This window comes from Gorilla gorilla, chromosome 10 (genome assembly GCF_029281585.2).
Source record: "Gorilla gorilla gorilla isolate KB3781 chromosome 10, NHGRI_mGorGor1-v2.1_pri, whole genome shotgun sequence".
NCBI lineage: Eukaryota > Metazoa > Chordata > Mammalia > Primates > Hominidae > Gorilla > Gorilla gorilla.
In genome coordinates, this window is record NC_073234.2 from 149,413,501 (window position 1) to 149,485,120 (window position 71,620).

General features: G+C 41.7%; 2 protein-coding genes and 1 long non-coding RNA gene across 8 annotated transcripts; all 3 read left to right on the forward strand.

The window, feature by feature from the left end:
- The first annotated feature begins 517 nt into the window (after positions 1-517).
- LOC129526002 (putative protein FAM157B) lies at positions 518-17,307 on the forward strand. The gene is made up of 7 exons (XM_063694543.1): positions 518-672; positions 841-944; positions 2,034-2,107; positions 3,866-4,015; positions 5,594-5,914; positions 15,372-15,567; positions 16,911-17,307. The coding sequence occupies exons 1-7, from the start codon at positions 518-520 to the stop codon at positions 16,976-16,978; spliced, it is 1,068 nt and encodes a 355-aa protein (XP_063550613.1). The 3' UTR covers positions 16,979-17,307.
- Positions 17,308-18,602: 1,295 nt separating this feature from the next.
- On the forward strand, positions 18,603-37,184 carry LOC115935328 (uncharacterized). 6 transcript variants are annotated; one of them, XR_010129462.1, is made up of 8 exons: positions 18,624-18,747; positions 20,794-20,852; positions 21,939-22,431; positions 26,925-27,047; positions 28,898-29,014; positions 29,352-29,826; positions 30,393-30,457; positions 36,965-37,184. It is a non-coding gene; the product is annotated as an uncharacterized lncRNA (long non-coding RNA). The 6 variants fall into 6 exon arrangements; XR_010129463.1 differs by lacking the exon at positions 36,965-37,184 and having other exon boundaries at positions 18,603-18,643; positions 30,393-31,927; XR_008670047.1 differs by lacking the exon at positions 36,965-37,184 and having other exon boundaries at positions 30,393-31,927.
- An 8,918-nt stretch (positions 37,185-46,102) lies between these two features.
- LOC129526003 (solute carrier family 35 member F5-like) lies at positions 46,103-69,494 on the forward strand. The gene is made up of 10 exons (XM_055358921.1): positions 46,103-46,141; positions 47,540-47,621; positions 48,725-48,812; positions 51,745-51,809; positions 53,886-53,990; positions 57,884-58,040; positions 60,210-60,324; positions 64,136-64,290; positions 65,416-65,513; positions 68,073-69,494. The coding sequence occupies exons 1-9, from the start codon at positions 46,103-46,105 to the stop codon at positions 65,489-65,491; spliced, it is 882 nt and encodes a 293-aa protein (XP_055214896.1). The 3' UTR covers positions 65,492-65,513; positions 68,073-69,494.
- The last annotated feature ends 2,126 nt before the right edge of the window (positions 69,495-71,620 follow it).

Consider the following 71,620-nt stretch of genomic DNA (forward strand, 5'->3'; position numbering starts at 1 on the left):
CCACAGTTTCCTTCCTTCTGTTGCTCACACAGTGCTCTCAGCCCCAGATGCCCTTCCTGACACTTCCTCCCAAGGAAACCCAAGTCATCCATCAGGGTCCACCCAAATGTCCACACCCTCTGGTAGCCTGCCCAGCCCCAGAGGCTCCCCTGAGCTCCCTTCCCCCATTAGAGCCTACAGAGGCAGTGCTGCCCAGCAGACATCTCGGCTGGGAGTCAAACAGAGCAAGGTTATTTTGGTCCCTCTCTCCACTCTATGTGACCCTGAAATGTGCCCTGGCCTTAGGAAACATTCAGCTACATCAGAGAACGTGAGTATGCATGTGGTTTGTATAACACAGGCAAGACATGGTTTTTAGATATGTTCAGAATAGATAGTTACAGAGAACAGGTATGTTACATGTGGGAAGGAAGAGACACAAGGGCCAAGAGATACTTAATATGCATGAGGCTCCTGGGCACTAAATGTTCAATTCACAATGTGCCTTTATACAAGAGACACCTAAACATGCAGAACCATGGGGCCTTTGTTCTCCACCATTCCTGGTGCCCATTCTGGTCCCATGCGTCCTCTGCCCAAGAAACACGTAGAACCCATGGCAGTGCAACAGCTGCTTCTTGGCAACTCCACCATGATCAGGCACACTTGTCCCATGTCTGTCCCGTTGAGCCGGTGTGTGTCATAAGCCCTTCAGCTGTGAGCACTCTTGCCCAGACCTCGGCTCTGGTCCTTGTGGCCACACCTGAGTGGGTGAGGTTGACTAGCAGAGAAAGAAGAGAACCGATGAATGTTGACAGCACAGGAATCAGGTCATACGGCCCTCCCATCTCCTTCCCTCAGCTTCTTGCTGTGTTTTGCGAATGGATTTTATAAACCTGTGATTCGAGCATCCTCAGTTGCTTCTCGAGCCTTTCCGCTCCATGAACTCTGGGACAGCTTGCCTGGTACTGCAACTGGAGGACATCATTGCATCCAGAGAGCTTCCCACATGACAGTCTGTGAGCAAGGGACTTCGCCTCCCTGGATGGTGGTTTTCTTTTATGTAAAAGATGTGATCGTAGTCTCTATTTCTCAAGGGTGCTGTGAGAAACATGCAGAATAAGGCCACGTGAAAGTGTGTGGCAGGTAGCGGATGCTCAGTAACGTGAAGCCTGCCCTTCCCGTAGCCTTTCTCTTCCTCCACTGGGTCTAGACTTCACATTGTCCCATGGTTCGAGATCCTTGGTTCATCCCGAGTCTTATCATCATCCCAGAAGCTTGGAGGGAGCTCCTGGGGAAATCCAGCTTCACGGTCCCACACTGATCACTTCCCCTGGGCATGGCCTGGTAAATGCAGCTCAGATCCGCTCCCCAGGCAAGTCAAGGAAGTTGCTGCCCAGAAACCAAGTGAGGACATTTACAAGAACCGGCAGCAGCAGCAGCAGCAGCAACAGCAGCAGCAGCAGCAGCAGAAGAAGAAGAAGAAAAAGAAGAAGAAGAAGAAGAAGAAGAAGAAGAAGAAGAAGAAGAAGAAGAAGAAGAAGAAGAAGAAGAAACTGGATTTGCTTTTTCACCAGAGGATCCAGATTTCCCTGTGGCCTCGCAAACAAAAAGGAAGGAAGAAGGAGCAGCACAGTCATCCCTTTGTGAAAAAGGCATTCAAGTAACTGAGTGACTCAGCAAGCCTGGGTCTTGGGGCAATTACGAATACCTGGTTGAAGGGCAGTCCTCAGGCAGAGCCCCTGAGACCTGTTGAACTCTAGAGTGTGGGAGCAGAGGAGATTCAGGGCCTGCCCAGGGGCAGTGTCCACAGGGGCAGAGTGCCCCCAGGACTCGCCCTGGCTCAGTTAAGGACTCCCCTCAGGATCTGCAGAGGTGCAAGGCAGGGTGCATCTCTGCCTGGACTGAGCTGGAAATGCAGCCGTGTGGCTGAAGTGGCCACTTCCTGCTTTCTGTAAAGCAGCCACAGGGACCTGTGAACAGGTAAGACCCTTACTCTTGATTACTGAAGAACTAGAACCCAGGCTCCCTTGACCTTCTCTCCAAAAACCCAGATGACACGAGGACCCTCTCCCAGCTGAAGGGGCAGATTCATGCTTTAGAGTGTGGGGAGTCAGCTTGGGGGCACGTGAGTGTTTAGCTTAGGTGTGGGCCTCACAAAAGAGTCAAAACAAGTCAGCCAGGACTCCAGCAGCCTTCATTGTGTGAGAGATGCCAGCACTGTGGCCACAGCCTGACAGCTGCGCAAGCCACATAATGTGTGGGGCCGAGTGGAAAACGTGGGGTTTTTTTTGTTGTTGTTCAAAATCATGAGCTTCCAGGGGCGGCAGCAGAACCTTAAACTGCTCTGAGGCCCTTCTGAGCACAGGACTTGGTATGACTGCACAGGGATACCTGGCAGGCCAAGTGCAGGGACAGAGCAATCTGCCCAGAGGCCAGCAGGTCCCCAGTCAGTGTCTGGCACCAGCTCCCTTCATGACCTGGGCTGGCTCCGTTTCACGGGACTCCCAAGGCTGGAGGCTTCCCCGGAACACCATGCTCAGGGATTTCCCAACAGGAGCAGCCTCTGGCTTCAGATCTGTCCTTGTTTGACTCATAAATTATCACTCAGACTGAGAAAATTAACACTCAGTGATTCCTGAAAGGGTGCCCAGTGCAATAGATAATTTTCAAAGTGAGTTCATCGGGGATTTAATAGCCAGGCAATGTCCATTAAAACAGCGACAAACATGGGGAGAAAAGGAAAAGTTCCAACTGGAAACTCATGCTGGCTTGACAGTTGTTCTCAGGGAGCAGAACAGAAGTGGGCATTTTCATTCTGGTTACACCATCAGCGATACCTCCACGGAGCCTCTCAGCTGGTTCCTCCTGGGTCTGGGCCACAGGCCTCCCAGTATTGCCGGTCTCGGAAGACATCTGTGGGCAGGTTCTGTAGAGGGAATCTGAGGCTGTGTGGGATGAGCTGCAGGACCCCCTGTGGGGAAAGGCAGGAGGCAGCACCAGCTCCTTCACCAGGACCTGAGGGTACTGTGGCTCATCAGGGGCCATCGAGGACATGGAGACCCTGCACAGTGTTTGAGGAGTCCTGCTACATCAGTTTATTCTGGTTTAGGTGGTTGAGGGGAGACTCAGTGAAGTCTTGGGGGTTCAGGGCTACACTGCCAGCCTCTGGGACAGCAGCCCCAGTGTCCCCCAACCCAGGCCTTGCTCCTCCCTGCTGATGAATGCCCAGTCTGCTCCCAGATGCACATGTGTCCTGAAGACACCCGGTTCTCATGCTCTTCTCTGCAGCACCTGAATTGGGCATTCCTGGGTAAAGCAGTTTAAGTTACTTTCACTTTTATCCACCTTGTTTCCGTTATTTCAACCATGCATGTCCCTTGTGTATGTAGGATAAAGGTGTCTAAGAATAAAGGTCCATGATTTAAAGTTTTTTCCTCTTCTTTCCCTGTCCTGACCACCTGATCATAAGCTTGTAGAAATAAATTGTGTCTCATGTTGTGTATCTTTTGATGCATCTAGAGAGATGGTTATATTCATATAAATAAACGGGCACATCCAGCATATTATTTCTAGTTGTCGTCTGCTAATAAGTTTACATCTGGTAAATGCCAGTGTTTCTTCAAATGGCTGCATTGCACATGAGTCAATCTGTGTGACAAAGAAAGTGGCAGGTTTTGTACAGCCTTTGTAAAGACATTCTTCAATGCTGCCTTTTAAAATAGAAATGTTAAATCCTGTAACTAATCAACCTATGCCTTGTTAGAGGGCTGACATTTTCAATAATTCCTTTACAAAGGGTAGTGAGATGCATCAGATCCCCCAGTGGCCCCAAGTAGGGACAGTGACAGTCAGCAGTTCTTTACAGACACCTGCTCCGTGGCAGGTTCTCTGCCGGCCCTGGCTGCGGGCGCCCTCATCTAACAAGATGCTTCTGTCCATGGGTGGAGGACAAAGGCCTATGGGCTTGGGGAGCGAGTTCTTTCGTCTCCTACATGACCTTCATCTGCTCGCGTTTCCCACGAAGTGCATCTGGGTTGGAAGGAGATGGTGGTTTCCCACGGAAGTCTGGTCCCTAAGTGACGCCTCTGCTGCCTACATCAAAATCTCCCTGGCTTGCTCCACAATGGTCCCGTCACGTGGTGCAGACTCAGGCGCAGTCTTGTGTGTGCAGAGGCAGGCTTGGTCTAGTGTGCTCTTGATCATGCACCTAGTCACATCTGTTCTACAGTGTTGCATTCTAATTTCCATGCACATCTTTGCATAGGCGTGTTCCCATTGTTCCCATGCCAATAAGTGGTGTGCAAGGTTCCAGAGTGCGCCAGTATTTCTTTAGTCGGTGTCATGCTGTTGGATATTCAGGTTTTTTAACCTAGTGTAAATAACATTCACATTTCTAAAAACCAGAAGAGTGTTTGTGATTAACATATCATCTTAGTGGATATTAAATTGCTGCATCTGATTTCATTTCTCTTTCCCAAATAAAGAGTCAGTTGTGTGGGCTAGTCTCATTCTGAAACTGCACACTCCCATCCCAGAGGTAGAAAGCGAGATCTCCTGCCTGCATTTCATGGAGCATGTGATTATGGAGGTGTCCAGTCCCAGCAAACAGACCCCACATTCTTTTCCTTCAGTGACTCAGACGCAATATGTGGAGAGTCCCAGACAGTATCGCTCCCTCACGTTCATTAACCTCCAGAGATTAAACATCACCTGATACACAGAACTGTGGGTTCCCCGTTTGGCTAAGCATCAGGTGCAGCCAGGTTCTTACCTAGGTGCACGTGACAAGGTGCTGCCAGATGCCACCAGCGCAGACAGTCAGTGAGCCCACCTCATCAGAGGGCACATGAGATCCCCAAATGAGAAAGAACTCTAAGGAGCCGAAATCTGCCAAGATGGGTACATTAAAGCTTGCAACTTTGCACGTGAGCGCACCCTCAGACTCAGCCAGTTTATTCTCCTTTGCAGTCCATTCTGAAAAGTCCAGCCAGATGATGGCTAAAGAGTAGAGAATGGAAGGTGGAAGGCGGTTGCTGCTTGCAGAAGAGGCACGCTGGCAGCATTGGCAGGGAGGAAGAGACTGGAAACTGAGTAGCAGATCCGAGAAACCAAAATGCTCAGCAAATGAGGGCAGGTGGCATGGAGCTACTTCCCTGGGTCCAAGAGCCTAATTACCTTATTGTTCCATAAGTTCATGGCCTGCGGTCATCAGGGAAAATAAAACACTGACTGGGGGTCAGTCTTTTCTGTTTAGAGGAGGCTCCCTGAAACCTCCCCCTCCCGGGTTCAAGCGATTCTCCTGCCTCAGCCTCCCGAATAGCTGGAACTATAGGCGCCCGCCACCACTCCCCGCTAATTTTTTTTTTTTTTTTTTTTTTTTTGTAGAGACGGGGTTTCACCGTGTTAGCCAGGATGGTCTCGATCTCCTGACCTCGCGATCCGCCCGCCTCGGCCTCCCAAAGTGCTGGGATTACAGGCGTGAGCCACCGCGCCCGGCCTCAGCTGGTTTTTCAAAAGTCATGGCGTGTAATTGTCAGAACAGTGAACTTCGGAGATCCACCGGAGGGGCGAGGCCACAGCTCAACCGCGGGCACCTGAGCATCCTGCACAGCCTGCGACGGCCATCAGGGGGCGCGATGCCGCCTCACAGAACCTCGAGAGGCGCCCGGGTTCCGGCACAGAAGCCCGGCGGCTCCAGGGGGCGGAGCCGAGCCGCCTCCTCAGGACCTACGTAGGAGGCGCCGTCATCCCTACAGGGACACCTGAGAGGACCCAGCCTCCTCCTCCTCAGGACCCACTCGGGAGACGCCGCTGGCTCTATAGGAACACCTGGGGACCGTGGCCAGGGACGACCCAGCCTCCTTCTCCTCAGCTCCTCAGGAACGACTGGGGAAGCTGTGGCTTCATGGTCCCCGAGGCTGCCCGAGGAAAGGTGAGGAAAAGCTTTCCGTCCCGGCTCAGTGCTGAGGCGGCCGCGCTGCCTCGCGCTCCACTTTCTCAAGTTGTATTTATTTTATTTTACAAAGTGGCCCATCATTAAGTGGCTTTGTTATTCATTATTACAGCATACCTGAGTTGTCTCATTTTTAAATTTTTGACCAATTTGGGTTTGTTTGGGGTGGATCCGGGACAGAGAAGGGAGAAACCCTGAGGGCAACATGGAGAGCCCCAGGGAGACGCGCACCCCACGACTTGCTTTTATTTGCGTTCCAGTGGCTCGTTTTTCTTAGAGTGTTAAAGTACTTGAAAAATATTGAAGACCAGATGTAGATGTGAGTTTTCACAACCGTATTTTAAGTGTAAATACTGGACTTTGTCTGTTAACAGGATTTTAGGTAAAATAAATTTAAGCGGAGTTTATTTCGGCAAAGGAATGGTTCATGAATCACGCAGGAAGCACCAGAACGGAAGTCGGCTTGGGGCTTCGAGCTCTTAGGGTGGCCCGTAAGTGAGGCTCCTCAGTGGCTCCAGCTAGGCGACCACCTGTGGTGGGGATGCTTCCCTCAGCGTCCCTAGTCATACAGCCAACTGGCTGCTGGGCTTTTTGGCATTGACTGTGGTTGGTTTGTGAATTTTTTTAAGTCAGTTCAAATGCCTCCAAGTTCGGTTTCTGTTTGCTTAGGGAAGGCCTCAGGCTAACCCCCGCCGTATTTGCTTTAACATGTCAAAACCATAATTTATTTTTCATTTTACTTTCCTGGCATTAATAGAAGTAAATTCACATTTGTGCGTTATTCAGAAAGTCAGTTTAATTGGCAACCTATTTGTGATGGTGCATAAAATAATGTCTTTTAATCATTGGCATCTTAGATTAGATGAAATATGTTAACTCTCTTAAGCTTTGTTATTAACCCATAACAAGAGTTAAGTTTCTTTTTTTCTCCTAGGCTTTGACCATTTAAAATACACTCAGGCATCTCGTAACGATGTTATACTTTCTGAGAAATCTGTCCTTAGGTGATTTCATCTTTGTGTGAACACTGTAGAGTGTCCTTATAAAACTTAGATGGTGTAGCCCACTCCACACCTAAGTTACATAGTATAGCCTATTGCTCCCAGGCTACGAACCTGTACAGCATGTCTCTGTACTGAATGCTGTAGTCAACCATAACACCATGGGGATTGTAGATTGTGATCCCAGAATATCTGGGACAGGTCTCAGTCAATTTAGAAAGCTTATTTTGCCAAGATTAAGGACACGCCCATGACACAGCCTCAAGAGGTCCTGACGACGTGTGTCCAAGGTGGCCAGGGTAGAGCTTGCTTTTGTACATTTTAGGGATACATGAGATGTGTAAGATGTACAGTCATTTGGCCCAGTAAGGCGGGACAACTGGAAGCAGGAAGTGGGGGTGCTTCCAGGTCAGAAGTAGGTTAGAGACAAAAGGTTGCATTCTTTTGAATCCTTCATCAGCCTTCCACTGAATACACAATTTAGTCTGGCTCAATGAATCTGCATTTTTACATAAATAATAGGGCAGAGGAAGCAATCAGATATGCATCTGTCTCAGGTGAGGGATGACTTTGAGTGCTGTCTGTCCTTTGTCCAAAAGGAAATTCTTTGTGGGCAGATTGTGAGTGAGGTATGTAGCTTTTTGTCTTTGTAGCTATCTTAGTTAGGAATAGAATGAGGGCAGATTTGCCTGACATAGCTCCCAGCTTGACTTTTCCCTTGGCTTAGTGATTTGGGGGTCCTGAGATTTATTTTCCTCTCATGGTATCAGAACAGAGAAAAGGTAATGCGTTGAGCCATGAGCTTATGACAAGATGGCTAGGAAGGAATTTTTCAGCTCCATTTTTATCTCATGGGACCACCATCATATGTATGCAATGCACGAGTGTAAAATCACATTTAGTTAAGTCAGCTTACACTAAGCTATGGACCCAGATGGTCCTGGGGCCTTTTTCCACTGGGAGATCTTTAAGGACCTTTCTTAGCTTTTCTATGCTAATTGGTATATTCATAGTTGCCTTATTTCAGTGTCCATTTTGTTAATGTGTATTTTTACTAGTAAATCACCCATTTTTCTAGGTTTCCAGTTTGATGCAATTATTTGACTTTTAATTTCTCCTCTGTTTTTAGTTTTGTACATAATTTTCCTATCTACTTTTGCACTCTTTTTTCCATCAACAATATTTTTAAAATATACTTTTTAGCTTTTTTTGAAGAATTGTTATGTTTGACAATTTTTTATGACCTAATCATGACCGTAAATGATTTTTAATTAATTTCAGCTTAATGTCTTTTGTAGGGCACAACTGTTAAAATACAAAATTACAACAAATGTGGGTTTGCAGATCTTAATTGGCTTTTTTTTGTGGTTCTAGAATCAGGCAGCAGTCCAGACCAAAAATGGTTCAGAATGATCTGCCACACAACATGTGCGGGTTATATTTATAGCCAGAGAAAAAAAGTGACATACAGAAAACAGAAGTGAGGTATAGAGGTGGCTGGATTGGTTACAGACCTGGTTACAGCCTGGATTTGCCTTCTTGGAACTTGTTTTGAACAGCTGGCTGCCGGCCATTGACTGACACTCGGCTGATGTGATTGGCTGAACCGCCGCTATTTGTTACCATGATACATTCCCAAGTCAGATTTTCAGTTTGTTTCTATACTAAATTAGGTTGCGATTCTTCTTCTTCTTCTTCCCTTTTCTTTTTTGAGGCGGAGTCTCGCTCAGTCGCCCAGGCTGGAGTGCAGTGGCGCGATCTCAGCTCACAGCAAGCTCCGCCTCCCGGGTTCATGCCATTCTCCTGTCCCGGCCTCCCGAGTAGCTGGGACTGCAGGCTGCCGCCACCAAGTCCGGCTAATATTTTTGTATTTTTTTTTAGTAGAGACTGGGCTTCACCTTGTAAGCCATGATGGTCTCGATTTCCTGACCTCATGATCCACCCGTCTCGGCCTCCCAAAGTGCCGGGATTACAGGCGTGAGGCACGGCGCCCTGCCGCGACTCTTTACAAGGACTCCTTGGGAGGCTTCTAAAGCCCAAATGTTGTTTGATGTAAGAATTCCTCCCTTTTGGTCAGCCTCTCAATTTTGAGATATTGATCAAAACTTTGGGCATTGGTGTCACTCTTTGTTATCGTTGTAAATTGAGTTATTAGGACTTATTTGCTTTCAGTGTGGCATTTTCAAGTTTTATTTGGTCTCAGTGCCCTCTGGGCAATAGCAGAACACTGTGTTGTGTAAGGCGGAAATAGAGCAATAGAAAATAACAACTGATTTGTTAATATCAGATTACTTCAAGTTACTTGTTTTGGTAAGAATTAAAGCAGAGGGGACTTCTTTATGCTGACTCAGGTAGACTGGAATCTCTTCAGGGAAAAAGGGAGCTCTTTTGGGATCTATCTACTTCCTTAAAGTTTCAGCTTTGTTGTGTGTCATTCAGCGTGAGTGTCTCCATTCTGGTTTTGCCTGCTCAGTGTGGCCTAATGCGGGAGTTGTGACCAAAACAATGACCTCCCGTAATTTGTTCAACAGTTCTCCCCTTTTGGTTAGGTTCCTACCTAGGTGAGGGTGTGACTAAAAACTTAGGGCATTAGCAGTATTCTCAGTAACTATCATTTTAGGTTTCCGGTCTCAACACATCATTTAAGAAGTCAGTAAAGCTTTCCTCTATTGTGACAGCATATTTAATACTGAGAAAGAAAAGAAAATTTTTATCTTGCGAATGTGAGCTTCCTCTAAATTATCAGGTCCAGGGAGGCATGGGAATGAGGCAGCAGTCACGTCCCATTTCCCTCTTAGCTAAGTAATCATATCTTGAAGCTGCTTGCTATGTAGACTAGACTGACTGTCATCAGCTATAGATTAACCTAAGAGTGTCTTTGAATATTTTTTCCAGTGGCAAATATTTGCTTCTGTTGTATCGTAGCTGAAAGGAATGCTGGGAAACAAAATAAAGACAAGCATTCATTAGAATAAGTGATCCAGTCACAAGGAATCAATTTGAACTTTTTTTTTTTTCACAAAGTCATACTTTGAAAACGTCCAGCCATAAATTGAAATAGTCTCCAAAATGTGAATTTTTTTCCCTGGTTCTAAGATGACCAGCTTTCTTAGAGAGTGAACTACACCATAAGAAAAATGATATGACCATGTTTACACGTATATGTTATCTTAACATAAAACATGTAAAAGGGGCATTTCTTTGAAAGTATATATTAGTCTGTATAATTTACTTTGCAGTATCATGAATGCTCTTATTTTTAAAAGTAGGAGTAGTTACTGTCAATTACTAATTTTTAGTACAAATAATTTAGCAGATATCTGAAAAAATTACAATTTTTAAATAGAGGTTTTATTTTAAATTAGTTTTAGATTCATACAGAAATTGGGAAGAAAATGCAGATTTCCCATGTAGATGCAACCTAGTTTCCTCTCTTTTTAACATATCAACATGTATCAGATAGGTTTAACAGCTTTTTTTTTTTTTTTTTTTTTCCCAGACAGAGTCTCAACCAGGCTGGAGTGCAGTGGCGTGATCTCGGCTCACTGCAACCTCCGCCTCCCAGGTTCAAGCGATTCTCCTGCCTCAGCCTCCTGAGTAGCTGGTATTACAGGTGCCTGCCATCATGCCCGGCTAATTTTTGTATTTTTAGTAGAGATGAGGTTTCACCAGGTTGGCCAGGCTGGTCTTGAACTCCTGATCTCAGGTGATCCGCCCGCCTCAGCCTCCCAAAGTGCTGGGAATACAGGCATGAGCCACCACTCCTGACCAACATCTTACATCATTTCTTGTCATACTTAATGACTGGGTATTACTATATTATTAAATAAGCTCACATCTTATTTGGTTTCCCTTAGTTCTGCCTTTTTCTCTCCCAGGATCCTATCTAGGATCCCATAGGACATTTAGTCATCATGTCAGGCTCTTCTTGGCTGTGACAGTCTCTCAGACTTTACTTCTGAGGACCTGGAACAGTGTTAGGAGGATTGGTCAGGTATTGTGTAGAATGTCCTCCATTGTGGTTTACTTGGGGTTTTTCTCATAATCAGCCTGGGTTTAGGGGTTTGCGGGAAGCAGAGCAGATGTGTAGTGTGTCCACAAAAAGAGTCAAAGACTAAAATATTTGAAGAGATGTATTCTGAGCCAAATATGAGTGACCATGGCCCTTGACACAGCCCTCAGGAGACCCTGAGAACATGTGCTCAAGGTCGTTGGGGTACAGGTTGGTTCTATACATTTTAGGGAGATAGGAGACATCAATCAAGTGTATTTAAGATATATATTGGTTCGGTCCAGAAAGGTGGGACAACCCAATGGATTAGGGTGGGGTGGGGCTTCCAGGTTATAGCTACATTTAAAAGTTTTCTGATTGGCAGTTTGTTGAAAGACTTACTATCAATAGAAAGGAGTGTCTGGGTTATGATAAGGGGTTATGGAGACCAAGGTTTTGTCATGGAGATGAAGCTTCCAGGTAGCAGGCTTCAGAGAGAATAGATTGTAAATGTTTCTTATCAGATTTAAGGTTGTGTTGATGTTAAATGCTGATTGGCTTTTCCTGAATTCCAAAAGGGAGGAGGGCATAATGAGGCATGTCTGACCACCTCTTTCCCATCATAGCCTGAACCAGTCTTCCAGGTTAACTTTGGTGTCCCCTGGTGGAGAGGTGGTTGTGGGAAAGATCTTTGAATTTTATTTTTGGCTTGCAAGTGCTAGTGTAGTCACTTCATGCTGTCACTTCATGCTCTCAAGATGTGTTATCACCATTAATGTTAACTTTTATCACTTGGTTGAGGCAGTGTTTTCAGGTTTTTCACTGTGAGGTTACTTTTTTCCCATGTCTATATTGTATATATGCTTTTGGAGGAAGTCATCATGCAGAGCTCATACTTAAAGGAGTGGGGAGTTAGCCCCACCTCCTTGATGGCTGTCTATATCAGGTATTTGGAATTCTTCTGTATAAGAGATTTCTATTCAGCCCATTTGCATATCTGTTTAATCATTTATTTATACCAGTATGGGTCCACAGATAGTTACTTTAATCTTTTGGTTATCTAATTGTACAGTATTTTGTTGCTCTTTGTTCATAGCTGTGGCCATTGGTAGCTCTTTCCACTGGCTCCTTTTACATAATTTCATGTTTTTTTTTTATAATTTATTTCTGTTACTTCAAAAGTACCCTGGCTCATATATTTTCTGTCCCAGTCCTAGTTTCAGCTATTTCTTCTAATAGCCCTGATTTCTTTTGTTAGAGAATGGTATGAAAAACTTACATCTGGCCACTAAATATGGTCATTGCGTCATGACACTTACAGCTGACAGTGCAAAGAAATATATGTGTGTCTTCTAACTTGTATGTACCCACTTAATTATAAAGGTTTCTATGTGGAATCATCTATGTATATGTTAAGCTAAATGTGAATTTATACTTATGTTGTATATATATATTCTGACTCATTATGACAGAGATCATTCTAGGCTTCCCTATTTTTTATCTGTAACTTCTCACTGTAATAGTGAGGAACCTGGCTCCTACTATCTGCCATTTATTTCATCCCTTGTACCATTGGGAACAAGGAATTCATTCTTGATCAAGATTCCAGGTTGGGACTTAATAAGAAATATATGTTTGGTCTGTGTCTGCAGTTCCTGGTACAGAGCTTCTAAAACTATTATAATTTCCTGAACAGTAGGGGTGCTAGGAGCATCTTGTGTTCTAATATTTGGTCTTTGGCCCTGGTTCCTGACGCAGAGTTCCTAAATCTCTTGGAATCTCCTGGATAATAGGAATGGCTTCTGTTCTAATAAGGACACTCTGTGGGTTCCTGGATGGTTTCAGGATGGGGATGGTCACCAGAAAGACCAAGCCATGATAAGAAGGTTGTAACTTTTAGCTTAGCATGCAATCCTTTGAGGGTGTGAAGGGACTGGAAATGGAGTTAATAATCCGTCATGTCTACATGATGAAGCTTCCATAAAAATTCCTAAAATATGGAATTTGGAAAGTTCCAGATCAAGGCTGACAGATTTGATGTCTAGTGAGGGCTCATCTGTCATAGATAGTGCCTTCTAGCATGTCGTGACATGGCAGAATGGGGAAACGGGCTCCTAGATGCTTTTATAAGGGCACTGGTTTCATTCATGAGGACAGCACTCTCATGATCTGATCACCTCTCGGTTACCTCTGAATACCATCCCTTTGGGGATTACATTTCAAAATAGGAATTTGGGGTGGGGGTGTACACACATTGAGACCATAATAACTAGTAAACATAAGTAAGTATTTCCTAGTTCCATAAGCCATCATAGCAAATTGTCAAACCTGAAGAGGGGGTGTAGGAATGCCTAGTTTCTGGCCAAGTCATATAGAAGTTTGGGTAAACTGGGGATTCACTACTTGTGATTGGCATCTGAGGTTGTGGACAGTCTGGTGTTACTAAGCCCTTAACCTGTAGGGTGTATACTAACTCCAGGTAATCAGTGTCACAGTTGAATTACAGGATACCCAATTGTTTTCCAGAGAGTTGGAATATCGGTTGGTATGGAAAACACCCCCCACCCCCCACAATTTGCTGTTAAAAGTGGAGTGTTGATAGTATAGAGGAAAATCATGGTTATTTTTCTTTTTACAGATATAGTAGTTTCAAAATTAACTATTATCCCTATGGGAAATAACTTTATAAAATAGAGTCCACTGTTCGTGTATATAGTACGTTTTGTTTTTAGTCTATGGATTCTACTCATTTCCAGCTCAGCACCTTTGGCCCACCACTTGCAACATACATTGGTAATACAGTTAGATTCTTGGTTGCACTCTGTATTTTGTCCTTAGATACTTCCACATCCTAAATAATTTAATTTGTGTAGATTGTGATTTGTTCTTTGTGCATTAAAATTCTGTGGGTTTTATCAAATGCATAGTGTCAGATATCCACTACTGAAGTAGCATACAGAATACTTCAAATCCCCACCCCAGACAGTCACTGATCTGACTATCATCTCTTTGGTTGTGCTTTTTCCAGAATGTTATATGAATGGAGTCATATAATGTATAGCATCTTCATACTGCCACCCTTTACTTAGCAACATAGATGCAAGATTCATTCATTTGTTTTCATGGATTGACAGTTCATTCCTTTCTGTTGGTGAATGGTATTCCATTGCATGGTTGTACTTCAAATTGATTATGCATTCAGCTATTGAAGAACGTTCTGATTACTTCAAGTTTTGGCCATTATGAGTAGAGTGGCTCATATATAATTACATGCTAGTTTTTGTTTGAACATAATTTTTCAAAGCAGCTGTCTAAACATACACAATTTAGGGGTGCATTTGTTGGATTGTAAGGTAAGACTTGTTTATCTTTGGGAAAAACTGTCAAACTATTTCCCAAAGTGGCTGTACCCATTCATGCATTCTGCCAGTAATGAATGGCCGTACCTATTGTTCTTCAACCTCCAATTGTTACTGTTGAGCTTTTTTAAGAGTCCCACAGTTGTACTAGGTGTGCAGTGATATCTCAGCATTATTTTAATTTGCAGTCTCCTAATGAGATATATTGAGCATCCTTTTGTGTGATTATGTGCTATCTGTGTATTTTCTTTTTTTTTCTTTTTTCTTTTTTTTTAATTGAGATAGAGTCTCGTTCTGTCACTCAGGCTGGAGTGCAGTGGCATGATCTTCGGTCACTGCAACCTCCACCTCTGATGTTCAAGCAATTCTCTTGCGTCAGCCTCCCAAGTAGCTGGGATTACAGGCACCCACCACCATGCCTGGCTAATTTTTTTGTATTTTTAGTAGAGAGGGGGTATCACTATGTTGGCCAGGCTGATCTCAAATTCCTGACCTCAGGTGACTCACCCGCCTCAGCCTCCCAAAGTGCTGGGGTTATAGGCATGAGCCACCACACCTGGCCTGCTATCTATATATTTTATTTGGCTGGATATCTGTTCAGATATTTACCCAGTTTTATTTGGGTTTTTAGTTTTCTTAGTGTTCGTTTGAAGAGTTCTTTGTGTATTTTCAATACAGTTTTTAAAACCACGTTTGTATTTTGTAAATATCTTCTCACAGTGTGTCTTGTCTTTTTGTTCTCTGAATAGGGTTTTTCATAGTAGAAAATTTAGTTTTATAAAGTCTGTTCTCAGTATTTTCACGAATTGGCACTTGATGCTGTGTATTAAAACTCAACACCAGATCCAATGTCTCTTAGGTTTTTTTTTAGATTGTTTATAGTTTTGCCTTTGAAGTTGCAGTCTCTGGACTATTTTGAGTAGGTTTTTCTGTTTTAATTTGTGTATAGAGTCATTTCATTCTATATGGCTTCCAAATAATTCTTCCATCACCATTTATGGGAAGGGTACGGATATAGTGGACTTTACTTCGGTTTGAATTTCCAAAATTATGACACTGAATAAACTGAGTATTGAATTTTATAGGTATTTCAGGACAGCCAGGAGGGGGCGCACATCCGCCGAGAAACTGTGAGCAAGAGCGTCTGTGCTGAACCACGGAGCCACCAGAGGGCGCGCGATCCCGCCCCAACCAACTTCCCGCGGAGGTGCCAGAAGCAGCGAGGAGCTTCAACTTCCTCAGGGCAGCACGAGGGTCGTGTTAACTTGGTGTTCTTCATTGGTGAGTAAAAAGCTCCTGTCCACGGCCCTGAGTGCCAAGGAGTGAGTCTTTAGAGCACTCAGCAGAGGAAGAAATCCATCTAGAAAAATAAAACCCCCAAATCTCACTGTTTGGAGTACACCCTAACATCATTGTCAATGTCCAAGACACAGTGGCTGCTAATATATATTCTTACAGTGGCCTCTAATATAATAATCACACTGTGCCCTACATTACTATGATATCCACACCGTGCCCTAACACCCATATAATATTCACACCATGCCCTATCACTGATCTAGTCCACACCATCGCTTCCAATACTAATGTAATAATATCCACACCATGCCCTAACACTGATCTAATCCACACCATCGCTTCCAATACTAATGTAATAATATCCACACCGTGCCCTATCATTGATCTAGCCCACACCATCACTTCCAATACTAATGTAATAATATCCAAACCATGCCCTATCACTGATCTAGTTCACACCATCGCTTCTAATACTAATGTAGTAATATCCACACCATGCCATATCACTGATCTAGTACACATCATCGCTTCCAATACTAATGTAGTAATATCCACACCATGCCCTATCACTGATCTAGTCCACACCATCGCTTCCAATACTAATGTAGTAATATCCACACCATGCCCTATCACTGATCTAGTCCACACCATCGCTTCCAATACTAATGTAATAATATCCAAACTATGCCCTATCGCTGATCTAGTTCACACCATCGCTTCCAATACTAATGTAGTAATATCCACACCATGCCGTATCACTGATCTAGTACACATCATCGCTTCCAATACTAATGTAGTAATATCCACACCATGCCCTATCACTGATCTAATCCACACAATCTAATCCACACAGTTTTATTTGGGTTTTCAGTTTTCTTAGTGTTCGTTTGAAGAGTTCTTTGTGTATTTTCAATACAGTTTTTAAAATCACGTTTGCATTTTGTTAATATCTTCTCACAGTGTGTCTTGTCTTTTTGTTCTCTGAATAGGGTTTTTAATAGTAGAAAATTTAGTTTTATAAAGTCTGTTCTCAGTATTTTCACGAATTGGCACTTGATGCTGTGTGTTAAAACTCAACACCAGATCCAATGTCTCTTAGGTTTTCTTTTAGATTATTTATAGTTTTGCCTTTGAAGTTGTAGTCTCTGGACTATTTTGAGTAGGTTTTTCTGTTTTAATTTGTGTATAGAGTCATTTCATTCTATATGGCTTCCAAATAATTCTTCCATCACCATTTATGGGAAGGGTATGGATATAGTGGCCTTTATTTCGGTTTGAATTTGCAAAATTATGACACTGAATAAACTGAGTATTGAATTTTATAGGTATTTCAGGACAGCCAGGAGGGGGCGCACATCCGCCGAGAAACTGTGAGCAAGAGCGTCTGTGCTGAACCACGGAGCCACCAGAGGGCGCGCGATCCCGCCCCAACCAACTTCCCGCTGAGGTGCCAGAAGCAGCGAGGAGCTTCAACTTCCTCAGGGCAGCACGAGGGTCGTGTTAACTTGGTGTTCTTCATTGGTGAGTAAAAAGCTCCTGTCCACGGCCCTGAGTGCCAAGGAGTGAGTCTTTAGAGCACTCAGCAGAGGAAGAAATCCATCTAGAAAAATAAAACCCCCAAATCTCACTGTTTGGAGTACACCCTAACATCATTGTCAATGTCCAAGACACAGTGGCTGCTAATATATATTCTTACAGTGGCCTCTAATATAATAATCACACTGTGCCCTACATTACTATGATATCCACACCGTGCCCTAACAGCCATATAATATCCACACCATGCCCTATCACTGATCTAGTCCACACCATCGCTTCCAATGCTAATGTAATAATATCCACACCATGCCCTAACACTGATCTAATCCACACCATCGCTTCCAATACTAATGCAGTAATATCCACACCATGCCCTATCACTGATCTAGTCCACACCATCGCTTCAAATACTAACGTAGTAATATCCACACCATGCCCTAACACTGATCTAGTCCACACCATCGCTTCCAATACTAATGTAATAATATCCACACCATGCCCTATCACTGATCTAATCCACACCATCGCTTCCAATACTAATGTAATAATATCCACACCATGCCCTATCACTGATCTAATCCACACCATCGCTTCCAATTCTAATGTAATAATATCCACACCATGCCCTATCACTGATCTAATCCACACTGTTACTTCCAGTACTAATGTAATAATATCCACACCATGCCCTATCGCTGATCTAGTCCACACCATCGCTTCCAATGCTAATGTAATAATATTCACACCATGCCCTATCACTGATCTAGTCCACACCATCGCTTCCAATACTAATGTAGTAATATCCACACCATGCCCTATCACTGATCTAATCCACACCATCGCTTCCAATGCTAATATAATAATATCCACACCATGACGTATCACTGATCTAGTCCACACCATCGCTTCCAATACTAATGTAGTAATATCCACACCATGCCCTATCACTGATCTAGTCCACACCATCGCTTCCAATACAGCTTCCATGCCCTTCTGTTTTGTAGTTTTGGTAGGGATGGGGTGGGGTTAGGGCTAGGGAGGGGGGTTTTGGCTGTGTTGCCCTGAGGTCAAAGTGATCCGCCTGCCTCTGCTGCCAAAGTGCTGGGATTAGAGGCGTGCACCACTGCACCTGGCTGCTGTAAAGTCTTATTTCACACAGCTGAGACATGTTTTAGGAATTTTGCTAAAAGACCCCTGGAGACCTCCTTATTGTGACCTCCCTGTTATTGTGTTTAATTTGATTGAACTTTTCTGCCCTCCTGCTTTTCAGCTTCTCTAATAGTCTCACATTAAAGCAATTCTAAGAACCACCAAAAAGGGGAAATTTTTTCTTGAAAGCAATAAAATGATATGGACTGTTTGAATGTAAAATATATGAAATCAGTCATTATACGTTAGTGCTGCTCTGACGTAGGGACGTAGTATTGAGAAGCAACTTTTGCTTGATTTTCAGAGAAATGGAATCATCATATCGCTGATCTACGTAAACAAGTTGAAGAATTGTCTGAAAGAAAATATGGTATGTCTAAACTGGAAAAGTCCTGTAATCTTATGTTCATGGGCGTTTACACAATGGAGTTACTGTTCATCATGGGGGTACCGTGGACAATCCCAGGGCTGCCGGTGAGTCATGCCATCCTTACACGTTTCTCCTTGTAAGGTGCTTTGTAGTGTCTACACACTTTGTTTCTAGATTGCTGCAAAGCTGAGGAAAAGTTGTATTTCTTTAGTTATTAGTTAGCATTTCTTTTAAACTTTCAGTATGGAGATTGGAAATTTATTTACATATTTATTGCAAAGCCCTGGATCTTAGGGATTTCATTGAATTATTTATTTATTTTTTTTGAGATGGAGCCTCACTCTGTCGCCCAGGCTGGAGTGCAGTGGCACGATCTCGGCTCACTGCAACCTCCGCCTCTTGGGTTCAAGCAGTTCTCTGCCTCAGCCTCCTGAGCAGCTAGGATTACAGGCACCAGCCACCACGCCTGGCTGATTTTTGTATTTTTAGTAGAGACGGGGTTTCATGATCTTGGCTAGGCTGGTCTTGAACTGCTGACCTCCTGATCCACTCACCTCAGCCTCCCAAAGTACTGGGATTACAGGTGTGAGCCGCCATGCCTGGCCAAATATTATTTTTTTAAATGAATTGTTTCTCTTAGTCTGCTTTGTTAAATTTGGAATTCATCTTGGCGCGGTGGCTCACATCTGTAATCCCAGCACTTTGGGAGGCCAAGGCAGGCAGATATCTACGTCGGGAGTTCGAGACCAGCCTGACCAACATGGAGAAACCCCGTCTCTACTAAAAATACAAAATTAGACGGGTGTGGTGGCGCATGTCTGTAATCCCAGCTATTCGGGAGGCCAAGGCAGGAGAATCGCTTGAACCCAGGAGGCAGAGGTTGCGGTGAGCCGAGGTTGCACCATTGCACTCTAGCCTGGGCAAAAAGAGCAAAACTCCATCTCAAAATAAATAAATAAATAAAATGTTCAGTACTCACCAAGGTGCCCCTATTGTCTCTACTTTTATCTTGATGCATCACTGAATTGATGTTAGATTTCAAATTCATCATCGCCCTGATACTATTCTATCCTGAAGCCACCTTTATATAGTGATGAAAGAAATTAGCGATTTGTTATTATCCTCTCTCTGTTGGTATACATCAAATGCTCACCTAAAAAGAGCAACAACCAGTGGAAAACATGATGTTTTTATTTGGGTGACTATTTACTTGTAACCTACTAGCAAACTATAAAATTGTATGATATGCAGAATTTTAACTGAATTGCTTTAAGTGAACATTTAAACATGATAAACAATATTGATGGTATTTATGTTAATGTACTTAAAATGAACATTTTTCTTCATTATGAGTAATATAACCTACTCCTCAATGAAAACCTAGCACTAAATTTGCTAATGAATTCAATAACATTTCCATAATATTTTTAGTTACATGCTTAAGGTTCTCTTAGTGTTTCTCCCACTTTTTAATAGCTTATGCCTTTTTCACCTTTGGTTTATTTTGGTTCATTTTAAAGCAAAAACCTCACAACATGTGATATCTGGAAACACTGTAACCCAGTGGTAAGACCATAGGCCCTGGGGACACAGGCTGGCCACGTCTCTTCTCCTGTCTGAGCTTTAGTATCCTCTTTTGTGGTCATGAGAACTGAAGATCTGTCCCGAAGATTTGATAAGATAGTAAAGTGCTTCACATAATACCAGACATATACATAGTAAATGCTTCCTCCTTATATTTTTATTGATTGATTGATTGAGACAGAATCTTGCTCTCTTGCCCAGGCTGGAATGCAGTGGTGTGATAATGGTTTCTGCAACCTCCACCTCCTGGGTTCAGGCAATTCTCCTGCCTCAGCCTCCCGAGTAGCTGGGATTACAGTTGCCTGCCACCATGCCCAGCTAATTATTGTACTTTTAGTACAGACGTGGTTTTACCATGTTGGCCAGGCTGGTCTTGAACTCCTGACCTCATGATCTGCCTGCCTCGGCCTCCCAAACTGCTGGGATTACAGGTGTGAGCCACTGTGCCCAGCCTGTCTTTTCTCTTCACACCCGCAGTTCATGATGAAATATTAAATATGTACTAGTGGATATTACTTTGTTGAATATTGTCTAGTGAATATTAAGTATTTATTCTCACCTTTCAGACATGAACTTATGAATTCAACAGGTGAAGATTTACTACTTGATAAATCAGCTTTGTGAGGTACGTCTTCAGTCTTAAGTCAGATTAGAAGATTATGTGAGGTAATTAACACTTAACATTGATTTAATGGTAGCTTCCACATGAAATAGTATGCCTCTAAGTATTAATTATGTCCTAGGACAGGAGAATTCATGTTGTCAAAATTCTCATACTCTCTAGAACAATAAACATTTTCTTTTTATTAGTAAATATTGCATTTATGGGTAGACAAAACTGAACGAACAATATTTGTTCTACTTTTGAGATGCAAGATTCATCTGGCATAATGCATTGAACAGGTTATTATTGAAGTCTACACCAGTCAACTGAATAAGCATTCATCAAATGTCCATGATATGCAGGATGTAAGTTTTCTTTTAGAGTATGGAACCATGCATATTATCTTTTAATTAGATGATTTAGTTAGATATGTTTTTAAAGAACTAGAAATATAATTGATTTTCTTGTTTTGGCTCTGGAGTGGAGTGGGGATGAAACAGAATGGATTCACACAGTTTAGATTTACTAAAATGGAAGGATTGCAGCAGGATCATATCCCTAGTCTCCCCATAGCAAATGTCACCTGCTAGCTGTTTTTTTTTTTTTTTTTTGGAGGTTGAAGTTTTGTTCTGTCGCCCACGCTGGAGTGCAGTGGTATGATCTCAGCTCATGGCAAGCTCACCTCCTGGGTTCAAGCAATTCTCCCTGCCTCAGCCTCCTAAGTAGCTGGGATTACAGGCCTCTGCCACCAAGCCTGCCTAATTTTTGTATTTGTAGTAGAGTTGGGGTTTCACCATGTTGGCCAGGCTGGCCTTGAACTCCTGACTTCAGGAGATTCACCCGCCTCAGCCTCCCAAAGTGCTTGGGATTATGGGTGTGTCACTGCACTTGGATTTAATGGGATATTTTACTACAGACTTTGGTAAACAGAATATTAGCATTTTTGGTGTTCTTTTTATTTTACTCATACTATTTTTCTTTGGACTCAATCACAATAACAGAATTAAAGATCAAAGTGTAAAAGTTAAAGACCAGTACAGATTCAATAATTATTCTTTTCTACATACTGTGTTTAAATGATATCCCTTTTTCTTTTTGTTCTTATAGCTCGAGCTGTAAAAGCCAAAGGTCCGGTGATGATCCCATACCCTTTTTTCCAGTCTCATGTTGAAGATTTTTATGTAGAAGGCCTTCCCAAAGGAATTTTTTTTTTTTTTTTTGAGATGGAGTTTTCACTCTTATCGCCCAGGCTGGGGTGCAGTGGCGCAACCTTGCTGGTCACTGCAACCTCTGCCTCCTGGGTTCAAGAAATTCTCCTGCCTTAGCCTCCCAAGTCGCTGGGATTACAGGTGCCCACCACCACACCAGGCTAATTTTTGTATTTTTAGTGGAGATGGGGTTTCACCATGTTGGCCGGGCCAGTCTCGAACTCCTGACGTCAAGTGATCTTCCCGCCTCGGCCTTCCAGAGTGCTGAGATTACAGACGTGAACCCATGCCTGGCCAGGAATTTTGTTTTTTAGGAAGGCTTTCTACTAATGGAATTCCTGGCCTTGAGAGGATGTTACTTTCGAAGGAAAGGATTTTTTTGTTATTAAAAGGTAAGATTCCTGGATTCTTATTGGACTGTTATCTCTGTTATGAGTAATCCATCTTTAGTCATTCACCACTAGGGTTGTATTTAATTAAGTCTGAGTTATTTTATGGTAGTTTTGTTTTGTTTTGTTTTGTTTTTACCGAATTTCGTTCTCATTGCCGTGGCTTGAGGGCAATGACGTGATCTCAGGTCACCACATTCTCTGCCTTCCAGGTTCAAGCAATTCTCCTGCCTCAGCCTCCTTAGTAGCTGGATTTACAGGCATGCACCACCATGCCTGGCTAATTTTTTGTATTTTTAGTAGAGATGGTGTTTCACCATGTTGACCAGGCTGGTCTAGAACTCCTGACCTTGGGTGATCCACCTGCCTCGGCCTCCCAAAGTGCTGGGATTACAGGCATGAGCCACTGCGCCCAGCCTGGGCCTGCTTCTTTCTCTTTTTCTTTTTTTTTCATTAGCAGCTTAAAATTGGTGCCTTATTCAGACACAAGCAAAAGGACATTAGCCCAGCTTTGGAAATAGGTGAGAGCCCATCTATGATTTTCCTAGTTTCTCCTCCCCTTTTGCTTTTTGCTCTCTTGTTAGTATATTAATTGTTTTCACTCTCTGAATCTTTTTTCCCCATTTCTTTGGCAGACATTTTTACTTGTCTTGGAAGAGTAGGTGAAGAGCTGTTTTTAGGACTCTTTGAAAGGGTACAGTATGGGTGACAGTCTTGGCTAATGGTAACATCCAGGGAGCTGGGGTCAGCGTGAGCTGGAATCAGTTCAAATTAGCAAAACACTGGCACTCAGTGGCAGGAATACAAGTGACTGCAAAGTGTTAAACACATCTGGAAAGGGATACTGACATCATCCTCAGAATCTGTGGGGAGTTCACATAGCCAGTTAAGACTCATTCCTCTTTGACCCTATAAAGATTCTTTAAAGAATAATACCCTTAGTGGTTTTCTAGCCAGCTTGCCTGCTCATTTATCTTTGAGGACGACATGCCTTGTGGAGCTCCACAGGCCCCAGAGGGGTATGGATTCTGCATTTAAAAGTGCTGAAGCTGAGAGACTGGGTCTTGGTGGACCCCGAGAGTTCTGTTTCTCCTCTACTCATTGTTCCTTTTTTTCCCAACAGCTGGCATTGCTGTTTAAATGGGTTGTTCTTTGCTGTTTTAAGTTGTTTCATAGTGGTGTGTCAGGATTTGGGTTTTCTTAATACTTTCCAAGCTGGTGACTTGAGTGGTGGTTAGGGAGGAAATGTTTTAGGGCTGTTCTGGAGCTACTGAGGTCAGGTGACTAGATACTCCCAGCTTGTCTGTTGAGGAGAATGCTGTTCTCATTGTGCTGCCTTTGGTGGTGCTGTGTGTGGCTCTTTAGATGTGGGTGGAGGTGAGCTGGGGGAGTTAATGAGATCTTTTTTAGGTGCTTTTGATAAAGTAGCCTGCCCTACAGGATTCACTGTGACTTTTTTCCTTAACCTATGCATTTCTCTCTGCTAGCTTTTGCTGTCTTTCTCATGCCTTTGATTTTCCCAGCTCCTCTTAGTTGAATTAACCTAAGTGCTCTGCTATGGTTTAAATGTGTCCCCCAAAGTTTATGTGCTGGAAACTCAATCCTCAATGCAACAGTTGGGATGTGGGGCCTAATAAAATAGCCTTCATGAATGAGTTAATGTTGTTATTGTGGTAATAGATTAGTAATCACAGAGTGGGCTTATTATAAAACAGAGTTCAGCCCCTTTTGCCCTCTTGCTTTCTTGCACTCTCTTTTCCTTCTGCCTTCTGTAGTGGGATGATGCAGCAAGAAGACCCTTACCAGATGCAGGCCCCTCAACCTTGGACTTCCTAACATCCAGAACTGTTAAGAAATAAAATTTATTCCTTTCCTTTCCTTTTCTTCCTCCTTTCCCTTCTCTTCCCTTTTCTTCCCTTCCCCTCCCTCCCTCTCTCTCTCCCTCCCTCCCTCCTTCCCTCCCTTCCTCCTTCCCTCTTTCTCTCTTTCCCTTCCTTCCTTTCCTTCTTTCCCTTCCTTCCTTTCCTTCCCTCCTTCCCTTTTTCCCTCCTTCCCTCCTTCCTTCCTTTTTTCTTTCCTTCCTTTTTTCCTTTTTATAAATTATGCAGTCTGTGGTATTCTTTTATAGAAGCATGAAATGGACAAAGACTCCATTTTCAAGAGCAAGCACTTTTGTAGTTTCTGAGCGAATTATGACTGCAAAGGAAGTTCTATAGGTAGCCTCAGATCCACTACCTAGGAAGCATGCTACCAAGCAGACCTAGGATCTAGGATTTGATCAAGTGCTGGGCAACATGATACCTCTGCAATTTAGCACTTCCCTATATACCTCCAGTTGGCTCAGCCCATTAGGGCTAAAACTACCCCTCATATCCTGGTGTGTCTTGTAGGCAGAAGCCTTGCCTAAACCCTAAGCTGCTTGGCTCACATTCTGTCTTGTGGTTTTTTTGTAGGGGGTTCAAATATACACAAAAGAAATATGTTGAACCTCCATGCACCCAACCCTCAGATTAAGCAGTTACCTCCATTTTTCCAGATTTGTTTCGTCTGCTTCAATCTCCCTAAAAATTTATGTTTGTACAGGAAAGACTGAATAAATAGCTAATTCTCCACCCTACCTCTCATCTTAAGTCACTTTTCAGAGTAGTAAGTTAGTGACCTAGTAACCTTCCCTCTAATGACCAGTAGTTTTTTTTTCTGAATACCATTATGAACTCATAGATTATTGTTTGCATTTGATGTATTTCAGGCCATTGCAGTCTTTATTGTTTTGGATGCTTACATTGTCTCATCTAGGTTAATAATTATCTCTTTAAGTTGACTTTCATGTCTTTTTGACGTGATCCTGTTGGACTTTGATGGCTTCCTTGCTTTCTGGCAAAAAAGATGTTCCAGGATCAATATACTGCACCATACATGGAGTCAGCCATTTCTCTAGGGAACCTTGATTCCTTTTAGTAGAGAACAGAGTTTGAGGTCTTGGACTGAATGACTTTTGTGAACCTCCTCTCCTGAGACTACAGGCTGCATCCCTGCATATAGCCCATTTGGAGCTCTTGCTGGGCACCAACAGATCTCCTAAAACTGCTATATAGTTCTGCCTCACTCTTACAAAGATTCATCTCTTGAGAGTTTTGTGCTCTACCCCCAGATGTGGTCTTTCTGGTTCTGAAGCTTTTGCTTCAGTCACCCTGAATTTTGCCAGCCCTATGCATGCTATACCTTGGATTGCCAACTTGCCCTCACTGAAGCCAGTTTCTCTGGTTAGAATAGTTGCCCAAACCCATGCCTAATACTCTAGTAAACAAGGTTCTACCTAAGTTCATCAGCCTCCATAAGTTCTGGAATTACAGGCTGCCACCATGCCCGGCCTTCACCAACATTTGCCATTATCCGTTTTTTTTTCTTCCTTTATACCTTAAAGCAGTATAGGAACAAATGTCTTCAATTATAGGAAACAGTATAATCCCAGGGCATTGGGAGGCTAAGACAGGAAGATGTCTAGATGCCAGGAGTTTTTTTTGTTGTTGTTGTTTTGTTTTTGTTATTGTTGTTGTTGTTTTTGACAGAGTCTTGCTCTGTCACCCAGGGTGGAGTGCAGTGATGGGGTCCACTGCAACCTCCACCTCCCAGGTTCAAGTGATTCTCCTGCCTCAGCCTCCCGAGTAGGTGAGACTACAGGTACACGCCACTACTGCCCAGCTAATTTTTGTATTTTTGATAGAGTCAGAGTTTCACCATGTTGGCCAGGCTGGTCTCGAACTCCAGACTTCAGGTGATTTGCCTGCCTTAGCTTCCCAAAGTGCTGGGATTACAAGCATGAGCCACCATGCCCAGCCTGATGCCAGGAGTTTTAGACTAGCCTGGGCAACATAGCAAGACCTTGTCTCTACAGAATATTTAAAAATTAGCCAAATGTGGTGGTGCCTGTGTATAGTCTCTCTCCCTCTCTCTCTTTTTTTTTCTTTCTAACTTTTTGTGACATGGTCTGGCTCTGTCACCCAGGCTGAAGTGCAGTGGTGTGATCATGGCTCACTGCAGCCTGAAACTCCTGGGATCAAGTGATCAATCCTCCCACCTCATCCTACCAAGTAGTAGGGACCACAGGTGTATGCCACCCAGGTCTTGCTATGTTGTCCAGGCTGGTCTTGAGCTCCTGGCCTCAAGCAATCCTCTCACCTTGGCCCCCCACAGTGCAAGGATTACAGGTATGAGCCACCATGCCTGGCCCCTACCCTGCCTACTGAGAACCAAAAGAAGGACCCAAATTCTCCTTAGCTCAACTCGAGCCATTTCATGATTGCTTCATCAGCAAGGAGCTGGTTATTGGGTTGTCCAGGCCTCCCAAGCAGCACAGAAATGAGGTGAAGGAGTTTTCCTGTTGCTCCACTCTGTAAGGAGTTGGAGGGTGATGTTTACTCATTTGCAGAGAGAGATGCCTTGTAGGCACCTCAGGATGGAGAGGACCCTGATTCCAATGTCCTTTTTTTCTTCAGAAACAGGACCTTGCCCTGTCACTCAGGATGGAGTTCAGTGCTCCTATCATGGCTCATTATAGCCTCAAACTCCCAGGCTCAAGCAATCCTACCATGTCAGCCTTCCCGTAGCTGGGACTACAGGTAAGCATCGTGACACTCAGTGAATTTTGTTTTTATTTTGTTGTAGAGATGGGACCTCAGTATGTTGCCACAGCTGACCTTGAACTCCTGCACTCAAGGGATTTTCCTGCCCTGGCCTCCCAAAGTACTGGTATTACAGGCATGAGCCATTGTGCCCACCGTCTCTGGTTCTTAACCTTCTGCCTCCCTCTTCCAGTTTTAAAGAATGCTTGTAATTACATGGGCTCTCCTAGATACTCCAGGATAATCTTGTTTTAAGGTCAGCTGATGAGCAACATTAATTTTATCTGCACTCTTAATTCTCCCTTCCTATGTAATTGTGCTGTGTAACATAGGACATGAGCAATTGGTGGTGGTGGGGGTTATTACTTTGGCCACCACAGTAACTATTTTATGCCAGGTACTCAGGTAAGCACTGGTGAATTAAGCATGAATAACACACACTCCCTAATCTCCATCCATTCATGGGAGGAGCACTTCACCTGCCATGCTCCTGAGAATCTCGGGAGTCAAAGAAGTCTTCTATGAGGAGGTGATGCCAAAGCGGACAAGTGACAGAGGAGTCGAAGCTAGCTAGGAAGAGAGTAGAGGTTTAAGGGGAAGCATATTATAAGCAGAGGATATTACCCACTTCAGAGACTCCCAGAGGAGAAAGAGTGTGTGTTCAAGGGGCAGATGAGGCTCAGCTGGACTCCATAGCAGATGAAATGGAGAGGAGCAAGCAGTGAGGCTGCCTTGCAAGGCAGGGCAGAGCAGGGGCTGTTAAGGAGTTTGGACTTAATCCCTGAGGCAAGGAGAAGTGATGTAAATGGGGGAGTAACATGATGAGATTCATGGATTAGAGACATGGCTCAGGCTGCTATAGAGAAGGCACCAGGGAGAGCAGATGGCTCAATGGGTGTGCAGGAGACCTCTCCCTGAGTTTAGGGAGAGGTTTTTAAAACAGAAGAAGTTTGAGTAATTTAAATGATGATGGGAAGGAGCTAAAAGTGGGGGATAGGTTAAAGATACAGGAAAGTGGGAGGAAGAACTGACAAGTGAGGTTCCAGAGAGGGCAGGAGAAGAGGAGATTCCCATAGGGGGATTAACACTTTCTTTTCTTTTTTCTTTCTAAGACAGGGTCTCACTCTGTCGCCCAGGCTGGAGTGCAGTGGCACAATCTTGGCTCACTGTAGTGTAGACTTCCCAGGCTCAAGGGATTTCTCCCATCCCAGACTCCCAAGTAGCTGGAACTACGGGTGTGCACCACCACCACACCTGGCTAATGTCTCTTTTTTTTGGTAGACACAGAGTCTCACTATTTAGCACTGATTGGTCTCCAACTCCTGGCCTCAAGTGATCCTCCTGCCTAGGCTTCCCAAATTGCTGGGATTACAGGCATGAGCCACAATGCCTGGCCTCTGCTAGTTCCGTATTCTCTAGAGTTGTCTTTACTTTGTGCTAGTGTGTCCCTCATTGTGCTGATCCTCTGTAAAAATTAATCTTTTTTTTTTTTTTTTTGAGATGGAGTTTCACTCTTGCTGCCCAGGCTGGAGTGCAATGGCGCTATCTCGGCTCAGCGCAACCTCCACCTGCTGGGTTCAAGCGATTCTCCTGCCTCAGCCTCCCGAGTAGTTGGGATTACAGGCATGTGCCACCATGCCCAGCTAATTTTGTATTTTTAGTAGAGATGGGGTTTCTCTATGCTGGTCAGGCTGGTCTCGAACTCCTGACCTCAGGTGATCTGTCTGCCTTGGCCTCCCAAAGTGCTGGGATTACAGGCATGAGCCATTTTGCCTGGCCAAAATTAATACTTTTTATATTAAATTTACATATATACATATATATACGTTTTTTCTTTTTGATACCAGGTCTCACACTGTCACCCAGGCTGGAGTACAGTGGCATAACCTCTGCTCACTGCAGCCTCCACCTGCCAGGCTCAAGCAATTCTCCTGCCTCAGCCTCCCGAGTAGCTGGGATTACAGGTAAGTGCCACCACACCCAGCTGATTTTTGTGTTTTTTGTAGAGACGAGGTTTCGCCGTGTTTCCCAGACTGTTCTCAAACTCCTGAGCTCAAAGCAGTCCACCCACCTTGGCCTCCCAGAGTGCTGGGATTACAGGTGTGAGCCATCTTGCTCATTCTAGTTTAAACTTTTGAGTGGTTTGTGTCTCCTGATTGGACTCCTACAAATACAGAATTGATGCTAGGAAGGGTACCAGGAGATAGACGCACACAGATGGGATTTGGGAATAGGTTTGGTTATCCAAGGAGCAGTGCTGAGCTCCTTGCTAATGGGATATGGGATGCTGGTGATTTCCAGGAAGTGAGCTCACAATGACTCAAGCTGCCACATACTGTTGATTGTGAAATGCCGGTTGAAGTATATGTCCTGCGAGCTTAGGGGTGCTACAAGTTGACCACTGCAGCAGTAAAGATGACTCTGAAGAATGGCGTGGGATGGATCCTTTCAAATGCACTTGAGCAGCGGTCTCCAACCACAGGGCCACAGAACTGGAGGTGAGCAGCAGGCGAGTGAAGGGAAACTTCATCTGTATTTCTAGCCCCTCCCATCGCTTGCATGACCACCTGAGCTCCATGTCCTGTCAGATCAGCAGCAGCATTAGATTCTCATAGGAGCACAAACTCTGTTGTGAAGTGTGCATGTGAGGGATCTAGGTTGTGTACTCCTTATGAGAATCTAATGCCTGATATTCTGTTACTGTCTCCCATCACCCCAGATGGACAGTCTAGTTGCAGGAAAACAAGCTCAGAGATCCCACTGAGTCTACGTTATAGTGAGTTGTAGAATCATTTCATTATATATTACTATGTAGTAATAATAGAAATAAAGTGCACAACATATGTAATGCACTTGAATCATCCTGAAATTATTCCCTCACTCCCAGTCTGTGGAAAAATTGTCTTCCACACATTCACTCTGTTTTTTGGTAGAGGCAGGGTCTTAATATATTGTCCAGGCTGATCTCAAACTCCTGGCCTCAAGTAATATACCTCTCTCAGCCTCCCAAAGTGCTGAGATTACAGGCATAAGCCACCACCCTCAACCAAGACTTTCTTAAACCAAATAAAAATTAAGTGAGATTACTTGAGCCCAGGTGGTCAAGGCTGCAGTGAGCCTGATTGCACCACTGCACTCCAGCCTAGGTGACAGAATGAGACTGTCTCAAAAAATAAAATAAAATACAAATTAACCCTTTATGACATTCCCAGTAACTTCCTAAGTGTTCCCCAGAAGTCTTTGAATTCTGTTTAATTTTCACATAACATTTAAGACATTTAAGAATTTATGTCTGTCTGTGTCATCCGTTTATGTCAAAAGATGTCTTTTTGTCACTTCCAGCTGGATCTACCATGAAGGACTTCTGAATCCAGGAAGAGAGACTGACTGGGCAACATGTTATTCAGGTACAAAAAGATTTGGACTGTAACTTAAAAATGATCAAATAATAGTGCATGCATCAAGTGCAATGGGAAGCTCTTCTGGAGAGTGAGAGAAGCTTCCAGTTAAGGTGACATTGAAGCCAAGTCCTGAAAGATGAGGAAGAGTTGTATGAGAGTGGGGAGGGAAGGGGGAGGTGGAGGGATGGGGAATGGGCCGGGATGGGATAGCGCAAACTGCCCGGGAAGGGAAACCAGCACCGTACAGACCTGAACAACGAAGATGGCGTATTTTGTTCAGGGAATGGTGAATTAAGTGTGGCAGGAATGCTTTGTAGACACAGTAATTTGCTTGTATGGAATTTTGCCTGAGAGACCTCATTGCAGTTTCTGATTTTTTGATGTCTTCATCCATCACTGTCCTTGTCAAATAGTTTGGAACAGGTATAATGATCACAATAACCCCAAGCATAATATTTCGTTAATTCTCACAGAATCACATGTAGGTGCCACAGTTATCTCCATTTTATGAATGGAGTGATGAAGCCTTAGGAATAATGAATGATTTGTGCAGGCTCACCTGGATATTAAGACTGAGTCAAATGTTGGGTCTGGTCTGACTTTAATGTTTGCTTTGTTCATGAGCACCACATATTGCCTCTCCTATGCAGTTAAGCAGGTAGGTGACAGAAAAGCCCATGTTTGTCTCTACTCACACACTTCTGACTGAATGTATGTATGGAGTTTCTACACCAAATTCTTCAGTGCTCTGGATATTAACTGGGTATCCCATGACTTTATTCTGACACTACCTGGAGTTAGCACAGACCCCACAAGTTAGGGGCTCAGTCCCACGAGGCCATCCTCACTTCAGATGCCAATGGCAAGTCCTAAGTTGTCACCATACTTTTGACCAACCTGTTACCAATCGGGGGTTCCCATAACTGTCTTCTTGGGTTTAATAATTTGCTAGAACAGTTTACGGAACTCAGAAAGACAGTTTATTTTCTTTTTTTCTGAGAGAGAGGGTCTTATTTTGTTGCCCAGGCTGGTGTGCAATGGTGCAGTCATAGCTCATTGCAGCCTTGATTGTCTGGGCTCCAGTGGTTCTCCCACCTCAGCCTCCCTAGTAGCTGAGACTACATGCCTGCACCACCACATCTGGCTAGTTTCTTTTATTTTTTGTATAGATGGGGTCTTGTTGTGTTGGCCAGGCTGGCCACAAATTCCTGGTCTCAAGTGATCCTCCCACCTCAGCCTCTGAAAGTGCTGGGATTACAGATGTGAGCCACCACATCTGGCCAGTTCATTTCCTATTACTGGTTCATTGTGAAGGATACATCTCAGAAACAGTCAATGAAAGAGACGTGCATGCTGGATGCAGTGGCTCATGCCTGTAATCTCAGCACTTTGGGAGGCCAAGGTGGGAGGATCGCTTAAACTCAGGAGTTTGAGACCAGCCTGGGCAACATGGTGAAAACCTGTCTCTATAAAAAATTAAAAAAAAATAATAATAACCGGTGTGGTGTTGTGCACCTAGAGTTCCAACTACTAGGGAAGCTGAGATGAGAGGATACCTTGAGCTGGGGACTGGGGAGGCTTAGGTTACAGTAAGCTGAGATTGTGCCACTGCACTCTAGCTTGGACAAAAGAGCCTGATCCTGTCTCAAAAAAAAGAAAGATACCCAGGGCAAATTAAGTTCGGAGGGGCACAGAGCTCCCATGCCCTCTGTTGAACATGCGACCCTCCCAGCATCTCCTGTGTCCAGCAACCCTGAAAGCTCTGCAAACCCCGTTCAGGGTGTTTATGGAGGCTTTATTATGCAAGCATGATTGATAAAATCTTTGGCTGTTGGTGATTAAGTCGGTCTCCAGCCCCTCTTCCTCCTGGAGTTCAGTGCATGAGGCTGAAAGTTCCAAGCCTCTTACCATGTGGTTGCGTGGTAATCAGCCCTCCTCTTGAAGAAATTTAAGAGCTTGCAGTCACCCAGTCATCTCAACAACATCCCCAAATGCATTCTTACCATGCTGGAGATCCCAAAGTTCTTAGAGGCTCTTGTGTTAGAAACCTTGGACCAAGACCAAATATTAAAACAAAAGATGTTCCTGTCACATCTATCACTGAGGTCTTTGTAAGAGCTTTAGAAGCTCTGTGCCAGGAACCAGGGACAGAGATTAAATATATATTTCTTTTCTTTTTTTTGAGACAGAATCTCCTGTGTCATCCAGGCTGGAGTGCACTGATGTGATCATAGCTCACTATAGCTTTGGCCTCCTGAGATCAGGCAATCCTCCCATCTCAACCTCCCAAGTAGCTAGGACTACACATGCATGTCACCCATGCCCAGCTCATTTTTGTAGAGTCAGAGTTTTGCCATGGTGGCCAGGTTGGCCGTGTTGGCCAGATGGGGTCTTCTTTTGTTGCCCAGGCTGGCCACAAATTCCTGGGCTCAAGTGATCCTCCCACCTCGTCCTTGTAGAGATGAGATTTAGTTATGTCGTCCAGGCTGATCTCAAACTCCTGGGCTAAATCGATTGTCTCACCTCAGCCTCTCAAGGAGCTGGGACTACAGGCGCATACCACCATGTCGGGCTAATATTTATTTTTATTTTTTTCTAGAGGGGGTGGTCTCACTGTTTTTCGTGCTAGTTTCAAACTTTGGGCCTCAAGTGTTCCTCCTGCCTTGACCTCCCAAAGTGTTGGGATTCTGGGTGGGAGCCACCATGCCCAGCAATCACAAGGGTCTTTATAAAAAAAAGAGAGTAGGAGACTCAGAATTGGAGCAGGAGATGTGGTGATGAAAGCAGAGGTAAGAGAGGGAGATTTGAAGATGCTTCACCTCTGGCTTTGAAGATGGAGTCAGGGGCCATGATCCAAGGAATGGGGGTGGCTTCTAGAAGCTGGAAAAGCCAAGGGAACATATTAGAGTCTCCAGAAGGAATGCAGCCCTGCTGACACCTTGACTTTAGCCTTAATAGACCTAGTTTGGGTTTCTGGCCCCTAGAACTGTAAGATGGTAGATTTGTGGTGCTTTAAGCCACTAAATGTAGGAAACTGCAAACTATGTTGCAGCAGCAAGAAGAAATGAACATGAAGCCAGGCATGATGGCTCATGCCGGTAATCCCAGCACTTTAGGAATTTAGGCAGGAGGATCACTTGAGGCCAGGAGTTCAAGACCAGTCTGGGCAACATAGTAAGACCTTGTCTCTACAAAAAATGAAAAAATTGGCCAGGCATGGTGGCTCACGCCTGTAATTCCAGCACTTTGGGAGGCCGAAGCGGGCAGATTACCTGAGGTCAGGAGTTTGACACCAGCCTGGCCAACATTGTGAAACCCCGGCTCTACTAAAAATACAAAAATTAGCTGGGCGTGGTGGCACACACCTGTAATCCCAGCTACTTGGAAGGCTGAGGCAGGAGAATCACTTGAATCTGGGAGGTGGAGGTTGCAGTGAGCCGGGATCGCACCGTTGCACTACAGCCTGGGCAAGAAGAGTGAAACTCTGTCTCAAAATAAAATAAAATAAAATAAAATACTAAAAAATTTAGCCAGGCATGGTGGCATGAACCTGGAGTCCCAGGTACTCGGGAGGCTGAGGTGGGAGGATCGCTTGAGCCTGGAAATTTGAGGTTGCAGTGAGCTGTGATTTCGCCACTGCACTCCAGCCTTGGTGACAGTGAGATCTTGAAAAAAAGAAAGAAGAAAGTAAAGAAAGAAGAAATGAGCATGGTGGGCATGGGGACAGATGGCGATGTTAAATAGAATAGTCAGGGGTGGCCTCCTAAGTGAAAATTGAGTAAAGATTTGAAGGAGGGGAAGGAGGTGGCCAAGGTGCTGAGGGAAGAGGATTGTAGGCAGAAACAATAGAATAAACTGTCTGAGGTGTGTCTCTGGCTCTGGAAGGAGGCCCATGGAGCAGATGGAGAGAGGAAGAGAATTAGGGGAGGGAGCCAGGGAGTTGCTGGGTGGGGATCAGTACAGATCACATAAGCCCTGGGAGGTTATTGCTGGGGCTTTGGCTTTTACTCTGACTGAGATGGGAACTGCGGGAGGGTTCTGAGCAGAGAGGCGACATGATCTGTCTCCCGATTTAAAAGCATTCTCTGGCTGCTGAGTTGAGAAAGACTGTGGGAAGATGTGATAGAAGCATGGGGGCCAAGCTTTGGCAACATCCAGGCGGGAGATGATGGTGGTCCTGACCAGGGTCGTGGTGGTGTTGAGAGATGGTCAGAGGGGAGAAGTAGGGGAGGAGGCCAGGGAGTTGCTGGGTGGGGATCTTTAGTAGATATCGAAGACAATCAACAGGATTTCCTGACAGACTGGATATGGGGTGTGAGAGAAGGCAGGGGTCAAGGTTGAGTTTGATTGTTACTGAAATTATTAAGTAATTTTAAAAAACACTACTGCCTTTCCCAATCCTACCAAGTATGGGATGCTAGATTAAAGAAATCTCTTCAGGCTGATTGCAATGGCTCATGCCTGTAGTCCCAGCTCTTTGGTAAGCAGAGGTGCGAGTATCTTTTAAGGGCAGGTGTTCAAGACCAGCCTGGACAACACAGCAAGATCTGCTCTTTACAAAAATATTTTTCAAAATTAAATAAATGTAGCTAGGCATGGTGATGTGTACTTGTAGTTTCAGCTACTCAGGAGGCTGAAGTGGGCAGATCTCTTGAGGTCAGGAGTTTGAGGCCAGCTTGGGCAACATAGCAAGAACCCTCACTCTACAAAAAAATTTAAAAAATAACCAGGCATGGTGACACTCAACTGTACTACCAGCTACTGGGGAACTGAGGCAGGAAGATGGCTTGAGCCCAGGAGGTCGAGGCTGCAGCGAGCTGTAAATGCACAGCTGCACTCCAGTCTGGGTGACAGAGCAGTACCTGTCTCACAATACAAATAAAAATACAAGTAAAATAATATCTCAAGTCAGAGCCTTTTGGCTCTGCAGCCCTTGAAACCCCTCAGCCGTGCAGTGGGGTTTGCATCGCTGGTAATGAGGAGACCCCTGCCCGGTGTTGTTGCCTGACTAATCAGTGTTTTAAAAGATACATTAATCGGGGTGGGCGCGGTGGCTCACACCTGTAATCCCAGCACTTAGGGAGACCCAGGCGGGTGGATCATCTGAGGTCAAGAGTTCAAGACCAGCCTTGCCAACATGGTGAAACTCCTTCTCTACAAAGAAAATACAATAATTAGCTGCACATGGTAGTGGACGCCTGTAATCCCAGCTACTTGGGAGGCTGAGGTAGGAGAATCACTTGAACCTGCGGGGCGGAGGTTGCAATGAGCTGAGATTGAGCCACTTCACTCCAGCCTGGGCAAGAGAACAAGACTTTGTCTCAAAGAAAAAAAAGTATTATATCAACATGTAATGGTTTTATTATTAATATGTAATGAATATTAAATATCTTTAAAATCTTATATCAACATGTAATGGCTTTAATATGTGATGAATAATATTTAAAAATTTGGGTCTTATTTTCTAGTTTTAATATAATTATCTACAGAAAGAAATAGTCTTAGAGATCTTCAATAAAGTTAAAAAAGGTAAAGGGATGTTAGACCCCAAAAGATTGAGAATTTCTAGTTTACAAATATTCAGAGTAAGCCACATACAGCTTGCTACTTGAACTACTTTTTTTCTTTGTTTTTTATTTTAGGAGATGGGGTCTCACCCTGTCACCCAGGCTTGAGTACAGTAGTGCTATCACAGCTCACTGCAGCCTTGAACTCCTGGGCTAAGGGTACTCCTACCTGAGCCTCCTGAGTAGCTAGGACTGTAGGTATACATGACGATACTTGGCTAATTTTTAAATTGTTTTGTAGACATGGGGTCTCACTTTGTTGGCCAGGCTGGTGTCAAACTAATGGCCTCAAGTGACCCTTCCACCCCTGCCTCCCATCCTAGAGGTATGTGCCACCACAAGGAGCACTTGTTCAATTTTCTAAAGAAAAAATTTCTAAAGTAAGGCTGTGGGATGATGGCAGGAAGATAAAAGAAAAACGAAGAATAAGTTAAAATGACTTATTCACACATATTCTTTTGACAGCAAGAAGAACTTTTAGTATATACATTCCTTACAAACAAACAAACAGCAGATAAACAATGTTGTATAGGAACTTCAACACACACTGTACAATATTCCCACTTTGCTGACATAAGTTATGGAAATTTCGTGGTTTACTTGAGTGTCGCTACCAGTATTTTGCTTCTCTGATGATTTTTATCAACTTCCTCATCTGTTAACTTCTCTCCAAGGTATGTCATGTCATGACATACTGCTGTTGCACGAACACGGCCAGTGTCTTCCTATTAAACATGTAGAATGCTTTCCTAATTTCTCTTTTTACTCTCTGTCTTTGTGTTCTGCATTTTCCTTACTTTTGTTGTCAGAAACTCCAGAAAGTCAGTCGTACTAATTTACCACGATTTGCTTTATTTATTTATACTTTGCTTATATGGAATTTTGCCCAACAGACCTCATTACAATTTCTAACCTGTTTTATTTTGTTTTTTTTTCTCTGAGACAGGGTCTCACTCTGTTGTCCAAGGCTGGAGTGTAGTAGTGCTATCGCAGCTGACTGCAGCCTCAACCTTCCAGGCTGAAGCGATCCTCCCACCTCAACCTCCCACGTGGCTGAGACTACAGGTGCTTGCCACTATGCCCAACTAATATTTGGAATTTTCGTATACGTGGATTCCAGAGAGGTGACAGCGAAACGTGAGTAAGCATGGATTTTGGTATATGCAGAGATGGGGGCTGGAACTAATTCTGTATACTGAGGGACGGCAACTGTATATGTTTTTACAATTACGCTATAGGATACATACTGTTGCGTAGCCTTGAAAATAATAATTTTTAATTGAGTGGAAGAATAATAATAATATTGCTAAAAGTAGCAGCTGGCCAGGTGTGGTGGCTCCCACTGGTAATCGCAACACTTTGGGAGGCTGAGGCAGGAGGATGGCTTGAGGCCAAGAGTTTGCGATAGGCCTTGGAAACAAAGGGGGAGTCACCATCCCTGCAGAAAAATACATGAATTAGCCTAGTGTGGTGGCATGTTCCTGTATTCCCAGCTACTTGGGAGGCTGAGGTGGGAGGATCACTTGAGCCCAGGGAGGCTGAGACTGCAGTGAGTCATGATCAGGCCTCTGCACTCCAGCCTGGGTGACAGAGTGAGACCCTGTCTCAAAACAACAAAAAAGTAGCAGCTAACATCAACTGACCTTTTATACCAGGTGCCTATTGATATCATAGTTTAATTTCTTAGAAGTGTTTCTTATTTCACTTACCAACTCTGTCTTCAGTTACTCCCAGATTTTTACTGTGTTTGTACAGATGACCTTTTGTTTAGATTGAATTGTCTCCCCAGAAGTAAGATTACTGTGAGTCATGGTGAATGGACATTCTCATTACCCTTGATGTAAATTGACAGGGTTTTGGGTGCCTCCCAGCTATAATCTTAGCACTTTGGGAGGCTAAGAGAGGAGGATTGCTTGAGGCCAAGAGTTGGAGGAGGCAGTATGGCAGTATGGTGAGACCCTGTCTCCATTATTTTAAAAAATTGACAAGCTTTACCCGGGAAGGCTTATACACAATGTAAACACCCCTCATAGTATAAGAAAGTGCCCATTTCACTGCACCTTTGCCAGCACAGGGTATTATAATTTAGTAAGTCATTTTTTGTTTGATTATTTTAAATAGACAAAAGACCTCATGTTACTTTACTTGTCACATTTCAACATCTTTCCTCAGCTTATTAGCTCTATCTCTTTTCTGTCTGTAAACGGTTTTTGTTGTTTTGTTCTTTGAGACAGGGTCTTGCTCTGTCACCAGGCTGGACTGTAGTGGCATAATCATGCCTCGCTGCAGCCTTGACCTCCCAGGCTCAAACTTCAGCATTCCGAGTAGCTGGGACTACAAGTGTGCACCACCACTCCCAGCTAACTTTTTTCTTCTTTTGGATAGAGACAGGGTCTCACTGTGTTGTCCAGACCGGTCTCTAGCTCCTGGCCTTAAGCAATCCTCATGCATTAGCTTCTCAAATTGCTGGAATTTCAGGCATGAGCCACCATGCCTGGCCTGGGCTAGTCCTGTATTCTCTAGAGTTCTCTTTACTTTGTGCTAGCCAATCTCTCATTATGCTGTTCACCTGTTATAATGAATAATTCTCCGTATTAAATTTTACCACTTTAAACTTTTGAGTGGTTTATGCTTCCTGATTGGACTCTGACTAATATGTTAGGAAGGGTCCCAGGAGATAAACCCACACAGATGGGATTTGGGCATAGGTTTGGTTTCCCAGGGGGCAGTGCTGAGCTCTTTGCCGGTGGGAAATGGGATGCTGGTGATTTCCAGGAAGTGACCTCACAATGACTCAAGCTACCACTTACTGTTGATTGTGACAAAATGCCAGCTGAGGCACATGCCTTGGGAGCTAAGTGGTTGCTGCCCTTGACCACTATGAAGACTGGTGTGGGAAGGGTCGCTTTGGATGCACTTGAGCAGGGGTCCCCAACCCCTGAGCCATGGAGCCGTAGGGATCCACACAGCAGGAGGTGAGTGGTGTTGAGTGAGGGAGTGAGGGAAGCTTCGTCTGTATTTACAGCCACTCCCCTTTGCTCACATTCCCGCCTGAGCTCCACCTTCTCAGATGAGCAGCAGCATTAGATTCTCATAGGAGAACGCACCCTGTTGTGAACCGTGCATGTGAGGGATCTAGGTTGTGCTGTCCTTATGAGAATCTAATACCTATTGATCTGTCACTTTCTCCCATCACGCTCATGTGGGACCATCCAGTTTCAGGAAAACAAGCTTAACACGCCCACTGATTCTACATTATGGTGAGTTCTATAATTATTTTATTATATATTGGATATCTAATAAATATATATTTATTATATATATTAATATGTTAAATATATTAATATATTAAATATATTATTATCTATTGTAATAATGGAAATAAAGTGCCTAACAAATGTAAATGTGCTTAAATCTTTTGGCCCAGCTCCTACTTCCCGGCAGCCTCTCCAGGCCCAGAACTTTCTCCAGTCAGCCTCTACAGACCAAGCTCATGACTCACAGTGGCCTATTTAGGCCCATGCCCCACCTCATGGCAGTCTCCGCAGATGAGCCTACTGCCTCACAACAGCCTCCACAGGCACAGCTCCATCGTTACAATGGCCTCTTTAGACCCAGCTCCTGCCTCCCAGCCTTCTCTCCAGGCCCTGAGCTTTCTCAAGTCGACCTCACCAGGCCCAGCTCATGCTTCTTTGCAGCCTCTCCAGGCCCAGCTCCTGCATCTTGGCCCCTCCAGGCCCAGCCTCTGCCTCCTGTCGGCCTCTACAGTCCCAACATCTATCTCACAGCAGATTCTTCAGGCCCAGCATCTGCCTCACTGTGGACCCCCCAAGCCAAGCTCCCAACCTTTCAGCAGCTTCTACACACCCAGCTCCCGCCTGCCAGTGGCCTCTTCAGGCCCATGGGGCTCATTCCTCACAACAGCCTTTCCAGGCCCAGTTTTTCCCTTCCGCCGGCCTCTCTGGGCTGAGAACCTCCTCAAGTCGGCCTCTCCAGACCACTTGCACCCTCCGGGCGTCCTCTCCGGGCCAAGCTCCTCTTCCTGGCTGTGTCTCCAGGCCCGACTCCTGCCTGTCAACAACCTCTTTGGACTCAGTGCCTACCCATCTCCTGGCGTCCTTGGTTGGCCCACAGCTTCCTCAAGCCACGCTCCCCAGGCCCAGGTCAGGCCTCACGGTGGCCTCTCCAGGATGAGCTCCTGCCCTCCGATGGCACCTGCAGGCCCCAAATGGTCTCCGGTCGGTGGGCTTCTCCACGCCAAGCTTGGGCCTCCCGGCGACCTCTGCAGGCCCAAGTTGTCCTGAAGTCGGCATCTCCCGGGCCTGCCTCCCAGCAAGTAAGCAAGCTCTTTTGGCTCAACTCCTGCCCAGCTCCCAGCCGCCTTTGTAGGTCCCGAACTTTCTCCAGCCAAGTTCTTCGGGCCTAATTCCTGCCGCCCGGTGGCCTGTACGGGCCCAGCAATGGTTGGAGAGTGGCCTCTGCAGGTCCCACTCTTGCCTCCCAGGGGCCTCTCCAGGCCCAGCTCTTGCCCCCACGGCAGCCTCCCGGGGCCAAGTCCCTGCCTGCCTCCCAGCAGCCTGTGTGCAGCCCAGCTCCTCCCTCACGGTGGCCTGTTGATGCCCATGCCTCTGGTACCCTGCCCAGAGGCATGAGCCCCTGCCACACACTGGCTCCTCCCACGCTGAGAGAGGTCAGCATGAGCCCCTTGCCTCACACCGGCCCCTCCCATGCTGAGAGATGTCAGCGTGAGCCCCTTGCCTCACACCGGCCCCTCCCACGCTGACAGAGGTCAGCCTGAGCCCCTTGCCTCACACCGGCCCCTGCCAGGCTGACAGAGGTCAGCCTGAGCCCCTTGCCTCACACCGGCCCCTCCCACACTGACAGAGGTCCATGGGAGCCCCTTGCTTCACACCGGCCCCTCCCACGCTGAGAGAGGTCTCCGTGAGCCCTTGCCTCACACCGGCCCCTCCCACACTGACAGAGGTCCATGGAAGCCCCTTGCTTCACACCGGCCCCTCCCACACTGACAGAGGTCCATGGGAGCCCCTTGCTTCACACCGGCTCCTCCCACGCTGAGAGAGGTCAGCGTGAGCCCTTGCCTCACACCGTCCCCTCCCACGCTGAGAGAGGTCAGCGTGAGCCCTTGCCTCACACCGGCCCCTCCCACACTGAGAGAGGTCAGTGTGAGCCCCTGCCTCAACAGGCCACCGTGAGGGAGGAGCAGGGTCGCACGCAGGCTGCTGGGAGGCAGGCAGCGACTTGGGCCTGGGAGGTCGTGGTGGGGCGAGAGCTGGGTCTGGAGACACCCCTGGGAGGCAACAGCGGGGCCTACAGACTCTGTTCTCCAGCCGGAGCTGGTACTGTTCAGGTACTGGGAGGCGGGATGTGGGTCTGAAGAGCTTGGTTGCAGAAACTTCGGGGTGTACAAACGCAGGCGGGAGCTGAGCCAAAAAAGCTTGTTTGCTGGGAGGCGGGAGATGCAACCAGGAGAAACAGCTGTGCCTGCAGAGGCCGCCATGTGGGAGGCGGAGGCCGGGCCTCCTCAAATCGGCCTCTCCAGACCCACTTGCAGCCTCCCGGCGTCCTCTCCGGGCCCAGCTCTTCCTCCCGGCTGTGTCTCCAGGCCTGACTCTGGCCTCCCAACAACGTCTTTGGACTCAGCTCCTGCCCAGCTCCCAGCGGCCCTGGTAGGCCCACCACTTCCTGAAGCCAAGCTCCCCAGGCCCAGCTCAGGCCTCACGGTGGCCTCTCCAGGCTCAGCTCCTGCCCTCCAATGGCAAGGTCAGTGGGCTCCTCTAGGCCCAGCTTGGGCCTCCCGGCGGCCTCTGCAGGCCCAAATTGTCCTGAAGTCGGCCTCTCCAGGCCCAGCTCTGGCCTCCCGGCGGCCTCTGCAGGCCCAAGTCGTCGTCAAGTTGGCCTGAAATTGGGCCTGGAAGAGCAGCAAGTCGGCCTCCCCGGGCCCAGCTCCGTCCTCTCGGTGGCCTCTCCAGGTGCAAAACTTCCTCGAGTCAGCCTCTCCAGGCCCAGCTCCTCCTGCCTCCCAGTGGCCTCTTTCAGCCCAGACCAGCTCATGGCTCTTGGCGGCCTTCCCAGGCCCCGCTTTTGACTTTTGGTGGCCTCTTCAGGCCCAGAACTTGACCTCCGGTGGGCCTTTGCAGGCCCGGCCTCCTGCCTCTCAAAGGCCTGCACGGGCCCGGACTCACAGCGGACTCACAGCGGACTCTCCATGCCCAGCTAGCTCTCGCCTCATTGCGGCCTCCCGAGTCCAAAGCTCCTGCCTCTCGGCCGCTTCGGCAGGCCCAGCTCCCGCCTGCCAGTGGCCTCTTTAGGCCCAGCTCATTCCTCACAACGGCCTTCCCAGGCCCCGTTTTTCCCTTCCGGCAGCCTCTTGGCCTCTAATTTGTTTATCTTTTGTGTATAAATCCCAAAATATTGAATTTTGGAATATTTCCACCATTATGTAAATATTTTGGTAGGTGATTTATTTGGGGTGAGTTTCTGCACCAAGCCCGAATTTTTTATTTTATTTTCCTTATTATTTGGTGTTAAACAGGTTTAATGACGGTCATGGCAACTTTTTGGCACAATGAAAAATATCGCCCATGATCAACGTGTTCTGTTCTGGGGAAGGGGGCAAAGGCAGGGTGAATCACTTTCTTAAAAAGTATAGCTCAAGTTGGGAGTGCAGAGGGAATGGGAAGAAAACCCTCCCACTGCCTGTGTCGAAGTGCAGGAGCCCCCACCCCCATACTCACCTGAGTCCAGCCCCTCTGGAGAAAGAAGGGGTGCATGAACTCCCCCTAGTCCACAGGCACCTCCCTGTGGCCCAAGGCCCTCTTCACACTCCATCTTGTAGCCCCTACAGGAGCTATTTTCCGAAAAGTGAAAAGCTCTGAAGGTCCCACAATTCATGGTATGTACACCTCCCTCACCAGGGGCTGCAAAGTGGCCTGGAGCTCCATACTGAGTAGAAGTCTTTGGGCCAGAGTCAGCATCTGGCTGACGGTCCGGATATCCTGGTTGGAGTGACCCTGGTGCTCCCTGCCAGGGCCTGGTGCCGCTTGCTGAAGATCATGACCGCCACTCATGGGCCACCGATGTGGTCCTTGTCCCATTTGTTGGGGCTGCGTCCATCCTTCTCAGAAGATGAGTCCTGTTCCTTGCGCAGGGCACTGAGGGACTGGGCCTGACATCATCTGAGTGGTAGAGGCAACTGGGTGTCAGGAGACATGATGGAGAGGAAAGCATCATCATGGTCATTCTCTGTCTCACTGTTCAGCAGGGACTCCCCTGAGGGGCCCAGGGCTCCTCCTCCATGGTGGGAGGTGAGCTTTTACCAGGTTCCACCACTCCCAAAGTGTGTGGGGTTGCGGGCCCTGGGCTTTCAGGGCAGGTGGCTCAAGGGGGCCGCCGAGGGTCAACACTCCCTGTCCCACCTGGTGGACGCTCATGAGCAACAGCTGCCAACTTGGCAGGTTGTTTTCTTTGGTTGGAGGCCACTGAGTGACTGGCAGGTTGCTGGGCCTCATGTGGCTGCAGGGAGGGGTGAGGAAGGGGATGGAGTACCAGGGGAACACGGCCGCAGAGTGACCTTCCACATTCCTCCACACGAACATGCTGACGCCACGGGAGGCCTCACTGAATGCAGGCCTGTGGGCCGAGTACTTGGTCCGGGCAGGGGGTTCCTGGCAGGGGCTCACACCTCCTCACCCCCTCCTCAGCCAAGGTGGCTTGGGCCCAGAGAAGGGGAGGTTGGAGAGGAGCAGAAGGCCAGGCCTCAAGTTTTGTTTTTTTTGTTTGTTTTGTTTTTTGTTTTTGAAATGTAGTTTGACTCTTGTCACCCAGGCTGGAGTGCAGTGGCACGATCTCAGTGGCCTTCATACCTGGCTAATTTTTTGTATTTTTACTGGAGGTGGGGTTTTGCCATGTTGGCCAGGCTGGTCTTGACCTCCTGACCTCAGGTGATCCACTCACCTCAGCCTCCCAAAATGGGATTACAGGCATGAGCCACCGCTCCCAACTTCATTCATTTTTACTTGAAAAACTCCATTAAGCATTTTTTTAAGGTAGACCTAGTGGTCCTGAATGCCCTCAGCTTTGTTTGTTGAGGAAACACGTTATTTCTTTTTTCTTTCTGAAGGACAGCTTTGTCAGACATAGTATTAGTTGCTGGCAGTTTTTTTCTTTCAGCACTTTGAATGTATTATTCGATTCTGTCCTGACCTGCAAAGTTTCTTTAACTTTTGACTATTTGATTATATTGTGACTTGGTGAGTATCTATTTGGTTTGAACCTCTTTAGGAATCTTTAAGCTTCATGGATTTAGATGTGTAAATCTTTCCCATGATTTAGGCAGTTTTCAGCCATTCTTTAAATAAGCTTTCTTCTCCTTTCTCTACTTTCCTTCCCAAACTCCCATAACCTGACAATGGGTTGCCTAATGGTGTCTTGTTGGCTTTCTTTTCTCTGTCTCTTTTTTTCTTTTCTTTTTTTTTTTTTTGAGACAGAGTCATGCTCTGTCACCCAGGCTGGAGTGTAATGTGTGGTCTCGGCTCACATTGCACTCCAACCTCCGCCTCCTGGGTTCAAGCGATTCTCCTGCCTCAGCCTCCCAAGTAGCTGGGACTACAGGTGTGTGCCACCACACCCGGCTAATTTTTGTATTTTTAGTAGAGATGGGGCTTTGTCATGTTGGACAGGCTGGTCTTGAACTCCTGACCTCTTAATCTGCCTGCCTCGGCCTCCCAAAGTGTTGTGATTACAGGCTTGAGCCACCACACCCAGACTTCTTTTCTCTTTTTTATTCTTTTTTTCTTTGTCCTCTGACTGGATAATTTCAGAAGATCTATATTGAAGTTTACAGATTCTCTCTCCTGTTGAAGTTTACTATTGTGTTATATCACCCAGTCTGGTCTTGAACTCCTGGGCTCAAGAGATCCTCCCACCTTGGCCTCCCAAAGTGCTGAGTTTACAAGCATGAGCCACTGCATCCAGTCAGTCCCAGCACTTTGGGAAGCTGAGGTGGGAGGATCACTTGAGCTTAGGAGTTTGAGACCAGCCTGGGCAATGTACTGAGAACTTGTCTCTATATTAAAAAAAAAAAAAAGTCTTTGGGAGGCCAAAGCGGGAGGATCACCTGAGGTCAGGAGTTCGAGACCAGCCTGGCCAACATGGCAAAACCGCATCTCTACTAAAAATACAAAAATTAGCCAGGTGTGGTGGCACACGCCTGTAGTGGTGGTGCATGCCTGTAGTCCCAGCTACTCAAGAGGCTGAGGCAGGAGAATCACTTGAACTGGGAGATGGAGTTTGCAGTGAGCTGAGATCGCACCAGTGCACTCCAGCCTGGGCAACAGAGTGAGACTCCATCTTATAAAAGGAAAAAAGAAGAAAAGAAAAATTCCATATCTGAGTGTTTACTCCTGGGTTTTTGAGATTGTTATTAAGATCGTGCTCTACTGTGATGATTTGGGTTTGTTTGATAATCAGAAAAAAGCATATTCTTTTGGGTGTTCAGCCACACTGCTTTGGTGTCACAACTGCACATTGGTTTCACAGCTGCAGGACAAATTCGAGCATCTTAAAATGATTCAACAGGAGGAGATAAGGAAGCTCGAGGAAGAGAAAAACAACTGGAAGGAGAAATCATAGATTTTTATAAAATGAAAGCTGCCTCTGAAGCACTGCAGACTCAGCTGAGCACTGATACAAAGAAAGACAAACATCGTAAGAAGCAATAGTTTCTCCTACTATTCTGAGAGCCTTATCATTCTACATCCCATCTTCCTGTGAGATTGTCGTTGTAGCATTTAACTCTAATTGCAGTTCTCTTTTTAAAAATTGGCTTGCTTATTGTATATTTTCCCCAACTAAAGCGTGAACTCCTAGCAGGTCGTGGTGGCTCATGCCTGTAATCTCAGCACTGTGGGAGGCTGAGGTGGGTCGACTACCTGAGGTCAGGAGTTCGAGACCTATCTAGATAGGCATGTGAAATTATCTAGGAAATCAAAGGATTGCAGATGGAATCAGAACCATGTTGCCACAGTTTCATTCTGGCTTCAGCCTTGAGTACAGTATGGACTGAATGGAGACTACTAGGCTCTCAGCCATCTGCTGCGTTCTGGTAGTGCTCTACAATCATGTGTCTCTACTACTTCTTTTCAATGTAAATACTAGTGTAAAACTACTCAGCCACAAGCTCTGAGAGAGATCGAGAGATGTCCTTCTCTTAATAGAGATAAGTCATTTGGTGGAATAACTCTTCGAGTCAACCAGTGTAAGTAACAGAGACACCAAAAACCAGCCATTAGTTTAGTTTGCTTGACCCAGCAATCTACCTCTTAGTATATGCTTTGGTGACACTCATGTACTTATGCACCAGGTGGCAGGTGTGTACTAGAATTAAGATATTCATAGTAGCATTGTTTCAGATAGTAAAAAAGTGTTATCCACAAAAAAATGGATGAATTATCAGTGAAAATTACTGAACTTTGGACACACACACATCCTGCCAACCGTCATCAAAAAAAGTATTATTTCTTATTCTCCATCCTAACCTAGATAAGTGGAAGAGAAGAAAGAATTTTTTAAAAAAAGTCCTGATAGCTGGAAAACTTCCTTCACTGTATCCAAAGTTATGAGAACTCTTTGGGTTGTGTCTCCAAACTGAGATTCAGAAAAGCAATCACAATTAATCAATAAATTATCATTTTCATAGGACATTTCTAAATTTCCAAAGTGAATATAGCCTTTTATTTTTCAATCCAGCTAGCTAGCTAGGTCCATCCATATCCATGCACATCATCTGGTTTAATAGATTTCTCATTAAGCTGTATTCATCTGTATATATTCTAATGTTGGAGAATTTTCTCAAATTTAAATATGATTTAGATAAACTTAACAGAGTGTCAGCAGTACTTAGATAAAGCAATTTTTTTTTTTTTGAGAAATGGTCTCTCTGTCACCTAGGCTGAAGTGCAGTGAGGGAGTTATGCCTCACTGCAGCCTCAACCTCCCAGGCTCAAGTAATCCTCCCACCTCAGCCTCCTGAGTAGCTGGGATTACAGGTGTGCACTACCATGCCTGGCTAATTTTTGTATTTTTTTTTGTAGAAATGGGGTTTCACTGTGTTGCCCAGGCTGGTCTTTCTGGGCTCAAGCAATCCACCCACCTCAGCCTCCCAAAGTACTGGGATTACAGGCATGAGCCACTACATGCAGCCTAGATAAAGCAAATTTTTAAATTGATTTGATACTTGATTTTACTCATAAAAAAAAACCTGAATGCTAATTGTTAACCAACTATTGTTAAATTTTAAGGGCAATTGGGTAGCATGGTCTTAGGTCTGATTATAAATGTTTGTCTTTTTTGGGAGCCTGTGATTTTTTCAATACAAAGCAGCTTTTAAAACATCTTGTGAGAACGGTATTTAGGAGGAGAACAAAAAAGGGAATTCTGAATTGTAATGACAGATGTAAACATGTCTTTCATTAGGGTTCACTTTGGTTTTCTTTTTCTTTAGTGGTTTTTGGCAAATTTGTCATATCAAGAAGCACTTTCAGACACACAAGTTGCTATAGTTAATATTTTATCTTCAACTTCCAGTAAGAAATTTGTCTTTAAAAATCTGCATTATAAATCAGTGTATGTATTTCTGGTATATATATATGTACATGTACAACATTTTAATCTTGTTATAGCTTCTTACATTAGTTCTAATATACATTAGTCTATTATAACTGCCTTTTAATCTGTATACAGTCAGGTGCTGCATATGATGTTTCAGTCTACAACAGACTGCATATACGATGGTGGTCCCATAAGATTATAATACTGTATTTTTACTGTACCTTTTCTATGTTTAAATATGTTTGGATACACAAATACTTACCATTGTGCTACAGTTGCCTACAGTATTCAATACAGTAGCATGCCATACAAGTTGGTAGCCTACAAGCAATAGGCTTATAGCATATAGCCTATCTGTGTAGTAGGCTATACCATTTAGGTTTGTGTGAGTATGCTCTATGATGGTGGCACAAGGATGACATTGCCTAACGACACACATTTTCTCTATATTTATCCCTGTTGTTAAGCATGACTGTAGTTTCATGCCTTAGCCTGTGCTATTTATGTTCCTTCAAATACTTTACAATATTTTTTATATAACAACATATTACAGTTTTATAGGCTGGCCTTTTGTATTGTAGTTGCCTTTCCCTTCACACATCCTTTCCAGAGATCTTTTTCTAGACCCTTTGGCTAAAATTTAATTGCTTATTTCAGAACTATAATTTGCCCTATGATAGGTGTTTTATTTTTAAGATTGAATCACCTTTCAAATCTGGAAGACAAAAGTATTTTTAAAGCTATAAAAGTAACTTTAGGGACACAGGCTTGATTATGATGAAGTCAGCTTGTTACTCTGAATAAGATTTAAGTTTCCTATTAGTTTAAAATAAATAGGACTGTACTTGATCTGTACTGTTGAAATAAACATGGTTTAGTTTGGAGGCTATTTTATGCATGAACTTTAAACATTTCAGTCTAGTCATTACTTAACTGCAGTCATTTTCTTAGTTAAGAGTGACAAAAATAATTTGAAAGGTAGGTATATAATTTGCTTATTTAAACAATGAAGTTGGTAGTAAAAATGTTGACAGTATTTAAACTCATGTACCATTTTTAAATTCTTTTCTCCTCATAGGACTTTTTACCTTAATCCTTGCTGCAGTATTTCCAAGTAAGAGTGGAGATAGATTTACCCTTTCTAAACTATTAGCTGTAATTTTAAGGTAAGCATATAGTGTGATAGCTAGTTTACTCTGCTTAAAAATACAATATTACAATTTCTGATAGTGGCACCAGGGTAGTTTGTATTGTAAGAGCAAAGAAAGATGTGGATAAAAGAAGGCTTTAAGTGGACATGATGCTACTTAGCCCTGTCACATCCTGCACTAGGTTTCTAAACCTTCCTGGGTAGGGTAACCAGAGGGAAAACCCCAAGGCTGCTTTGGTTCCCATTCATGTGTCTGCAGACTCATCAAGTATTGGACTGACATTCACACTTAATGTGGCAGCTTAATCCTCATAATCTCCCAAGTTTCTATTTCTTTTTCTTAAGGCAATTTCCCCTCTTTGTTTTGATTTTTATTTCTCCTTTTTCTACTTCTCTTAGAAAGCTAACATTCAGTTTTCTCTAATTGTCTAAGCCTCAGGTGATGTTTCAGTTATTTTCTGTATAATTCATTTGGCAGTTTTGCACTACTGCATAATATGAGTGTTGCTGATAACTATACTTAAATATTTTAATTTAACTTTGTGTATGTTTGTCTTGTCTTCCCTACTGGTTTGTAAACCCTTGAAGGCCATAGCCTTGTTTTATATTTGTGTCATCAAAGACCTAGCATAGGGCTTTGCCCATAGACAGTATTGAAAAAAGATGTGTTGGTTTAATAAAACTTATTTTATGAAACAAAATCAGAGAAGGTAGCAGGATGATTTGATGGAGAGTAGTGTTTCTTGGTTATCAAAGCTGAGATTGAATAAGAGCTCTGCTGTTTGCCCTGGGGCAGTTTCCTTAAACTCTGAAAGGGTTTCCTAGTTGAGAAAATGATATTATCTATTTTACCTTGCAGCCTTGTTTTAAAGTTTAGTGGTAATAGCTATGAAGTGTCTGGTATTGGGCAATCATAGAAGACTGGTAGCTCTTAATATTAAATGTTTTTCTTTTTTAGTTATAAGGGTAAATTAACCACGGTTGCTCCAATGGGCAGCTGGTTGATCCAACTAATTTATCATTTAGACTTTATGGCCACTAGGGATTTATTCTTTTACATGGTTTACTAATGTTTTAAGCCGAGCAAATTTTTGCATTAGGGAAATATGTTTGTATTGGAGAAGTAAATGAGGTTTTATTTAACTTTATTTAAAATATGTGCTAATTTATAACTTTTCTTCGTGGTATCTTAATAAAGACTTGATAAAGAAGGAAATGGATATAAAATATTGAACTTGTAAGTATTTTGACAGAGTACATTACTTCTTCTCATTAAAGTAGGTAGACGAACAGAGGTTGGCAAACTATGTTGGGTCAGCTGCTGGTTTTGTAAATCAGATTGTATTAGAACACAGCCACTCTCATCTATTTGCAAATTGTCTATGGCCATTTTAGCACTACAGAGGCAGAGCTGAATTGCAATACCATGTGGCCCAGAAGCCTAAAATATTTACTATCTGTACCTTTAAAAAAAAGTGTTACTTAGAAATTTTTTGAGTAAGTATATGTTCTTAAGAATTATGTATTAAACATTGTTTAATATTTTGTTTTGAATTGGCTTTTTACTAAGAGATTCAATTTCTGAGGCTATAAAAAGAATTTTACATAGCAACAATCTTGAAGGGAATCTAAGCAAAGAAATCTCATTTCATCAATTGAGAGACAAGAGTGTGGCCTCAAGCCAAACAACTTGGAATCCAATCCCATCTCCATCATTACTAGTTTTGAGATCTTGAACAAGTTCCTTACATTTCTGTGCCAATTTTCTCATCTGTATATTGGGGATGATAATAGGATTTCTCTCATAGGATTATTATGAGGATTAAATGAGTAGAAGTTCTAAAGTGCTTGGAACAATGTCTGATAAACAACAGGAGGTGCTCACTATATTTAGCCATTATCATAATCATCATCATTTAAATGGAAACAAAATCCCTGGTTTCTAATATATTGTGGATACTCAATAAATAATAGCTGAATCTGAATATGAACAGTGATTATTACAGAAAATTGTGATGATTTAATTGAAGGGTTTGCATATTTAATGTAAGGACTACACTTGAGTTCTGATGACATCTTTCCGTAAGGGAATACATATTTTCTTTCATCTTCCTCTCCCACTGCCACACTGGTCTTTCTCATCAGGGTGAGAGAATTAGGCTAATTTTTTTTTAATTAGCAATATCTCATCTACTTGAAAACGTGTTACAATTTATAAGATTCATAGAAATAGACAATGTAAAGAGTTCCCTGAGGACAGGAACCACATCTGTATTGTTCACTTCTGTAACCCAGTGCTTTGCCCATATTAGATGCCCAGAAAATAACAGTTGAGTTTATGAATGACCTCTGATATCTCTACATCCTTAATTCAGTCTTATTTTTATCCGCTAAAATCATGAGATTAGTGAAATTGTTTAAGCACGTAAGGATAGTTTTACTGTTAATTTAGATTTTACCAATAAGCAAGAGTAGTACCATTGGTGGATTTATATGGGTTTGATATATTTGTATAATCCAAAAGAAAGATTGGAAAGGGATGACAAGTTGGTTAATTCATTCTTAACTGAAAGACAGTGGATAGCATAGCACATAAAAGCACTGGACTCTGGAGTAAAACTGCCTGTATTTCAGTCTCGGCTATGTGATCTTGGTCAAGTTACCTTACCTCTTTATGTATTAGCTTTCACATGTAAAATGGGAATGGCAGTAATAAGACTTCCTTATAAGGTATAATATTGTACATTTTGTGAGGATTAAATGAGTTAATACAAATATAACACTATATTATATTGATATTGTTAGATATTATTATTGAAATTGCTAAATTATTTGATAGTTTTACCCAAAGTTGAGATTAGTCTTGATCACTTATAAATAATTTTTATCTTTATGATTAGCCTTTTCAGAATTCTTTAGCTCATCATTAATGACTGTTATTCTCATAGCATTGGAGGTGTTGTACTGGTAAACCTGTCAGGGTCTGAAAAATCTGCTGGAAGAGGTACAATAGGTAAGTACTTGACTCTGGAGTCTCTCTGTTAGAGTAAACAAGAAAGTTACATGTGCGTGCTCATGTGCACAGATGAACGTACGAAGGGTAGGCACTAGCAGGGTGTTTTTTTTTTGAACTTTTCCTTTGGAAATAACATAAAAAATGCGTAAATAGTTTAGTGAATTCTCATAGCCTTCACCCAGATTTTTCAAATGTTAACAACTTACATAAATATTATACAGTTATAAAAATCAGAAATTAACGTTGATTATGATACTGTTATCTATAAAGCCTTTTCAAATTTTGCCATTTTTTCCACCAATGTTCTTTTTCTGATCCAGGATCATTTATTGCATTTAATTGTCGTGTTTCCTTAGTTTCCTTTAAATGCAGAAGTGTTCCTCAGTCTTCTTGTCTTTTATGACCTTGACACTTTTGTAGGGTACCACCTAGTTGGTTTGTAGAATGTTCCTCAATTTGCATTTGTCTGACATTTTCTTTGGTTAAATTGAGGTTGTGCATTTTTGGTAAGAATATAATGGAAGTGATATTGTTTCCTGATCAGTGCATTCTACCAAAAGGCACATGATATTGATTTGTCCTGTTGCTGGTAATGTTAATTTTAAGGTGGTTAAAATTAACCACCCTACTCCAGTGTAAAGTTACTAATATTTCCCACTGTAAGTAATAAGCATCTTGTGGGGGATACTTTGAGGCTATACAAATTTCCTGTTGCTGTCATATCTTCACCCACGAATATTGTCATTTACTCTTGATTCTTGATTCATAGTTACTGCTATGGTGAACACTTAGATTTTGATCCATTGCTTAGACTTAACAAAAACAAAAGTAATCAGAACCTAGCTGGGCTGAGCATGGTGACTCATGCCTGTTATCCCAGTGCTTTGGGAGGCCAAGGTGGGAGGATCGCTTGAGGCCAGGAGTTCAATACCAGCCTGGGCAGCATAGTGAGACCTCATAATAAAAAATAAACCTAGATTAATTATTTCTCTTTGAATACTTCTTTAGATATTTGAGGTTTATTGAATAGAACAATGCTTTCTGAATTATTCCTAGCTACTACCCAATGAGCTGTGCTTTGAACCTCCTCACCTCTTTCTCACCCAGAGCAGCTTTGTGTATATAAAACAATGTATGTATTTGGTATGTGCATGTGTATGCAAGATTTTGTTGACAGGCTTTTCCTTAGCTTTAAAAAAGTTTGAAAATAATAAAAAAAAGTAATAAAACATTCGTCTTTTGAATAATTGATTAAAGTATTGAATATGACCACTTGGCAGAACATTATTTAGCTGTTTAGAAAAGTTTAAATGTTTTTGAGAGTTAATAAAGAGAATCAGTATTTATTATTCATGTACTGTGAGATCTGTATTATGTTAGCTATTTCGGAACATTAAAAAGTATAAATTATGTGTTTGCAGTTTTCAAGGAGTTCTTGATTTGGAACAATATGAGATTTATAAAATGAAGCTACTAGGGATTAAACTAATACCATACTTGACAATAGTAAGTATTGTCTAAAACAGAAGACAGGACAGAAATACAGCCGATTAGAAAGAGGATGCTTTGTGGAAGAAATGGAACTTTAACAGAGCCTTTAAGATGGGAGTGGTAGTGTAATACATATTAAGAATGGTATATGGGGGTAAGGAAGACAATACAAGCAACAGCTTAGTGATGGAAAAAAACATTTGTTAAGTTGGAAAATGCCAGGTGTCAAGATTGTTTATGTAGGGTAAAATAAGAAACATGCATTTCTAAATTAAAAACAAAGTGTTACTTTGGAGTTGTATTATTATAATATGTATAGGTTTTGGTCGGATCATTGAGGTGAATGCTTTTGCATTTATTTGTTAACACATTAAACTCCTTCCTGTACTCCTAGAAGACTTGGATGGGGTAGGCTATACCTTTTCATTATATATCTTTATATCAATATAAAGGTGATTTATATCATTATATATCTTTTCACTTTTGTATATTCTTGCAATATTATCTGACACATTATTGGATTTTAAGCGTATATTGAATGAGCTAATGAGTGATTGCTTTAAATCACGTCCATTTTTACAGGTTCCATTTGGTCTCTTGCTGGAGCCATGCTCTATGCTGTCTATATTGTTATGATTAAGAGAAAAGTAGATAGAGAAGACAAGTTGGATATTCCAATGTTCTTTGGTAAGAATATATGTAACTTGGGAGGCTATTTACTCTAAATGATTAACACAGGGTTTTGCTTTTGTTTTTTGGAGGGAATAGGGAAGCCTTTTTTTTTCTTCCGTATGATTCTTTAAAACCATTTAAAGATTATGAAGGCCAGTCCCAATGTTTTCCTTACTTTATCCTGCATAGTTGTGCACCTATGAGGGAGTGCCCGTCTCCTCAGTGTGAGACAGAAAGAAACTCCTAACACTTTTTTCAAATTGATGTCTTCAGACTGCAAGTCAGATATTTATCTCACTGATAGGACAGATTTATGGTCTTATAAGCATGTGAGAGTTTACCTGCTGTATTTTACATTTTGCCATTTTTGAATAGTTAGCAAAGGACTGGGGAGACTGCCCCCGAATTATATGTTTAATGCTGTCGCAGTCTATGTACTTATGTACATTAAAAATTGTGGGCCATTTAAATGCTTTTCATTTGCATTTTATCTTTAAGACACAGACACTTTTATAACATAGATTCATTCTCAAATTACCCAATTATAGTTTCTGGATATGGTTTATAAATTTTCCTTTGCCTGACATCAGTTCAGGAAAGAACTTGCGATATCTGTAGGACTACAGATGAAGAACACATTGACAAGATAATCTTTCAAAAGATATCTGAATATAAATAGATAAAGAAGCTCCGTGATAAGAGTTCAAAGTGCAGCTTACAAGGAGTCAGGAGACCTGGAATCCAGCTGTTGTAACTTTATTTATCTCACAGGCATCTGAAATATGAGGAAATTGTACTAGATGAATGGCCTCTAAACTGTGATTTAGGGAATAGGTAGGCTTCTGGGATGGTTGGAAGGAAATACAGTTGCATGCAGGGGTCTAGTTCTTGGACTCCTTTGCTGCTTCACCTGTGGAACAGCTCTACTTTGTTGAGCATTTTGCATTAGAATTTAATTTATAGTAAAGATTTATCTTATGGCTGGGCATTGTGGCTCACGCCTGTGATCCCAGCACTTTGAGAGGCTGAGGCAGGAGGACTGCTTGAAGCCAGGGATTCAAGATCAGCCTGGGCAACATAGGGAGACTGCATTTCTATTTAATTTTTTTTTTAAAAAGACTATTTTAAAACTATTTTAAAACTAAAAATAGATTAAATACTTGTACCTAAAGACTAACAAAAATAAAATGTTTGAAAAGCCATGAGGCTGAATGATTGCTTAAATTCTTTTTAAATATAGAATTCAAGAAATATAGCATAATAGCCAGGTTTGGTTACATGTGTTTGTAATCCCAGCTGCATGAGAGGCTGAGGCAGGAGAATCACTTGAGTCCAGGAGTTCGAGTCTGCAGTGAGCTATGATTGTGTCTCTGCACTCTAGCCTGGGTAACAGAGTAAGATGCTGTCTCTTAAAAATGAAAAGATAATTTTAATGATATTTTATTTGAGAGTCATAGAAAATTTTATTTGGAATGGAATAAAATGCTAGTTTTTTTTAGTGTTATAGGTAGGTGGTTGGGTCAGTGGTACTTTTTAAAAATTTATACATTGACAACTTGCAAGAAAAATTGCTTAATTTACTCATATTAGGGAGAGTGCATATAGACATGTGGCTTGTGTTGGTCCTGTTCATATGTGATGTGATATGTAAAGCAATATTGATCTGCCCTGGGCTTTAGAATAGACAGGATTTGGAGAAGTTAGGATTGGGATGTTGGGGGCTCTTCAGGCAAGGGAGTGTGAGCAGAGGCTTAACAGGGAGCAGTGAGTAGATCTGAATGATTGTGCTGGAACTTCGCTTTGTGGAAGAAGAACAGAAAGGCATGTGGCGCCAGATTCTGGGCAGTTGAGGGAATAGGTGGGGTCATTGGGACTTTTGTCTCTAGGTCAAAGGATGTTAATTTATGTGGGATTTCATAGACTCAGCACTTCAGGGACTAGAAAATAGATTTAGATCTTGGTAATGCCACATTTTGGTGTTTCATTAAAACAACTTTGTAATGTTATTTAAGCATTTTAGGTCATGTGTCCTTGCTGTATATGTGTTCTTTTGTTGTTGTTTTTTTAATCAATAGATGTAAGTTGGTGTATTAGTCTGTTTTCACACTGCTATAAAGAACTACCTGAGACTGGGTAATTTTTAAACAAAAGAGGTTTAATTGACTCACAGTTCTGCATGGCTGGGGAGGCCTCAGGAAACTTACAATCATGACGTAAGGTGAAGGGGAAGCAAGGCATGTTTTACACACTGGCAAGAGAGAGAGAACTTGAGAAGGGGGAACTGCCAAACACTTTAAAACCATCAAATCTTGTAAGAACTCACTATGATGGGAACAGCATGGGGGAAACCACCCCCATGATCCAGTCTCTTCCCACCAGGTCCCTCCCTGACACGTGGGGATTACAAGTCAAGATGAGATTTGGGTGGGGACACAGAGCCAAACCATAATAGTTGGGCTCCCTAAAACAGGATATGAGATGGGGAATTTGTGTGGGTGATTTTTTGTGGGGAGTTCACTGAAGGAAAAACTTGCAGTGAAGGAAGCAAGATAGAGAAGGGGAAAGAACCGTGTGGCGCACAAGTATAACTGAGGTTTGGCCCAATTCATTGCAGGTACTGAGGCAGGGAGCAGAGGGAGAGCAGCTAATATGTCTGGGCCTTGAGTCGTGATGGCTGGCCTCGTAAAGCCTCCATCAGTTAGTAATGAGCTGCAGAAGATGGGGTGGAGTGGAGGGTGGGAACTTGCTGGGAAAGGCAGACTTATTTGCCCCCCTTCACAGAAGTGGGGTGGCTGTGAGTCTTTAGCATCAGACAGAGAGTGGGTGCTCCTGCCCTGTTAAGATTTAACTAGGCATCCTAATGACTGGTTTATTATTTAGGTGACATAGTAAGTATCAATTATATATCTACTGTAATTTAATTTTCTTTTAAGAAAGCTGTATAGTTACATAAATCATATAGCAAATTTGTGACATAAACTGTATAGGAAGTACAACAAAATTTATTATAGAATTGTAATCTTTTTTCTTTATATTCTTTACTTTTACTTGTATATAGTCATATATAAACTTAATTTCTATAATAATATTAGCTAACTTTTATTAAGTGCTTACCATGTGCCAGATACTATGCTATATTTTATGTGTTTTGTCTACTCTTCCCAGAAACCTAATTAAATATTATTAAATGTTATTTTATGCTTATAGATTGGAAAACTGAGGCTTAAAGAGGTATAAGGCTTGCACTACTATTGAGTGATATATAGAGCTGGGATTGGACCCAGGCAGTCAGACTGCCGAGTACACACTCAACCACTATGTGGGATGGCTTTCCTTAATAACTAGTCAGTGGTACTTTGCTCATACGTTGAATAGCTCTTTGTGTGTACATACTTTCTCACTAACTAGTTAGAGGTCTGGGAATGCAGGAACCAAGGGTTTTATCTCCTTTGGAACCTTCTTCCATTATTGCTCACAAAGCACAAGTGTTTTGGACATAAATAATTGAATCAGAGAGCAAACCATCTAATTCCTCAAAATTAATTTAGGCTGAGTACACAAACACATACATACCAGTTATTTCTTTTAAGTTCTAGGGCACTATATTATCAGTAGCTAAGGTTAACAACCCTTCTTGTTGAGTTGTCCTAAGTGGTTTATTCCATAGTAGTTGCTCCCATACAATGTGGATAGTTGAACTGAGTGATCACCAGTTGCTTCAGACAGTTTTTTTTTTAATGGTGTTGAGCTATTCACAGGACTGACTTAAAAACAAACCAACAGAAGTTTTAGCTAAGGAAACCTCCCAGAGTGCTTTTGTGCAAAATCTAATTTTGATTTTAGAGTTAATAAGCTTGGAAAATAGAAATAAATCAATTTTAACTCTTGTCTCTTTTATACATGTTCAGGTTTTGTAGGTTTGTTTAATCTGCTGCTCTTATGGCCAGGTTTCTTTTTACTTCATTATACTGGATTTGAGGACTTCGAGTTTCCCAATAAAGTACTATTAATGTGCATTATCATTAATGGCCTTATTGGAACAGTACTCTCAGAGTTCCTGTGGTTGTGGTATGTACTGTTTATTCTCCAATTATTATCAGTTGATTAATTTTTGGATATTTTAAGCGTTTATATTTGTCTGTTTGCTGGTGGCCCTTCCTGTGCACCCCATTCTGCAACACACATACAACTGAATACTTTAACTCCACTAGAGCAGGGACTTTGTTTTTTAACTTCTGTGTGCCCATTCTAGAGTAGTACCTTGTCCACAGAAGGAGCTCAATAAATACTTGTTGAATGAAAGAATGAATATGAATGGTGTAAATCTGTAAAAATGTTTTAGAAAGTGGAGTATTATGCAAATGAAAGTAGTCATTATCTAATGGATATCCAAACATATGAGGTATGTGTGCCAAGTATGAGTGCATGAGTTCTAGTTGAGAATCCAGGAGATGGTGCTTATTTAAGAGGCTTTGGAATATCTGTTTGCTTGTTCATAGGTGTTTTTGTTTTATTTATTTTCAGGACCTTTCATATGGGTGAGCCAGATATGTAAACCTTAAACTGTGATTGATTTGAGATGTTAACATACTTTGATATGCTGTATATCCAATATACTGATATGCGATAATAAACTTAAAATAGTTTGAAGACAGTATCATGTATGGAGTTTGAGAGACCTTTCAAATAACAGAGCTTTATACTTAGTCCTATTTTTATTTAATAGAAATTTGAAATGAATAGAATGAATAAAACATAAGTGAATAAAATGAATTTTATTACATACCCATTGAAACTGTTAACTAGTTTTCCCTTGCAAAAGACTGCAACAGAAATAGACTTTTTTGTGAAGTCTTCCTTAATGCTCTGCCTATAGTGCTGTGTCTCCCTGCCCAGTTAAGAAATACCTATTTTCTTGGTATCCCCCATATCACTCTCTTTTGTGTAATACTTAAAGATTTACTTTGTATTGTAGTAATTTATGTTCTTATCTAAACTCCTTTGCTGATCTAAAATTCTTTAAAATCATAATCCATTTGCTCATTAATTTTTTCATCTTTAGTTATGTACATTTTAGATACTCGATTTTTTTAACCTTAACTATTAACAGATGACAAAAGGCTTTAGCCTTTAGCTAAATTGGATCCACCTTAACAGCTGGATTAAGTCAAACAGGCTTTATAATTCTACCTCCCAGGTTTTTTATTATAGTACTCTGCATGATAAACATCCAAGAACATATGCTGTATTTGACCCCGAATGCTCTTTTCACAGAGCAGCTAAGTAGTGGGAACCACAAGTACTTGTTTCCTTTACCTCATCAATAAGGACTCGTTGTTCAGCCTCTGTTCATTACTTCTAGTGACACTTTATTGAGAGATAGCCCCTTTTATTGCAGGACAGCATTATTAATTCTGACATATACTGAGCTAGATTTTACTTGCCTATAACTTCCATGGATCTGTAGTCCTAACGATATACATTATGGTTTTATCTTGGCTTATAATTCATTTTCTCCTTATATGCCCAAATTATCAGTCTTTATAAATGGCTCATCTGTCTCCATTGGGTGTAATATTTTCTTTCAATTCAACAAAATGGTATGCAGATAGATATTTCAAAATTTCATACCCACATTGATAATTCAAGGTGAAAATAAAGAGCTTACTTAGCTTTTGGTTAGGACAATTGTTAGAAAAATGGAAAACAACAAGAAAATATTTTTTAAGAATATTCAAGTCTTTCTTTTTTTATGCCAAGCCAAATCAAAAGAGTAACACATGATTTTAGTGTTCATGAAGGTGAGATATTTTTGCTTGGTGACAGAATCACATGTTGGCTTATCACTTCCTTAAAGTCTATGTGTGAAGTATTGTCCTGCAATGTTAATAATGCTGTTTTCTTTGTTATCTACAAATCATCACAAAACTGTAATAACTGTTCAACAGTTTTTTAAAAAAATTAATGAAATATAAGCTATACACCCAAAGTTGAATAATATCTGCAAACAGATCTTGAAAATAGCATAAAATATTTTGAGCTTTTTATACTTATATATTTGTATTTTTAATATTTGAAGAAAAACTTTGAGAATCATCTTAATAACTTTATTATATTTTATGTTTCAATCCATCCTAGCCCCTTATCTTTGCTCCTGATCTCACAGGCCTATATTATAGGATAGAAAGTCTTTGTTCAGTGTTTTTCTTTGGTTGTTTAATTTTTTAAATATAGAAATGTATATTTTCTTTTTTTTTGGGGCTGCTTTCTTACCTCATCATTGATAGGCACACTTGCACTAAGCCTTACAATACCTCTGTCCATAATAGCTGACATGTGTATGCAAAAGGTAAGGAAACTATTTATTATTCATAGATATTTTAGGTGTGTTATTAAAACAAACCTAATGAAAGTTGAGATGTGATTAAATTATGAGGATACAAACATAAATAATACTTGATGCTTTCTCTCCCAAGGTGCTTTACTACATAGAAATATAGAAAGTACCGAAGAAATAGATAATTTCCATTTTTAGCTTTTCCATTTTTTCCCTAAATTTCTAAGTTAAGGGCATCATCTTCATATGTAGTTCTCCAGTTTTTGAGCTGATTCTGTTCCAGAAGTTCTTTGGTAAGTCACATTTTATCATACAAGCATTTTAGTTTCTGCGATAAACCCTGTCACAGGCTCCTTCACACTGTGCTGAATGAGCAGCACAGGAATCATGCTGTTTGCAGTAAAAGTTAGCCATCTCTCTCTGGACTCAGCAGAGTGGGTATCCCATCCCTTTTCTCTGAAGGCCTAGTATGGATGTGGGGATTCTCGTGATAAATATTGGCAATGCTAACACCACAGAAAAGAGAATCTGGGATGTTGCTGCCAGCAGCCTAGAAGGGAAGAGTTTATTCAGTGCTCCTGAGTGTAGCAGGAAGAACAGAGGTATGCTGTTGCCCAGCACTGAAAGATGGAGCATAGCCATTTATCACACAGTTCAGTATATGTAGGCATTTAACTTTTAACTGCAACTACTAAGTCACAGAAGTGTGTGTGTGTGTGTGTGTGTGTGTGTGTATGTGTGTTTTAGTCTAATATAATTTGAAGAGGGAAATACTTCAAGGCCCAAAGGCTTATAATGTGTACAAGCAATAATCAAAATTTTAAACCTATTTTTCTCTAGGTCTTAGCCAGGCACAGTGGCTCACGCCTGTAATCCCAGCACTTGGGAGGCCAAGGCAGGCAGATCACTTGAGGTTAGGAGTTCGAGACCAGCCTGGCCAGCATGGTGAAACCCCGTCTCTACTAACAATACTAAAATTAGCTGGGTGTGATGGCAGGCACCTGTAATCCCAGCTACTTGGGAGGCTGAGGCAGGAGAATCACTTGAACCCGGGAGGCGGAGGTTGCAGTGAGCCAAGATCATGCCACTGCGCCAAGATCATGCCACTGCGCTCCAGCCTGGGCAACAGAACAAGACTCCATCTCAAAAAAAAAAAAAAAAAAGATAAAAGCAAAATATGCTTAGTGCTGTATATCCTCTTTATTTATAAAATAATTCTTTACTGATATTTAACTTTGTTTTATGGTCAGTAAATTCTTATTTGTCATGGTTAAAGAACTGAGATTCTTTCCTTAATTGAGAATTAATTATCTTACATAACTTGCATTTTCAAAGAATGTGGATATTCTATATAACACTAACATTGCACATTATTACACATCATTCTTTTATAGATTTAAGTAATATCTAGGCCCTTCTTCATCTTCAGGTCATAATCCTGAATATGAACCAAACTGGTTGTGAAACTGGGAAGGTGCTACTAGTTAGAGGATTTTGGTAGACTACTGTGTAAATCATCTTTATTGTACTGATATTTTAAAAACAAAAGCTTTGTAGATTGAAAAAAATTGCAGCTTAATGTTCAGGAATTTTTAAGAAAATAGTCACAGGGGACCTAATTGTATTAAATGATTAGTCATTTCATAATTATCATTACAAACAATAATGGTTATAATTTGTTTAATAAAGTATTTTAGGGTAAAGACAAAACGGGGAAATGTATGCACATGCAATTAATTATAAAAACATAACCAAACTTTAACTGATTGCCCAGTTCTGGATATGAAGACAATCAAGAAAAGATTTGGTGTTCTTGATTGTCTTCATATCTAGAACTGGGCAGTCAGTTAAAGGAGCAGGCTGTGTGTTGGTGTCAGGATTGAGGTTAGGGAGATTCCATCTGGAAAAAGCAGCAGTGTGTGTCCAGAACTGTAACACAAACATGATAAGAGAAATCTACTTTTCTAGGGTTTTTAGGTTTAATTAGCTAACTGTATTTATATATAGCTTCTGAAATGTTAGCATTTATTAACATTGTGCTTGAAACAAATTGGTTATTTAAATCTATTTATAATCATTTTATATAATAGAAAGCATCCTTGATCATATTCTATTTGATATTCAGATATATTTAGGAATTAGAAAAAAAATTTTTGTTTACATAGGTAATTTTCTTTGTTGTAATAAATGGCTTCATTTCTTTTGTCTTAGCTTGTTGGAAATCAAATTAGAAGTTTTTTATTATGAGACAACATACAAACAGCTACATTGTGGAAAGTGAACTTGCCTTCTAAAGTCTTTTAGGGCTTTATCTATCTTTATTAAGTTTGCTTTGATTCAGTTATGAAATAAGGTTTTTAGTTGAATATTCATGAAATAATTCTATCAACTATATCTACATTTTTAATCGCATTATTTATAACTTCTTAATACCTTTTCTGATCTTGGATAATTTAAATGCAGCATGGTTTTTCCTGATTATTAGTCATTCTGGCAAATATTCCAGGAATATGTTAAAATATATTGGTAATTTCATAACTAAATGAAGGCTTTTCAGTTTAATGACTATTCTTTCCGGGGTGTTCTTAGGCTGACTCAGTCATTTTATATGAATACCATAGAAATAGGGTATGCATGTTAAAAATTGTCAGTTATTATTCTTGTGTTATGCATTGTGAGTTCCCTCATAAAAGACATTATGCTCACAAAACTCGTTTACTCTGACTAATGGTGCTATGAAATGGAATAGTATATATTTTCCACCAGAGGGAGTCTTACCTATGATTCCATGCCCTTTTTTTTTTTTTTTTAATTCTCAAAGAGGGCAAACACAGTTTTCCTTCCCTATTTTATAGATAGAAGTTACTATTTTCATAATGATTTTTAAAGCAAACCTCCTGTGTGTTACACTTAAGTCTCAGTAGTTGATCAGTGTAGGCTTCTTTGACAATCGTTTCTGATCTTTAGCTGAGTCTAGATGGTAAAAGTGAACCAGTGAAAGGGAAGAATGAGTTTTGTTTTGGATGGCATCTCATTATTTTTTATTTTCTTTTTATTTATATATTTGTTTTTCTTATTTTTTTTCTTTTTGATTTTAATACCTCCACCCTACTTACAGATATTTTTTATTTTCTTGACAACCCTGATAAATGATGGATTGGAGGATCAGACTTGTTGACATCACTGATGAGGCTTGTCTTGTTGCTTGTCTTCTCTGGCTAACATTCCTTAGTAAAAATATTTCTATTTTTTTTCTTTATTTTATTTGGTCATTTCATTTTGAGCTTTTTTCATTTATTACTAGATAAGCGAGTTTTGAGTGTCAAATTTGCACTTAATTTGTTTTTGGTACTGTCATAAGGACTGTAGCATACACAGCATACTACAACTGTAACTTTTTACGAAAATATACATTTTTTGAAGATGACTTCAGAAACTGAGGGAGAGAGACCCACTTGAGACTAGGCAGCAAACAGTGAAGAAGAAATGAGCAACATGGTGTGCAGGAGCAAAGTTTCATACTGTATATCTCTACTCTAAGTGTACAATGCCTATAAATGGAAAGTATGCTTTCTTGGCTTTCCTTTAGCCTATTTTCCAAGCAAGAACTATTGTTGTTGGTAATTTAGGTACATGGAATAGTAAGTTGAAGTCTTGAATTCTTATTTAATAATAATACACTTAATACATTGTCAGTGTTTAATTTTGTCTTCCCATTGTTCTTATTCCTGCTAGTTTTCACAAATAGAAAACTTACACTGAAGGGGGAAATTGCCTTAATGATAATTGTGGGTGTGTTTTTTCCTCTATCTTTTATTTTTAGGTGCAGTTTTCTTGGTTATTTTTTGCAGGAGCTATTCCTGTATTTTTTTCATTTTTTATTGTAACTCTCCTATGCCATTATAATAATTGGGATCCTGTGATGTTGGGAATCAGAAGAATATTTGCTTTTATATGCAGAAAACATCGAATTCAGAGGTACGTTTAGTCCCAATACACATTTTTAAAAATAGTGTTTGCTAGATAACTGAGAATTGCATCATGCTGGCCTAGCTTTTAGAGATTTTTGTGAGGAATTATTGAAAGATGATAACTTATATGTTACGGCAGATGAAAATAATTTGTTTAGATCTTTTGGGTAATAAGATTCTTTCTCTTTCTTTCTTTCTTTCTTTTTCTTTCTCTCTCTTTTTCTTTCCTTTTCTTTCCCTCTTTCTTTCTTCTCTTTCTTCTCTTTCTTCTTTTTTTCTCTTTCTTGACAGAGTCTTGCTCTGTAGCCCAGCCTGGAGTGCAATGGCATGATCTCAGCTCACTGCAACCTCTGCCTCCTGGGTTCAAGTGATTCTCCTGCCTCAGCCTCCTGAGTAGCTGGGATTACAGGCGTGCACCACCATGCCCAGCTAATTTTTGTATTTTTAATAGAGGCAGGTTTCCCCGTGTTGGCCAGGCTGGCCTTGAATTCCCGACCACAAGTGATTTGCCTGCCTAGTATCTACATGTTTTTAAAAAAAAAATATGATTCACAGGAAATACCAAAAGGTTTACTGTTTTGCCGTAACAAACTTAAATATAGAAAACTTTTATTGGTTTGAACATAATTCATGATAGAATAGTATTTCCTCAGTTTTTCTTTCCAATTTCTTTCTTTTTAAGAATGAAAGCTTTTTACATTTTGCTATAAAAAGAACTTGGTTCCAGTGACTCTGGAGCTCAAGACCAGCCTGGGCAACATATCAAGACCCTGTCTCTAAGAAAATTAAAAAAAAATTACCCAGACACAATGGCATATACCTGTAGTCCCAAGCTACTTGGGAGGCTGAGGTAGGAGGATCACTTGAGCCCAGGAATTCAAAGCTGCAGTGAACTATAATAGCACCACTACACTTTAGCCTGGGTGACAAAGTGATACCCTGTCTCTTATTTAAAAAACAAAAACAAAAAACGCTAACTTGGGACAAGTTCTTGGGAAATTTTATCCTAGTGTTGGTTCTGCCACTGACTTGCATCCTGTCCACATAGCTTCAGCCAATGGAATAAATAAGGTTTGAGGTTCCTTTTCAGCTCTAAAGCTTTCCTTAATTATTGCTTTTTTTTTTTCTTAAGAGTTCCAGAAGACAGCGAACAGTGTGAGAGTCTCATCTCTATGCACAGTGTTTCTCAGGAGGTTGGAGCTAGTTAGCTGTTTGTTGTCTGTAGCCCAGGTTTGTATGTGAGCTGGGTTTAGTATTGAATAAGGTTCTTATCTGTGTCATATTCAAAGGGTTGATTTTCTATAATTAGTTGTTTGAGAGGCAATACAGCCTTAGAGGCTAAAGGGGCTAAAGCCTGGACTCCAGTTCTGTCTTCTCCACATACTAGCTGTGTGGCCCTATGCAAGGTTCTTAATCTCTTGATGCTCCGGCTCTCTTATTTGTGAAATGGGATTACAGTAGAACCTCCCTTATGAGGGTGTTAAAATAGTAAATACTTGGTAAATATAAAGTATGTATAATAGTGCTTGACTCAAATGATCAGAAAGTTTTAACTCATTTTTATTCATGCTAAGGGTCATTTTATTTAATAATATGCTTTAGAAAAATATTTTTTCTCTGATGATAAAAGAAAAATGTAATATCCTGGGGTACAATATACTGGTTGGAAAATACTAATCTTTATGTGTGTGTTTTACATAACTGGCACAGTGTTTATCCTCATTCTCTGACATTGCTTTGTCATTTAACAATGCTTCTGGAATATTTTTCCATTTTTTACATTTTAAGAAATAGTGTCTTTTATATGTCTTCGATGATAGAGTACATGACATTTAATATTTTGCTGAATGAAAGCTTGAATTAAATGTAACATACAGATTTTGCAGGTACAAAAGTGATTATTTAGAATGAAAGATCACAATAAACTACTAGAATTTTTCTAGTTTTTCTAAGACATCTTTAGGCAATTTATATTGAAATGTTTCTTGATTGCTACTGAGTTTTCCCTCCCTATCTAGAACATTGTACAACTCCTGTCAGTTGTTAACACTTATATTAGGCTTGAAGATTAAGTTTCGTTATCCTCATGGTAAACTTGCTTCTAACCTACAGCTAATGGTCCTGGTTTTCTGTTTTTCTTTAGTGTGCTGTTTTTAAATCTAGTTTATACCTGCACATGGTTTGAGCTCTAGTTCTCCAAGCCTTTTTGTACAAGGCAGTTACCCCTGCCCTTCCCTGCCCTGCTCATCCTGCTTTCATTTTCTTCCCACTCTGAGGAAATTAAACTCTTTGCTGATTCTTTTGGTATTTTCCTTCTTGTCTCCCTAAGTATCACGCTTATGACTTGTGTTTCATGAGTTCTCGGTTTTAGGCATCTTCAGCTGACTTTCCCACTAAGATCAATGAGGACAGATTATTTTCAAGTTTACTCCTCCTCTGCTCCCACCTCATATGCCTACTGTCTCCATATCAGTTCGGCCTCCTCATCATCCCTGTATAGTTATTGCATAATTTTGGATAGATCTGTAGTCAGTGTTTATATTGTTGTCACTAAAAAATTGTTACTTATAACTGAGCTATGTAGGATTCGTCCTGGTATTTCCCTTATCCAGAGATCCTCTGTTACTACCCTTTTTGGAGAGTAAACCTTAAAGTCTTCTCCTGGGATAGAGAAAAGGCACTTGGCCAACTGTGAAAAGTAAGAGAGGGCATCTGGGTGTCTGTCTGCTTTTTCTATAGACATTATACCAGTCTTCTTGTTTTTAGTTGTTTCTTCACCCCTCCTTACAGAGATATCTAGTCCTGTTTTTCCATTGCTAACCAAGAGTTGGCTGTTATTTTCTCATCTCTCTACTTTTCTTTTTGTCCATGTGGTTTGTTCCTTTTAAGAAAAAAATTCCAGGCTGGGCATAGTAACTCATGCCTGTAATCCTAGCATTTTGGGAGGCCAAGGAGGGAGGATCACTTGAGCTCAGGAGTTTGAGACTAGCCTGGGCAACATAGTGAGACCTTATTTCTGTTAAAAAATATATTTTTTTAACCCTTTGTTTCCTTTTTAGTGAGGTTTTGGAGAACAAGTGGAACTAAATATATGTTTATGTGCCATCTTTAAATTTAAAAAAACGTAAACACAATTACAGTAAGTCCTCACTTAACATCATCAGTAGGTTCTTATAAACTGTGACTTTACGCAAAATTACAGCAAACCTTTTTTTTTTTTTGCATCAACATTATAACATAACAACACTGAACGAAAAAATGTTATTCGGGGACCTAAAGTCAGTTTCCTAGAACCTATGACATTAAGTGAGGACTTTGTATTCTTGAAAGCTTTTTAATGCTGTAATTTATGCATTATTTTTCTTGGGTATGCTGTGCATTGTTCTCATACTCACACTTAAACCTACCCATATCCAGCAAGGTTTCAGTATTTTTAGAAGTGAGAGCTGTGTAAAGAAGAGAGTGAAGACTAGAGAGGATGGATTGCAATAGAGTAGAATAGACTGGGCAGGTGTCTTTGTCTTTGCAGGAGTAATGGTGGAATATACCAGGAGTACAACTAACTGCTAATACACAGTCTTTAGTGTTGATGTCAGCTTTTGACATTGCTATAGAAGTCACATTCATAAGTTCTTAGTACTCCAAATTTGAGTATCCAGTTATTAAGTATGTATACAGTGAAAATAGGTATTTCAATCTTAAGATAATTTGCTTTTTAAAATGTAAACTATAGAAAACTAAAACTGTGAAATTATAATCTAATCACATTTCTGTGGTTTCTGTTTTTAGCTTGATAATGGAACTATACAGCGAAGAGACAATCTCTGGCAAGTTTTTGTAGAAAAAATGTTTCAGTGCCTAGTCTGAAAAATAACAGTTTCAGTTCTTTGAAACTCTAAACTATATTTTTCTCATACCTGTTTTCTTCATTTTCATAATGAAGCACTTTGCTATGTAGCTGTGTACATATCACTACAGTTATAGGAAGTTTCAGTCTACAGTCCATCCAAAGGACCAACCTGCCTTACACATCTCAAGGAATTCAGCTGTTGAAATCATTTGAACTAATCAAGGAATAAATCCTAATGTTCTGGGACTTTATTTTCACATGTTAAATGCTGGAATATATTATGAAAATGTTTTCAAGAAATCACTTAAGTGTTCATAGACCAGTATTTCTGACAGGTAAAATGCTAAAATAAGCTACCTGTAGTAAGTGTGGATTATATTTTTGGGTTTTGTAGAATATTGCAAATTAACTACACAAAAAATGTTTAATTTATGCAACAAGCATGTTTGTGCAAATTTCATGGGACTTTAAAAAGAATAAGTATTTGAGAAAATATCTGGTTCACTTACACTACATTTACTGTATTATTCTTTTATAGCATTAGGTGCCTTGTATTTTAAATCTGTGACAAACCGTGGCAAATTTTTAAAGGGGAAGTATTATTATAAAATGAAGAAATATGTATTTCTAAAGGCTATATTGCTGTAAACTTAATTGATAAAGCTCTGCTTAATTTAGAGTTTTGAAGAAATAGTCTCCCTTCAATTAAGAAATTTTCATAATGGAATGATTTAAATTGAAGTGACAAAGAGTATTATTAAAATACAATGTTTATACGTGTATTTGTGTATTGTAGATGTATCAAGTGATTTCTAATTTTTTTTCACATATGAATGTGCCAGATTACTCTAGAACTAGATGTCTCTTCTTTAAATAATTTTAGTTTTCCTGAATAAATTTGTAATGGTTAAAGTACCAAGTAAGTAAGGCGAGAAGGGATTCTGTTTTTAAAATCACATCAGAACTTTTCCTCTACTAAGATTATAAATTAAATGTAAAATACTCCTAATTGCAATTCTTAAACTTAGGCCTTACATGTACTTATTATGCAACTGCTCCTGGACTCTATTCACCATAGATATCAGTAAATGTATGTCCCAGGATTCACAGGCTTTTGATTAATCAATATTCTTTTCAAGTTTTCTGTGTGAAGAGTTTAGTTCTCTTCAAAATTTCTTAACTAATCTGATTTTTAAGAATTCTCTTTGCAGTGTTTAGCTTCCTATTCACATTCTTAAAATTGCTTTGGTGTTACCATGAGTCTAAAATGAAGTTTAGCCTTCCTTTTGTTTCATTCTGAGAACTTCTATATTATATTACCTTTAAAAATTGTTTATGATATTAAATTTAAAATACAAACAGCTCTCTCTCTCTTTTTTTTTTTTTAAATCATCCAGCCCAAAGTGGCAAAAACAGCTCTTTTCTCATTTGGCACCACCAATAATGCAAGTTAAAAATAATGTTGAGTTTATTATACTTTTGACCTGTTTAGCTCAACAGGGTGAAGGCATGTAAAGAATGTGGACTTCTGAGGAATTTTCTTTTAAAAAGAACATAATGAAGTAACATTTTAATTACTCAAGGACTACTTTTGGTTGAAGTTTATAATCTAGATACCTCTACTTTTTGTTTTTGCTGTTCGACAGTTCACAAAGACCTTCAGCAATTTACAGGGTAAAATCGTTGAAGTAGTGGAGGTGAAACTGAAATTTAAAATTATTCTGTAAATACTATAGGGAAAGAGGCTGAGCTTAGAATCTTTTGGTTGTTCATGTGTTCTGTGCTCTTATCATCACACAGGTCATGTGTTGTTCCTCAGGATTCTGGAAGTACTAAGCCGTAGTTAACAGGCTGCATAGACCTTCAGCCAATCTTCTTTCATTATACTGCTGCTTTTCTGTTTCTTAAAAAACAAAAATCAATGAACAACTTCTTTAGAAGGAAGCACCACTGTTCAATTGGTTAACTGAAAGTATGAATCACTGCCGCTTTGCTTGCCCACCTGTTGGCTTTTTCTCACAGGTTTTATTTATCTGAATGATTGTTGCATTTGAATACTGTAGCCATGGTGAGTGAGGAGTTGAAGACTTCCTTTCTGCACCTTCATAGTTAAGGGTTCATCTTCTCAAGAAATAAAGTTGTGCTGGGTTGTTTCAATTCTGTAGATCACCTAGAAACTAGGTAACAAGGCCCTTGGATCACAATGGGCACATTGCAGGTCTTTGGAAATGCTGGGAAGGGGTTACATTCAAGTAACTGCTGACGTCCTTCCTCTCTGTCAGACCCATGTTGGCCTGTAATTATATTTTTCTGAATCTAAAAACAAATAGAAATTTCTGATATCTTTTCAGTCTCCTACTTTTCTTTCCATTCATCACTTAAATCTCATTATTGTATAACGTTTCAAATTATGACCTGGATTGAAGGAAGTCTGTTTTGTCAGGGACTTTGTTAGGTGAACATCAGAATCTCAACTACAACAAAGCTGAAAAATGAGGCAGCCTTAACAGTAAATGCTTTTGGGCCGGGCGCGGTGGCTCACGCCTGTAGTCCCAGCACTTTGGGAGGCCGAGGCGGGCGGATCATGAGGTCAGGAGATTGAGACCATCCTGGTTAACACAGTGAAACCCCGTCTCTACTAAAAATACAAAGAATTAGCTGGGCGATGTGGCGGGCGCCTGTAGTCCCAGCTGCTCGGGAGGCTGAGGTGAGAGAATGGCGTGAACCCAGGAGATGGAGCTGGCAGTGAGCCGAGATCAGGCCACCGCACTCCAGCCTGGGCGACAGCGAGACTCCGTCTCAAGAAAAAAAAAGTGAATACTTTTGAAATGAGTGCTTTTTGAAGCTTAGAAGAACCATTAGGTTTATGTAATGCACCCATACTTATTCCTTTAAATAAATTTTAATTTAAAAACATTGAGATATTGGCTTCTGTCAACCTGATTTAATTAATTCTTTACATTAAGCTGGTTTTCCCCCTGGCAGCTGACAAATAAGTTCATTGTTCTTGTAGAAGTGGGCTCACAAGGTTAAATGTGAATGTTCTCAAAGGTACACAGCCTTGTTTCAGAAGAATTTTAGTGCCCACTGTAAAATCAATCATACAGAGCCAATTTGGGGTATGACTCCAAGGTATGCAAGGTATGACTCCTCTGGAAGCCAAGTTTTTTCATAGGGCACTGTGGTAATACCCATAGCACTAATCCTCAGTGTGCTGGTTGAAGAAATAAAATGTTTTTAAAGAAGGATAAAGGAGGAATTAATTAGAAAATGTTTTTTTCACATATTAGCAAATAAATGAAATGTCATTTTCATATTAAGTAATTATAGTTATGATCTTGCTTCATTTCTACCTACTCTCCTTTTGAAATATTCTTTATTACTAAATAATATTTTAGGAGGAGTTAACAGAAATAATTACCTGTAACATCTGCAGATAAACTTACATAGCTAACATTGTGTGCTGACTTTTTTAAATGGTGAAGTG

Coding starts and splice junctions, on each gene's coding strand:
- LOC129526003 (XM_055358921.1), top strand. CDS start 46,103: ATGGAGACTACTAGGCTCTCAGCCATCTGCTGCGTTCTG. Junction 51,810..53,885: donor TGCTGGAAGAGGTACAATAG/GTAAGTACTTGA, acceptor CCATTTTTACAG/GTTCCATTTGGTCTCTTGCT. Junction 64,291..65,415: donor AGAAAACATCGAATTCAGAG/GTACGTTTAGTC, acceptor TTTTTTCTTAAG/AGTTCCAGAAGACAGCGAAC.
- LOC129526002 (XM_063694543.1), top strand. CDS start 518: ATGGGGCCTTTGTTCTCCACCATTCCTGGTGCCCATTCTGGTCCCATG. Junction 673..840: donor ATGTCTGTCCCGTTGAGCCG/GTGTGTGTCATA, acceptor TCCTTCCCTCAG/CTTCTTGCTGTGTTTTGCGA. Junction 2,108..3,865: donor GGGAGTCAGCTTGGGGGCAC/GTGAGTGTTTAG, acceptor GCTCCGTGGCAG/GTTCTCTGCCGGCCCTGGCT.